General features: G+C 42.2%; 3 protein-coding genes, 1 long non-coding RNA gene and 1 other non-coding gene across 10 annotated transcripts; 2 read left to right on the top strand and 3 right to left on the bottom strand.

Annotated features, from left to right (window-relative positions):
• Window positions 1-784: 784 nt before the first annotated feature.
• Window positions 785-16752, bottom strand: DERL1 (derlin 1). 2 transcript variants are annotated; one of them, XM_059866244.1, is made up of 8 exons: window positions 16446-16752; window positions 14350-14461; window positions 11146-11210; window positions 8568-8594; window positions 6507-6602; window positions 5790-5842; window positions 4495-4605; window positions 785-3417 (listed from the first exon to the last, which is right to left on the bottom strand). In XM_059866244.1, the coding sequence occupies exons 1-8, from the start codon at window positions 16596-16598 to the stop codon at window positions 3279-3281; spliced, it is 756 nt and encodes a 251-aa protein (XP_059722227.1). In that variant the 5' UTR covers window positions 16599-16752; the 3' UTR covers window positions 785-3278. The 2 variants fall into 2 exon arrangements, with proteins under 2 accessions (XP_059722227.1, XP_059722237.1); XM_059866254.1 differs by lacking the exon at window positions 16446-16752 and adding an exon at window positions 16033-16192.
• Window positions 16753-17213: 461 nt separating this feature from the next.
• TBC1D31 (TBC1 domain family member 31) lies at window positions 17214-40671 on the top strand. 4 transcript variants are annotated; one of them, XM_059866156.1, is made up of 22 exons: window positions 17214-17370; window positions 19689-19835; window positions 20389-20504; window positions 22369-22547; window positions 24815-24966; window positions 25417-25576; window positions 25814-26014; window positions 27180-27356; window positions 28167-28246; window positions 28350-28496; window positions 28775-28908; window positions 29911-30044; window positions 30635-30814; window positions 31789-32021; window positions 32632-32781; window positions 33926-34061; window positions 35007-35075; window positions 36809-36949; window positions 37768-37962; window positions 38375-38519; window positions 39521-39637; window positions 40322-40671. In XM_059866156.1, exons 1-22 carry the CDS (start codon window positions 17294-17296, stop codon window positions 40456-40458), a joined length of 3207 nt encoding a protein of 1068 aa, XP_059722139.1. In that variant the 5' UTR covers window positions 17214-17293; the 3' UTR covers window positions 40459-40671. The 4 variants fall into 4 exon arrangements, with proteins under 4 accessions (XP_059722139.1, XP_059722132.1, XP_059722149.1 ...); XM_059866149.1 differs by having other exon boundaries at window positions 17215-17370; window positions 38372-38519; XM_059866174.1 differs by lacking the exon at window positions 17214-17370 and adding an exon at window positions 17449-17585 and having other exon boundaries at window positions 38372-38519.
• Window positions 40672-42049: 1378 nt separating this feature from the next.
• On the bottom strand, window positions 42050-42122 carry TRNAM-CAU (transfer RNA methionine (anticodon CAU)). Its single transcript has one exon. It is a non-coding gene; the product is annotated as a tRNA-Met (tRNA).
• A 569-nt stretch (window positions 42123-42691) lies between these two features.
• On the top strand, window positions 42692-55776 carry FAM83A (family with sequence similarity 83 member A). Of its 2 annotated transcripts, XM_059866316.1 has the most exons (6): window positions 42692-43037; window positions 43732-43916; window positions 44002-44608; window positions 47391-47558; window positions 48834-48958; window positions 53625-55776. In XM_059866316.1, the coding sequence occupies exons 3-6, from the start codon at window positions 44036-44038 to the stop codon at window positions 54166-54168; spliced, it is 1410 nt and encodes a 469-aa protein (XP_059722299.1). In that variant the 5' UTR covers window positions 42692-43037; window positions 43732-43916; window positions 44002-44035; the 3' UTR covers window positions 54169-55776. The 2 variants fall into 2 exon arrangements, with proteins under 2 accessions (XP_059722299.1, XP_059722307.1); XM_059866324.1 differs by lacking the exon at window positions 42692-43037 and having other exon boundaries at window positions 43293-43813.
• LOC132337594 (uncharacterized) lies at window positions 43294-53742 on the bottom strand. Its single transcript, XR_009489216.1, has 2 exons — window positions 53608-53742; window positions 43294-53424 (listed from the first exon to the last, which is right to left on the bottom strand). It is a non-coding gene; the product is annotated as an uncharacterized LOC132337594 (long non-coding RNA).
• Window positions 55777-60168: the final 4392 nt, after the last annotated feature.

Consider the following 60168-nt stretch of genomic DNA (forward strand, 5'->3'; position numbering starts at 1 on the left):
ACACCACATCACTGAGCTGGGCTGAGAGAGGAGCTGTTGCCAAGATGAAGTGACAGGAATGACAGATGAAGCATTTGATTTCATATTCTTGGCTCTTCTGCTGACTCTTTATGCAGCTGGAGCAAAATCAAAAGGCACACACTTGTCATGCTCTTCTACTTAGTATGGACCCAGCATGTCCAGTAAAAGGAGCACAACTAATTCATACAGTTCTTTATGTATCGAGTCCATGATTTTCTTTGATGCCACTATGGTAACAAACAGGAAAAGTGCAGTCAGATGAATGCTGAGGGCTGGAAGAGTCAGAGGATGCCCAATGTGTCCATCACCAAATCAGCTACAGTAAGAGCCTCAAAAGGAGTTCTGGCAGCTGTGCACATCAGTCTGGACAGAGAGGGTATTGCAGAATTCCAAGCTTACCTCTGGAAAAATAAGTGATCTGTATCAATCCCACTAAGTTTGAGGGTAGGTAGAAGGATGCTTTCTCCCAGATGACAAAGAATTGACAATCAAGTATATAAAAAAAAAAGGTGTAAAATGGTAATAGCCCAGAAGGACAGTCTGTCAAAACTCATGGTGTAAACAGAGACAAAGAAAATGCCTTTATGATTTTGCAACGGATCAGAGAAGACAAGACTCCCACCTAAAAGCAGGTCCTTTTCATGAGTACTTTTATCAACAGCAGGAGATGGTGTCACAGTGCAGCTCTCAGACAATACCCACGGACCTGCAGATCACAAGGCTTGTCTTAAGCTGAAATATGATTTAGCAAAAACAAAGACAGTAACAGAGATTAAAATTTTAATTTAAAACTTTGCCAACAAAAATTGATTACAAAAAGGGAAATTATCTGTACAAAATAAGAAAGGAGGTACTCATTTTAACAAGAGACTGCCATTTTAATGTATGTGGGAGGACAAACAGCAGTTCAGGTCAAGTGACAAACTGAGAAACAAACTGAGCTTGTAATATGGAATTCTGAAGTGAATTTTCCATAAATGAAGTAAGTTGACCTGAAGCAGCTCAGAAGCTAATCAAGGCTTAGAAGAAGTCTATTTTCCTTGCAAACCTTTTCCTCTTAAATTAGAGAAGGAGAACATACTTTTAGAAAGCAAGACCCCATGCAGTGCAGTGGGCCAGTACAATGCCTTCTGCTATGCTTTCTCTCACTGAAGCCTTCCTTTGGGCCCTCTGTACGAGATATTCTGCAGTTTGAGTGTGCCAGGGGTTTAACTGAGTCACAAACTATTGCATCTTCACTTAAAAGTTGGGTCCTGACTCAAAATGAAGACAAATGCCTTGGAGACTGAAATTCCTATGACTAAAAAGACTCCTATCAAAATGATGATTCTCAGACTATTCAAGTCCACATCAGATAACAGCTGTTGGTCAAGGATAAATCTGTATTTACAACACTGCACTCCTCTTTTCTACCTACCATTTTACACATCTTTAAAACTCACCACCAAACAGACAAAAATGGCAAGTGATTTCTAAACTCCAAGTTCCTGTAAAACTTATGCACACAGTATAACACTTACCAGTTTTCTACATTTCTCCACAAGCCAAATCAAACATAACTGAGTTGCAGTGAAGATATGGAACATGCATTTTTTTTTAAATTTCCAGTCTAACCGCTTATTTTCCACTCAGCTTTGCATCACTTAGTATTTACAAGTTTTTACACATTCAGAACCCAAGTTTAGTGAAGAAACAAAGTAGTAATAAAAATGTATCAGTCCAGATTCACTTCACCTACTTACAGTTACCTGAGATACCCAAGTTGGGGCAGAACAGCTTTCTGTGCCCCACCCACCCAGTAAAAAAAGAGACAAATGCTAAAGGACAACTCATCAGACTTGAAATTTATCCTAGTGACAATGCTCTTCCTCCTCTGACTACAAAACAAAAAGTGAGCAACTACATTCTGACTTAGTCTTGGTTAAGCTTAGAGTAATTGTGTTCCTAGCTGAAGTGTTGGATTTATGTAAACCTAAGCCTTACTTGCTCACTAACAGCTCCCAGCGAGGGAGTCAGGGACAGCTGTCTTGTAAGAATGCTGTGAGACATGCACAAGTCCTCCTTACAGCTGGGAAAACTGAGATAAGTAAGAAGTTTGCTCAAGAACATGCAGTGAGTCAGTAACAATCTGGCATTACGGCTTCCTGGATCTTAGCCACATGCTCTGCCCATGGGAACCTAGTGCAAGGAAAACTATTGTACAGAATCATTCCCTTTTTCCATGTCAAAAATTTTTACCAAAAATAGTACAGATGCTAATAAACAGTGTATGCAATTTCTTATTCGACAATGAGAGTCCTGCAGTAACCTGTTATATTGTATCTTCACCCTGCAAAAGATTATTTCCAACTTTGATTCTTAGACGTCTTAAAGCTTTTAAGATAAAGCTGAAGATTCAGTTAAACAATGCTGCAGTCAGTACCCTTAACCACAACAATATTACCTTTTCTAATTTAAGCAGTATTTATGCTACCCAATTTGGCAATCAAAAGAGAAACCTTGAAGCCAAGAATTCACAGATCTGGGGTGGGGGGAAAACATACCAGACTTCAGTTTCACCAGAACAAGCTTTGTAACATGCCATGAAGAGTTCAGAGATTTCAATTCTGTGAGTACCTGTTATTGCCATTTCAAACAAAAGGCCTCTAATCCTTAGACTTGCCCAGCCCATGATGTAGCAGGTAGGACAAATGCTGCATGGCAAGAAACAGCTCTGCTCAAAACACAGCTTAATAACAGAAATGAAACATTTGCAATTTGCTTTATGAATGCATCAGAGAGATATCGCTTAAATAATGTTTCCAAAGATCCTGGGACTTAAGCACAGCTATGGAAAAGGTCAGCTTCCTAACCATGGGGGCTTGTTTGAGACATCTGCCTCACACTAGATTCTTACTTTCCTGTGGTCAACAAAGCTTTTAACATACCAGGCAAGACAGAATACCACTAGCTTGTTCCATCACATCATGGAAGAGGACAGCCAATGGATCCTGTTGTGACAGACAATACTGTATAAAGAAGGCTTATTTTTAATGGCAGAATCACACTGGACACTACTGGCTAACCTGGAGCAAGATCTACATTTTTTTCCTTCTGGAGTTTTTAATTTGCTCTTGAACCAGAAACATTCTTTCTAATCAGTTAAATCCAAGAGTACTGCAGAGAGCTCAGTTCTTAAGCATGCTCTGCACGAGGAACGGTCGGTTCTACGTCCAACTGACACCAAAGAGTTGCTGTTTTCCAAGGGCAGAAATTCTTCACTGGTCCCCTAGCCGGAAACCTTGGCCCCAGTTGTGTCTTCCACCACCCTGCTGATCTTCTGCAGCCCTTCTCATGCTGGCAGGAGGGACACCAAAGCCAGACACTCCTCCCCTCCTGTTTGGCAGCCAGCGGTAACTAGGACAAACCAGAGGAAGAGGAGTTAGAGAAACAGCTGGGCCTTGCAGGTAAATGCCAAGGCTGTGCTTTCTACTTTCCCATGCACTTCCTCTTAGCTGACACACCTTGTAATAAAACTGGCTTTTCTCAGTAGAATTTCAGAGAATTCTTTCCAAATCTAAGCTCTCAGCACACTGACAAATGGAAATACTGGGCAACTTCCATCTCTGGGATGTGTATGGTAACAAGAGAATTGCACAGAACCAACAATATTGAGGGCAGTTTCAGAGCTGTTACCACCTTTAAAGACATTTTTAAAAACAACCTTGGGTTCTAATCTTTATGGAAAATTAGGTTTACCAGATGGGCTTGCAAGCACAGAATTAGAATATAAAGCTTCCCTGTTCATTGAAACTTGTACAGAAAGTGTAACTGTACTTTATGTTACAAAAAGGGTTAACTGAGTTGCTAACTAAAGTTTGATAGAGGAGGAGTATTTGCAGCCCAAAACTATATGGACAAGGGCAACTGAACTACAAACTTTGGCTTCTGATCATAGTGTTTCAATGCCAAAACAATGAACATATCTAAAGAAAAAGCACTTCAAAAACCAAGACTTGTAGTCCCAGTGAGGGTGACTGATACAGACTGCGAAGCAGAATAATTTATAGCCTTGCACAAGTCTACAGCTATTATTGTTAAACATTGCTGAACTGGTAGCTACTATAACAATACATGGGGAAACAGAAACAGATCATTTACAGGATAAAATTTCTTTTATATACCATCTGATAATTGTTAGGGAGTTCTCTTTACTGCAGCTCAATTCAACAGCAGAACTATGACATTTATTCTCACTCTTAAGAGTGAGTAAAGGCATAAGCCATCCCAAGGGGCAACAAAGAACTCTCACATGGACCATTTACAAGAAACTCAACATTTTTATGACTCACCAGCTCAGTCAGTGTGAGAGTCTGTAGAAGGTTGACTTGGCAAAGTATTTTACACTTTACGATCCCACCATATATATGTCTGATGAACTATACAAAAAACTGGACTAAACAAACAGTGATGTAAAGAATCAAGTCAGCTTACAGGAACTGAGGTGTGGACAGAAAATTCCTTCCTCCCAAATCCATTGGATATTTAAACATTAAGAAGAAATACAGGTGTCCAACCAGATTTCCTATCAGCTCATTGATGACTCTGTAAAGCAAAAGAAAGAATGGTTTCATATGCTGTCTTCTCTGAAAATAAATGAGTGACAATCTTCTGTTCACCTGCCACCGGGCTTTGCCAGGGTCGTGACACACAGAAAATTTCCCCTCCCTCAGCATTTTGCAGCCTCTTCTTTAGAAGGCCCAACCTCCTGTGCCAACACATCAGTAGTCTGTTCCATCCTCCCTTCCCAGCCTCCTCTACATTCTGTATTGAAAACACAATTAAATACTTGGTTACATTGGGGAATTAGACCGTATAGCGATTAGTGCCCAAAATAATCATCTGCAAAGCTAGAGAAGTTACTGCTGTTTTCACTGGACAACCTGTCTCCTGCTGTACTGAACTGTTTTGTTCCCAGTTTTCTAAAAGCACTGCTGACTGGAGGCCCTTGAGTATCTTCTGTCATGCATAGAAACAGCAGGTATCTAAGAGCAGGCAGTTTTCACAAGTGACAGATGAGTCAGTAGGAGGCACAGCCAAAAAAGAGAATTTGGTTTTGCTGTACTATCTCCTCCTTTTAGAACTTAACCACAAACTTGTTGTTGTCAATAATTATGTTACAGCGGCACCAAGAGGCCCCAGTCAATGCAGGGCCTCAGTGAGGGGGCCCACACTGTGCACAGAGGGGATTTCTGCATCAAGGGGTTCAGTCAAAATAACAAACAAACAAGAGAGATCAAAAAATTCAACAAGTGCTAATATGGCATGATGAGGGCTCATTGCATTTTTACCTTGTTTAAGAAACTGAAAAAAAAAAAAAAAATAGAAAGATCAGGTTGGACAAGTCTGTGAGGGAAAGAAGTAACAGCACTATCAGATACAAGCTAAACTTTTTTTCTAAAACCAGTAATAATGGCTGGTTCCAGGGGATGACATCTTGCTTTAGTGTGTGTTACTTTCTTAGTATGGAGAAGGCCTAATGCACGGAGTTACTACAAAATACACCAAACTCTCATTGCTCTCCCCTCACCTACATTCTATTCTCCAGTTCTCACATGCACATCCTCTTTGCTTTTATGTTAAATGACCACCATGTGACACTGAGCATTATCAGTCAGATCACACAGTTTTAACCTTCTTATTTTAATATTACTCCTAAATTTAGCAGCAAGTTAAATAGCTGTAAAAGCTTTTATAACTTCAAATTGGCCATATAAGTAAATACATACGATCCACCAATGATGTAGTTGAATCCCAGAATAACCCATGGAAGGTAACAGGCCTGGAAAAGAATGCAGTGGAGAGAGTAAGTACAAGTTAAGGATGTAAACCTGCTCTCAACTTCCCAGTGCACTAATAAGCATGATCATAATCTCAATGCTTTAGGCATTACACAGGTCCTGATCTATTAACTTAAGCAGATTCAACCTAAAAAGGTCAGTCCAAACTGAGCAACCACTAACACTTTTAGACAAAACATACTCATTCAAATATTATAAGCAAACGTGCCTTTTGAACTCTATGTTCCACAGCAAGTTTGCATCTGGAACAAAGACCTAAAGTTTTTGATATTGAAAAGGCCTAGAAATTATCAAAAGAGTCTTCTCTACAAGATCTGACAGAAACAGCCAAGGGCACACAGTAAAAAAAAACAATTTAAAATACCAACATTTTGTCACTACATTCAGCTTTTATCCAGGCTAAAGTTTATCACGAATTTTTTCCTTTTTTTCAGAACAATTAATTGTCAGGACATCTTTTCAGTAGAGACACACTGAGTGATACCACATGGAAGACTATGAACTTTGTCTTTGCTGCATCTCAAGGAGTATTCTCTGTGAGAGTACAAGACACCTTTTGTAAGAGAAAATATTTCTATTTTGCCCCTCCCCCACCACACATGCACCTTATGGGCAGAAATCTTTCCAATCCACTGTCTGACATACCTTAAATCTTGTTCCAAACCAAAATGATACAATCATGTCTCTGTTCAGCTGGGCCCACACATAAAGTACTGACATGATGAGTGGAATCATCAGCAACTGCAATGTTTAAAAAAGACAAAGATACCATTACTTTCAGAGAAGCACAAGAAACTCAAACAGGCAGGAGGAGCTATGTTTCAGAAGTGTTTTGTAAGCATGATGCGTCACTAAAGTCCTTTCAGACTGCCCCAGAATCTTTTCTAATAGGTGCCCTGGATCTGTTCAAAAACTATTGAGAAAGTTAAGGGGGAGAACCCACTTGGTCATTCTCCTTTGCAGGACCATGCCAAAGCAAAGGGCTCCAACCTGTGCCAAGTGAAAGAGCAGCTGCAGGGAGCTCTGCTCGTACCCACACCTCCAGCAGTGAGCCCTGTGCCACAATCACTGCAGGGCACTAACCCAAACACCCTGATCTGGGGCCAGGCTAATATGACAGATGAAGTCTTTTCCATCCAGCTGCCACCTCTGTCCCCATCCTCCTGAGAGCACCACAGGGGAAGATGCTCCACTCAATCCCCATTGCAGGGCATCACAGCAGCCTTGGGAGAGTTTGGAGTGAAGCTGTGCTCCACACCAGGAGCTGAGGTGGTTTCAAACACCTCTTTACAGTGACTCTGCATTAGCTGATTGGCCTGTTTCCAGTGAAAGCAACACAAATCACTGCTTTAGCCCTCTGCTGATTGCTGAACTGAGGGCAGGCTGCACCAGCAACATTCCCATGAACTGGCTGAGTGCTGTAACCAGCTCCTGGGTTTGGAAAAGAGGTTAAAACTCATCCCTTCAGGAGTGCTGCTACTTAACAGATTCCACATTAAAGCTGGCAACCTAACATCAATCCAGCCTTTCACAAGCCCTATGGTGCACTCTGACTCCCCACACAAGAAACTTATTTAAAGGTTTTATTAAAACCTTCTTTATTTTACTTAAAAGAAAGCAACATCTAATATCTGAACACATTTGACTTAGGAATACAGGCCTAGCTATCCTACTCTATCTTCTGAATTTCAACAACAGCCACTCAAAACAAGTAAAAACCCTCTTATTTTTAAGAAAAACCACACTTTTATATCAAAAAACTGATTCTTCTTTAATCCATACTTTGTATGCAGATTAAAAAAAAATAGGTACCTCTTTAAACAGACAATCAGTATAAAATTTGTATAATGTGTGGGTAACTCCAGCATGCTTTTCAAAAATTTGTGGTTATCCTCCCCACAGAAAAGTGTAAGTATAAAGTTATGGACAGCCCTTGACTGAATTCACTCCAGACCAGAGATGCATGATCCCTGGTTTTGTCTACCAGGGAGCCAGAGGAGTGATCTAATAAATGCTAATAGTAATTCTGTATAGAATACTACAGATATTGGTGCAGTCTTTAGGTGCTGGAGACAGATGAAGATGAGAACAGGAGAGGCAGACTGAAGACATGCAGTTATCTGACACTCTGTTGTGTCCAAAACACACTTCTCAGTTTTCACCCTTAGTATTTGGGGAGATAAGAATTATTTCACTGAAACCAGTTCTTAAGACCACTGTCTTAATCATTCCTGTGAGGATTTTGTACTTCACAGTTCTGGTCTCAAACTGAAGCTGTATTTTTCACCAAAAAAATCTTCTGTTGGCAAGTAAAAGGCATACTGAACTAAATTTGAGAAGATTAACAAACCCAAGAATCATTTTTAAATAGAAAAATAAGAAAGCAGATCCACATTCATTAAAAGAAATAGTGCATAGGTGACATCTTGTGTCCATTTTAGTAGAAGTCTAAGCACTTCCTGACTGCACAAAGATACAATTTTACTTCTTGGCTCCCTAACTAGGTTAGATCCAAGCTTGTGCCTTCAGCTGAGGCTAAACCAATCAGAAAAATTAACAATACACACACAGCAGTCCATTCTGATATAATCTGAACAGCCTAGCTTAACTATGTTCTGCAGTTAAGTCAATAATGCTCTCTACAAAGTCATCAAGTAGTCATAAAGTTTTGTAAAATTATTATCTAAGAAACTGCACCACACTTACCTGCATGTCCATTACCAAGCCAGTTATCTGTCATTGCACCATGAAGGAAAATGCAGAAAAACCTGACAGACTACAACAATAAAAAGCTGCAGACACACAGAACGTGCAAAGATCTTTAATATGCAGAATTAATACTACACTGGTTTAGGTTAAAATTTCCAATGATCTAGAGATGTACAAACTTTGTTTCAATAACTAATTTTGGCAGTCTTTCAGGTGCCCACCTCAAGTCATTACCCCAAGGGCTGATGGGTGCACTGGCTTTTCCTCCCTGATGAAACTGGCTAGCTAGACTCAATCAGTCCTTGCATAAAGGTACATTAAAGTTAAACAACTGGATTCTTTCATTAGTTTAACCCTGACATTTTGGTTTTCTAACTAAAGAAATACTAGATCATTAAAAAATACCAATATATTGCCAATGAGTCATAGAAAAGAAGCAATTTCTTAAAGTGCATCAATGCAGGCTTTTAATACTCCTCTCCCACCTTGGAGCTCAAAAAAACTGTTCTAGTAACTGCTGAGTAGAAATAATCACTGAATGATTTTAATATGATCAGGATGCTTTTAACAGATCATAAATACACATAAAATCACACCCAGCATTTTCCCAGGCTGATCCTTACATCACACAGGGAACAAGCAACTAGAAGCTTTTAAATGACCAGTTTGAAAGTCGGGTCACAATTACTTTAATTAAATGCTCACAGCCAAGAGCCTGCAATCATAAAGGCAACCTTCATCTTCCTAACAATGTAACTAAATGCACCTTGTTACAGCTGTGGCTCGACAGGACCAGCAGGAACAGCAATTCCCTCCACACAGTGGAATGCAACTAGAGATAATGCTTTGATAAAGCATTTCTACACACCAGCTCCCCAGCATCTGGTTCACACTGATGTCACCCCTCCCTTTTTTCCACCTGCTGTGCCACTGCACATTGCTACAAGGAGGCAGCAAGAGCACAGACAGAAAGGGAGCATCTCCAAGGATGGAGGTTCCACACCCTCTCCTGCCAATCATGCCAGCACTTCACTGCCCTTACAGTGTGACTTTCTCATACTTAAATGGAATTTCCTGTGCTTCATTTTGTGGAATTGGGTGTTCAGCTCCAGACCCCTCAGCACAGAAAAGACATGGACCTGTTGGAGTGGGACCAGAGGAAGTTACTGGAAAATGGAACACCTCTCTTTTAGGGAAAGGCTGAGAGAGCTGGGGGACAAAAATGTTTAGTAGGGCCTTTTGCAATAGGACAAGTGGTAATGGTTTAAACTAAAAAACAGCTGATTCAGACTAGGTGTAACAAAGAAATTTTTTACTATGAGGGTGGTGAAACACTGGCACAGGTTACCTGGAAAAATGGTGGATGCTCCACCTCCAGAAACATTCAAGGTCAGGTTGAATGGGGCTCTGAGCAACCTGATTTAGTTGAAGGTGTCCCTGCTCATTGCAGGGGACTTGATAACTTTTCAAGGCCCCTTCCAATTCAAACTACTGTATGATTCTATGACAACACCCTAGGCTGCACAATCCCAGCTCTCCCAGCTTCTCATGTGACAGATGCTTCAATCCTTTAATCCTCTTTGTGACCCTTCACTGGACTCTCTCCAGTATGTCCATGTCTCCCTTGCACTTGTGAACCCAGAGCTGGGTGCAGCCCCCATACATCTCTCAAAGGCTGGGCAGAGAGGAGCAATCACCTGCCTCAATCTGTAGGCAATCCTCTGCCTCGGGCAGCCCAGGGGGCTGGTGGCCACTTTGGCCATAATGGCACATTGCTGGTTAGTGGTCAACTTCGTGTCTAGCAGGACACCCAGGGCCTTTTTTGGAAGATGCTTTGCTTTGTCAGTCCCTGGTCTGTCCTGGTGCCTGAGGCTGTTCCTTGCCAAGAACAGGACTCCGCACTACCCTTTGCTGAGCTTCATTCCTGGTCAGCCCATTTATCCAGCCTCTAAAGATCCCTCTGAATGGTGGCACAACTCCCTGGTGCATCAACAACTCCTCCCAGTTTTGTATTCAAGATCTAAAATATAATTCAGGTGGTACAGGTCAGCTCACAAAGATGTTTCCCAGCATTCCCAAACAAACAAGCCCAGCTTCTTCAGGAAGCTGTCTCAGTGAAGATATCACAACACTGCTTTCATAGACTCAGATGACTTGTACCCAGCAAGTAAAGGATCTCTCCCTTTCAGGGAGAGAATTTCAGGGAATGGCAGTTATCAGTCCTTTTGGCACATGGCAGCTTGAACACACTAAATTTAGTGCTAGCCCACCCAAGAGCAGCTCAGCAAAGCAACCCAGCCAGCACCAGGGACACTCACCCAGCATGTGCTCAGCTCCGTGTAGGCAGAGCTCAAGTCCCCAAACTGCACACTCATGCGAACACATTAAGTGTTCTCTCTGCAAGCCACTCACTACCTTTTCAGGAAGGTTACACACTTACCAACTCTACAAACTTCCCTGGGAACATTTGCTACATTTTAAAACTGTTCCTTGATAAAACCTGGTCTTAGAACATACTTCAGGTGGAAACAGGAGAACTAAAATATTTCTCAAAGTTTGATGATGGGAAGGATACAACAATGCAGATCCAGTTAAACAGGAGCATGAACATGTAATCTGCTGGCCTTCCATCAAAAGCCCCTGAAAATAAAAAGAATAATTTCTGATTAAAAATTAGGACAACTTTTATTTTTCAGAGTCTAGGAAAGCTCAGTTAATAACAGTTGCTTTGCATGCACTCTGTGGTCTACGAGTATTTTTTAAATTTTAAAAAGCCTTAAAATAGAACAACCTACAGGCCGAAAAATAAGACATTCAGCCTACTGCATGAGAGCACAAGCAGAGTCTATACTTAAAAAAGAACACACTGACTCTGGAGATAAGTAGTTTTAACTACACAAGACTTCAAAAATGGAGTTGGACCCCATCGTTCATATGAAACTGTGGGTTAGAAGCACAGAATTAGGAAAAACACGTGCACAGCAAAAGCAGAAATATCAAGTTTAATGACTGAGTCATGTGAAAACCAGCCCTTACTTAGGCAAATTGCATCCTCTTTGCATCATCTCATCAGACTCAAGAGATGCAATGGTTTTTATACTCCAGAAAAAAACAGCACACATGACAAGGAGGGTACACATGTGCAGCACATTCTGTTCCTTCTAAGCTGTACTTGCTTGTCTAATTCAGCACTCCAAATATGTGTCAATTTTTTCAGGACACTGGAAACAAAAATAATAGAGTAACATTCCCTGCAGGTCATTTAAAATGAAATGATCTTTAGATACTCAGTTGAGTTTGAGACCTGACAGAGACAAGTACTAAAAAATAACCCTGTAGCAATTCCTTGCAAACATGGAAAGCTGAGGCTCTCACTCCCACTAACTGTGGCAAAAGGTTGACAGAGACCACAGCATCTATGCAAGAATTCCATCAACTTTCATATAAGCCCAGGCAAGAAAGGACAGCCTGATAACATTGCTGAAAAAGACCCAGACCATTGGGGGTGAAACACAGTGACAGTGGGAATGACAGTGACACACACAGCATATCACAGACAACCTGAGTTACATGCTCCTAATTAAACATCAAAATACCTAGAAAGAATGCCACTGCTTAATGTGAGTACTGCTCAGCTTCATAGAAGTATTCTTAAAGGAAGAAAATCTACTTTTGAGCATTAGCTTTTTAGAATAGCCTATGTAAAACAAAATTACTAAAATACCAGTTTTATTGTTTAAGTTCAGCCATGCAAAATGCATGACCGCAAAAAAAAAAACATATTTTGAAAAATATATTAGAAAGTTTTAATGTTGTAAAACTACAGAAACTGAAGATTTTCCTTACTGTTGCCATACAACAAATAAAAACAAATAAAGAGAAGAAGCTGACTAAGGCTGTAGAAAGGCCAGCTCAGGAATCCTTCCAAAACTGGAAGAAATCAAAGCTATTATTATTATTATTAGAAATTTTTTCACTTCTCATTGTCTATGAGAATGCTAATGAGAGTATTAGAAAAACCATTTAAGTTGACTTTTCCATGAACATCTAAGGAAATTGGTCTAAAAACTGCCAGAGAGCTCAGCACAGGTATGGGGTGAGCTCTACCCCACAGGTCCCTCCATGAGGCCCAGGGTATAATCCAGTCATCTGGGAAGAGCTGCAGACCCATCATCTCATCATTCACAGCTGGGGAGTGAACTCTGCATATTCTGCCAACTCTGTTGATATTTGCTACGTTCTTCTCCAACCAAAGCAAAACAAAAACACACCAATCTCCCTTTCCTTTGGAAGTCATAGGCCAGCCTGTTAGGAAAGCACAAGTACAGCACAAAATCATACAGGTATTTCTGACAGCTAAATTTGAAACTGGCAGGCAGCAGCAGTGTATGCTCAGAAACCATGCAAAATGCTGAAATTAGAAGTTTCACTTTCTCAGTTTCACAGACAAAAGGAGGCACAGACCAATGCAGACTTCCACCTGTAAACACTATCAGCAACTTATATACCTTCCAGCTACAGAAGGATGCAGGCCTTTTTCAGAGAAAGGGCCAACCTAACCAAGGATTTCATTTATACCCAGAAAAATGACTGTAATATAAAAGAAATACACTGGTTCAAACAACACAGATGACTTCCCAGTTTCAAAATCCAGATCTGTTGTACAGCAGAAATTTACTGCCTTTCATGAGATTTATGCCCCAGCACGAACAACCAGAGCATTTTATAAGTACATCTACAAGCAGTGAGGTCTTTAAATTTACATAATTAACCAGGAACTCTTAGTACACCTACCTTTGCCCAGTCAGAACTGTGAGCACTCTCATGTGCTCATAAACTACTGCAGACAGGCTCAAAAGAAAGCAGGAACCATTTCTAGCTATTAAACCAGTATTTAACTTTCACTAAGAAAACAACCAAATCTGGCACCACTCTTGCCTTTCCCTACCACTCTTCTTAAGACTTAAACGTGATTCCACAATACTCTCTGGAGGGCAGGTCTACCAGGGATCTCCTCTCTTGTGGGACTTCCCAACATCACCTTCCAATGCATTCCCCTTTAGACCATCAGTTCTAGACTCCACCAGAATGATCCTGAAATTCTTGTTCACAAAGGCTTTCAGGAGGAGTCTGGCTTTGCAAATATTTTAATTATTTATGTCAATTGAACCAATTTTTGTCAAGGTTTAATGAACTGGGCAGAGCAAAAGGAAACCTGTTTTGAAGCCACCTTGTACCAACAAGCCCCTTTGAGAGAAAGGATCTATTATCTGATCGCCTTTTTTTCACTTAATTTTTCCCCTTAACTGAAAATCCTTCTACCGTCTTAACTTTTCCACATATCTGGTAGAGGGGTAGACTTCCTTTGAAGGAGGTCTCTCTCAATTCAACACAGACAACAGAATAACACAAATAAGAATCCCTATTAAAACAAGAAAAAACTGATGTTATTTTCTCCTAATGGATAAGCCCATTATTACATTACACTCTATCATCCTTCTCTGATAAAAAAAAATGAGGTACAAAAAAACAGAGGTAAACATCATCTTTTAATCTGTCTCACTCACTTCCATAAATCCAGCACTAAAAGCAAGCACCAGGCCCTCCTACTGAAACAATTATCAAGTTGAGATCCTAAATGGCCAAAGGGAAGAAGCCAGCCACAGAAAATCAGTTTTCAGAGCAGTTTCACACTGACCAACATAAGCTGGCACAGAGATGAGCCATCTCTTATCCAGGCAGGGTTCACCAGGTGCAAACGATTTAATGGACAACATACCTGTTTCTAGTCGTGAGGAATATTGGTACAAGAAATACAAATTCACCAAGTAGAGAAATCCCGTTCCAGGTCCCACTGGGAAGAAGAAAGTTGCCGTTATCGGCCGCCAGATCTGTCCAGATCAAAAGAGAAAGATCTATTTATAAACTGCAGAATGAACTCATGTGCACAGGCTTTTTATTTACATTCATTACTTGATAATGAATGAAAACTTGGAACATCAAGAAGAAGATTAAAAATAGCCCAAGTATTGATTGTTCCTTCTTCAGCAGCTTTTCTAGTTGTGGTGTTTTCTTTCAATCTGGTAAGCAAAGCTATTAAGACTACACCAGAAATAACACACAACTTTGCAAACTGCTTTCCATCACATCTTTGCAGCAGTGAGTCTTTAATGCAGTGCAAAAGAGATTCACTGGCAAGGATGCTACCCTGTTTAAAAAACAGCCATACAAAACCCATTCTTCTCTGTTGAACAGAGGCCAAAGAATCCACAGCCTTTAGTGTACCATTCCAGACAGCACGTGCTGCTCTGGGACAGTCTCCCAGCTATGAATATTGGGCATAGCCAACTGCATGGCAGCACGTAGCAAGGACAGAAAATGTCTGGTCATTCATGAATGAGCTCTTTAAGCAGCAATATTTCCAAACTGAGCATTAGGATAGCATTGCAGTTCAGGAAGGAATAACAGAAGTAGAGGAAAAACCAGTCATTTAGCTACTAAATTTTGGGAACAATACACGAATCAAGGTACAGAGACAGTCATGGCTTTAATTTTTTTTTCTTCAGTGAAGATATGAGATGATATAACAGAAATTTAAAAATTGAAATCTTTTCTCTTCCTTCATTTTGAGCTCCTCCAAGGAGTGCTCTCCCCCAACACTGAACCTCTAACCTCACAGTGCAAGGAGAAATATGTCCAGTTTGAGACCACTTTTGATATTGTCACTGCACCCAGAAACACTCAAGGCATCTGATGTTAGTTTACAGGGACCATATCTAAGCACAGAAGCTGACAATCCCAAACAGAAGCTTTTACAAATTCCAAACCAGAAGGTGCAAATGCACTCTGTTACAGAATCACAGAATATGTCACATTAAAAGGGACCACAGTGGATGATCTGAGCCAACCTCCCTGTTCAAGCAGTCATTCTAGAGCAGATGACACAGGATTGCACTCAGTTCTTGAATAACTCCAGCCAGGGAGATTCCACAGCCTCCCTGGTCAGTCTGTTCAGTGCATGGTCACCCAGGTCAGGTGGAACTTCCTGTGCATCAGTTTCTGCCCGTTTGCATTTGTCCATCTTCTGCCATCTCCCTTCTGATACTTACAGAAACTGCTGAGGTCCCCTTTCAGTCCTCTCCCCTCGAGGCTGAACAGGCCCAGCTCCCTCAGCCATTCCTCATCAGAGATGCTCCAGGTCCTTGCTCACCTTTTCTGCCCCCGCTGTACCCACCCCAGGAGCTCCAAGTCTCTCTTGTAGTTCTGCCTAAAAACCTCCTGGGCCGGCTGCAGCCTGGGATGTTTGCACACCCTGTAAACCCAAAGTTTCAGCTCCCAAAGTCACGGCCACACGATGACACAGAGCTGGGCAAGTCACCTGTAGCTACAGCCATAGAGTTCCTTGGCACAACAACCAATGCCCATCAGAACAACTCCCACAAAAAATGTAGGAAAAACGCACCAGAATGAGGCACAAGACAGATTACAAGGCTGCCAGTGGCAACAGCCCTCCTTCTGTCACCCTGGCAGGGACGCGCAGCCCGTCACCGCGTTGGGGGCCCTTGGGCCTGCGGGCTGGGCCCGCATTTACGCGGTGCTCTGCCCGCCGGCCCTGTAAGGTTGAGCGGGAAGGCGGCTCCACTCCCGCCGGAGGGGCTCTGGTGACCCCGGTCACCCCTGGGCGCTGTCTCGGTGCGCGGCGCCTCCAGCGCGGCCGCGGAGCTGGGGGAGCGGCTGGCCCCGCGCGTAGCCCCAGCGAGGCCCCGCAGCGCGGCCGCGCACCACAACTCCCAGAAGGCCGCGCGCGCAGCGAGTCACAGCGAGCTACTGTGCGGGCCCCGCGGGGCACGCCGGGAGCGGTAGTGCGGCCCGTACCTGGAAGCGGTGGATAAAGGCGTCAGGCCAGAGGAAAAGGTTGACGGGGCTGACGAGGCCCAGCTTGCCCACGAGCGGAACCGCGATGGAGCCGGCGAACCAGTAGCGCGTGATCAGAGGGATGCTTCGGAACCAGTCCCCCAGGTCCGACATGTTGCAGCCGCCCCTGGCCGCCGCCCAGGCCTCGCCGCGAACCGGCCGCTGAAGAAGAGACGAGACGAGGGCTTAGCCACTCCCGCCGCCCGGTCACGGAGGGGGCCCCGAACCAGACGTGGCGCCACCGAATTCGGCCGAGCCGCCGTCGCTGCTTCCGGCCCCGCCCCGGCAGCGGGGAGTCCCGCCCTGGGGGCGGAGCCGGGAGCGAACGGCCACTGGTGGGCGACGGGGCTGTCGGGTCCGGCAGCGTTCCCTTCCCCGAGACGCGCTTGTAATGCGGGGGCGCAGGCAACAGGAGGGAACCGACAGCAAGTCCTGTGCCTGCGACAGGCTGCAAAACAGCCACGTTCCGAGTGATCTATTGCACTGCGTTATAAACACACTTGCCTGTGAGGACGCGACGTTTTCACTCGTTTTTACTTCATTGCCCGGCGCTGGCCGCGCTCCGCTCTCCCTCCCCACCCAGGTCGCCGCGCGACACCCGCAAAGGAAACTACAACTCCCAGCAGCCCGCGAGGCCGCAGTTGGAGCGGTTCCATTCCCCGATATCTGGGGGGGGGAGCGCTCTCCACCCTTCCGGCTCCTCCCCATTGGTGAAGCGGGAGCGGGCTGTACCACGCGAGCGGTGCCCCCCGGCGCGGAGCGTGGGCGGAGCCCTGAGGGCAGCGCGGGAGCGGCGGCGCCGGGCGGGGATGGAGCGCTGCGATCTGGGCGAGCGGCGGCGCGGGCCCATCTGGACCCGCAGGGCGGGGGCGGCCGCACCGCGGGGGTAACGGGGCCGGGCCGGGGGGAGCGGCTGCCCCAGAGGAGCGGGCGGACGGGGCGGGGCCGGCCCGGGCCCACCTGAGCCTCTGCAGGGTGGTTGAAGGGGCAGCCCGGGGATACCCGGTCAGATAACGAAAGGAGCACGTTCCCCTCGCGTTACAGAATCGCTGCGGTTGGAAGGGGCCTCCGGAGATCATCCAGTCCAAGCCCGCTGCCAAGGCAGGGTCACCTAGAGCAGGTTACATAGGAGCGCGTCCCGGTGGGCTTGGAATGTCTCCAGAGAGGGACACTCCACGACCTCCCTGGGCAGCCTGTTCAGTGCCCTGCCATCCTCAACGGGAAGTTTTTCCTCCTGTTGAGGTGAAACTTTGGCACTTTAGTCTAAGGCCATTGCTCCTCGTCCTGTCGCTGGGCACCACCGAAAAGAGTCTGGCACCGATCCTCTTGGCCCCCGCCCTTGCGATCCTTACAGGCATTAATGAGATGCGCTCCTGAAGGCGGAGCAGTCCCCAAGGAGGCTGTGAAACCGCCGAGCTCAGGCTGCTCAGCTTGGCTGGGCACTTACCCTGGTTTAGGTGTATTGAATAAAATTGCATGGGGAAATGACAGGAGATTAATCCCAGTGTGGTATGCTGTGTAAATACTGCCTGATCGAAGCTGAAGAGCAGCAGCACAAATGCTGCTTTAGGTGCCTCTGTCCTGGGGGACTCTGGAGGCAGCCCCGTGAACTCCTACCTGTGTTCTCCTGGCTTAGTTCAGTTGCAGGGAAACTTTTGAAAGGCAGAGAGTGACGTTGAAAAGGTCTTGGGAGGTGGTGTAGCTGCAGTGAAAGGTACTTGTGTTTCAGGGTGGTTTTAGAAGCAGAAGTCATTCTTCATTTGTTAGGGTCTTTAATGTCATAACCCTACACAAGCATCACTAGATTTCAATTACACTTTAAAATATTTTATCTTTCTAATGTCATTTTTACGACCCTTTTATTGAAGAAAAGAATGGGCTTAACAGTGAGGTGCAATTAGTTTTATCTCTAGTCTGCATCACAGCTGTATGACCTTCTTGTGTTCACTCGAACTTTGTAACAAACCCCCACAGCCCCATGAAGGTGCTGGGTAGCATATTCTGTGTCTCAGAGCTATCAGCATCTCATATAACCATGGTCAGAGCATTCTGCAAGTGCTCTGCAGTCTTTAATTAGCCTGCCAATATCTGGCACAGTTTTGGTAGTAGCTTTACTATAAATTCACATCCAAGTGATAAATACAAAATGACTGGCTTGTTCAGTGTTGGGCAATAAATCCAGGAATAGCAGATCTTCCAAATCTCCCATCTCCTGCTTCCTGGAAAACCCTTCTTACAGCTTATTCTGCACATTTCTGGATCTGGCTCTGTTTTATGTGGACAGCACCATACAAGGATAGAAGTGGAAAATTGGAAACTTTTGTTCTATAATAGCTCAGATGAATAGTAATAAATAAGGCTTTCTTCATAGAATCATAGAATGGTTTGGAGTGCAAGGGGCCTCAAAGATCACCTAGTTCCAACCCCCCTGCCATGGGCCTGGACACCTTCCACTAGACCACTAGGCTGCTCAGGGCACCATCCAACCTGGCCTTGAGCACTTCCAGGGATGGAGCATCCAGAACTTCTCTAGGGAGCCTGGTTGTCTCACCACCCTCATAGTAAAGAATTTTTTCTTAATGTCTAATGTAAACCTACTCTCTTTCAGTTTGAAGCCATTAATCCTTGTCCTGTCATTCCAGGCCATTGTAAAAAGTCTCTCTCCACCTTTCTTGTAGGCTCCTTTCAGGTACTAGAAGGCCACAATTCGGTCACCTCAGAGCCTTCTCTTTTCCAAGCTTAACTTTTGAAGACTGTGAAAAGAAGTGATAATAAAACTGGTTTTCTCCACATCTAAACAGACTGGTTTCTTACAGTAATGCACAGCTTCTCAGTTTTCTAGAACATTTCTTTGTAGTGTTAATGATGAGCCAGGTTCCTTGCTGAGTGTTGGATTTCAGATACATCAGGATATTAGTGTTATTCATTAATAATGAACGAGGAACCACACAAAAGGATTGTGAATGGTGAATTTCCCTCATCTGCTTTACATGCCTCCTACCCACCTTCCAACCCAGTGAATTACTTCCTTTGTAGTGTATTTTTATATTAGAAATACATGGGTTTCATGGGAGATTTTTCATAGAATATGGAAAATCAGAATTGTAAAATCATAAGATAGAAACAATTTAATCCTATGTCTTACAGATATAAATGGTAATAAAATGATTCTAAGCATGATTGTTTTGCTGGCTTTCTTCACAGAGTTATAGTGAACATCCTTCACAGTGTCCAAGGGTACCATTCAAAGACAATACATTTTCTGAATGTGGCTTTTGACAGTTCTGGGGATTCTCTCCTCGCTGGAGACCGCCAAGGGAATATATATGTTTTTGACTTGAATGGGAACAGGTAAGAATATTTCTGTCAAGACTTTTTAATTGTCTGAGACATCTGTAGCATTCAGGGGTGCAGAACTTGTCTTGACAGGTCAGGTTTTAACTGAATAATTTTATATAGTTAATCGTTTGCTCAGGGCTGAAACTTCAACCCAGTGTCTTGTGTAGGCTCCTTAAATGTTATTTCATTAGTTTAGTTGCTCAAAAAGATCAGAGGCTTGCAACTGTAAAAAGAACAGCAATGCCATAGAACTTAAAGTGCTACCACCAGAAGTTATTCTTGGGACAGTACAGATCAATGAGTGAGCCTCGAATTACAGTAGATTAGACCTAGTGTTTTCATTTGCAGAAATACATCAACCAGTCTTTCAGCATTTTACTACTGAGTTTTAAAATACTAGCACTGATTTTTAGAACTATTATAATTGAATATTTTTTCCTTACTCCCTTCTACTGAGTTGATTTTTTTTCTGTGTAATATATTGAAACCAATTAAATTATTACTTCACTTGACATTAAATGAACCAAAGTTTCCTAACACAATGAGAATGTGTATTTTTAAATAGGTTCAACCTTGTTCAGAGAACAATGCAGGCTTGCACTGCTTTGGCATTTAATCTTCGCAGAAAGACAGAGTTCCTCGTGGCTTTGGCAGATTATTCTGTTAAGTGCTTTGATACAGGTAAGGAGAAGTTTCAAGGCTTAAATGCTATCTGTATTGGCATGAAAACTTATATAATTTTAGTTTTGATCTTAAATTTTTTGATAGTTTGTTTTATGGAAATTATACTATGTATTTCATGCCATCTGTCTAAAAAGAAAAGTTTGGGCTCATGTTGGTTGTAGTCCTTGGGTAAATGAACCTAAATGACCCCTTTGCCAAAGTTCTTTATTCTCACTGAGTCACACAGGCATTTGTTTAACTGAAGTCCACCACAGGATTGTAGTTAGGTATGTTACCTTTTTTTTTTTTTAAGCAGTTTTTTATATGTTTACTTAGAATGAGGTAGTGTATTAAAATAAAGCCAAAACCAGTTGACAGTATGTTAGTTTGCAACTGAACAAATTCTTGACTATATTTACAGTAAAATGTTTTAACAAAGTGACAATGTACACTAAAAGAAATGTCAATACTTTGGAGTATCCAAGTAATTCTATATCCTTATTGAAAGCAATATTAAAAATTAACAATACGGTTGTATGTCTCTGTCTCGATTAGAAGTTAAATGGTGAAGTGCAGTGACAATTCATTCTTCATAAATTATTCTTACCCTATCAGGAAATGCATTTGTAATGTTTCCATTATATCCAATTATTATCTGGATTTAAATATTTTTAAAAAGCTGTAGGAATCACTTATCTGCAGTTTTAGGGCTTGAGATTATCTGTGAAGATTTTAATGTAGCACAATGTTCCTCAAAATAGAGGAAGAGTCAGAGTTAAGGTCTGAAATCTTCTGCACTCTTTCTCTTCCTTTCAACAACAGCAAGATCAAACTTAGATATTTGGATACACTCAGAGAAATCTTTATTACTCCAGAGAGTACTGCATGTTCATGTGGTGCTGTTTCCAGATATCAAGTCGTACTGTAGAATGTTCTAAAATGTGAATGGTACTCACCTAAATCAGTACAGTTCCTTAGGGTATTAGACAGTCCTTACCTCATGGGCTCCATGCCCTTCTGTAGAAGACACTCTCTAATCCCATGTCACCTCTCAGGTGATGATAGCTTTAAGCACTCCATTGTCTGTAAGCACAGCAGAAAGTTTGGCTGTTAGTCTTTATGAACTGCTTTATAGCCATTTCCTATCTTTGATGGCACAGCAGTAGCTGGAACTACTCCATGGGCTGCCAGGCAAACCACCCAATGTAAACAGTGTAATTGCCACGAGTGCAGTTTGGTTGCTGAGGGAAGATTAGTGGTCATGCAGTCACAAGTGGGAGACATTGTAGTCAGAGGAACCATTTCCTTAGAATGCACTGCACAGCATAAAACTGTTTAAGGTTCTAAAAGAATTAATGAGCTGGTGCTTTCTGACTCTGCCTTTTTGTAGTCATAACCCGTTGTCATTAAATCTTTTTTTTTTTTTTTGCATCTGTAAATAGTTGTGTAATCATTCACACATTTTGTCCACAAGTAAAAACAAGTGCAGAATTCTAACTAGAACATTCAGTCTCAACTTCTGTAGGTGTTCACATCAGATATTCTATGAGGCATGCTGAACTTAACTGATCACATTGTTCATGGCTTTTTAAGATTGATTTTTAGGCTAAATGAATCAAGTCTGTGCAAGTTGGCTTTCTGTGCAGAACTGAGCATAACTTGTAAAATGTTATTTGGAGATGAGGAGAAGGTTGTGCCTCTAAGGTATAATACCTATGTGAAGACTGATACCTTTGTTTCTTGTGTGTTGGGCTGTGATGGCAAATGGTTATATACTAGTTATGCTTAAAAATCTCTCACAGCATAGTGTTGACAATAAAGATTAAAGTAGTAGTTGTTCCACTTTGAATGACTCTCATATCTTTTTCATCAACTTCTGCAGGAACCCAGGAGCTAGTTAGTTGGATGAGAGGCCATGAATCTTCCGTGTCTTCCATCTCTGTCCATGGCTCAGGCAAGTATGCCATCACTACTTCCACTGATACAGCTCAACTGTGGGACTTGGACACCTTTCAAAGAATAAGAAAGCTGAATGTTCGTCAGTCTGTGGGTATACAAAAGGTGAGTGAAGAGCAACTGCTAAAGGGTGAGCAAGCACACCACAGTAGGTACAACATCACATATTAAAATCACATTACTTGTAAATAGTGAATCTTTTTATCATCTTTGGGCATCTCATCTTAGCATTCTTCCCATCACATCACCCAGACCACTGAAATAATGACTCATTAGTTGCAAAGATCTCCTGGGAACTTTTAAGGAACTTCCATCTTTAGAGATACTCAAAACTTGCTTGGACATGACTAAGCCAGTTTAACTTGGAAGTCAGAACCATCTTCTAGGTTGACCTTGCCTAGGGTGGGCTCAGAGGACCTGTGTAGATTGATTCCAACCTGCACAGTAGTAGGATTTAAGGGTGTTGTTAAAAAAACAGTTTTGGTGTCATAATGGTAAATTCAAACAGTCACCATCACCTGCCTCATTCAGCTTCTTATTCCAAAGCTCTTATGTCTGTGCATGCAAAGCACTGAATGTGGGAACAAACAAGGCTGAAAAGGAACTCAGCAAAAAGAAATCACTGCTTCTCAGCCTCGTGGTTTCTTTGATTCTGTTTGCTGCACAGACACACTGGAACTGCATGGGATGAGAAGGATGACATGTTTGTGTCAGGGAGTGGTTTAAGTAGGTCTCCTTTAGCATTACACTGTTTTAAACAGGTCTGCCTGCGCCACCAAATGTCACACTTTGGTCTAAGTACTACAGAAAGTCCTGACCCAGTGCCTGAGCATGGCTTGCACACGTGCTGCCCTGCAGTGAATAGTCTGACAAACACCACTTCAAACCAAACTTCTCGTCAGGCTGGCCACTAAAAAGCCGTGCTGCTTTTGCAGAGAACAAGGCTATTCATTTGAGTGTCCTCACCCAGTTCTGGGTCAGGCAGAAATTCTGTCAGCTTAAAATAGTCACCTAGCAATTACTGGGAAAGATCATCCATAAATTTTTGTTTGTTTGTTTTATTAAAACTGTTGTGTAGCACATGTTGCTAAAATAATTATAACATCTTTCCTCCAAAGATGGATGCATATCTCTAGTGGAGATTTTTCTAGTGCTCAGTATCTTTCTTTCTTTGTGTAGGCTATATGTAGGGACTTCTTATTGGTAAGTGGTTCTTGGAATTTGGTAGGATGAGCATGTTGCAGTATGGAAACAACTTTTAAAGCCAAACAGTAGCGATAATGATGGAATTAATAGATCACATTTGGGAATCAGGAGTCTGCTTTCTTTGGTGCTACCATTTCTTATAGGACATTATGCAAATGATCTAGATTTCATTTTTCTGTCTTTAGAATAATGGTATTTATTCTCATTCCACAGTCTAAGACATACAGGTAAATACATGCTTTAATGAAGTTCAGATTTATTATTAGACTGCAGGCCTGCCACTCACTGTGCAAAGCTGGATTCTTGCTTGCTTTCTGAGCCACTGTAGCAGTGTCACACCCATCTTGTGTGCTTTTTGATGCCTCTTAAGCCCAGTTGCACTCCAGCATACACCTTCTGTTAGGTTGGTATGGAGCAGAGCTAATTAAAAAATATAGAGACTGAGGTGCAGAGGGAACAGACAGCAGGTGAGACAGATGAGAATACAATATATCTACAATGATCATTTCCAAAGCATCACTGTTTATTCAACAGCTGCTTGTGACCATCCTGTGGTATTTTTATATGGCAAAGCAGAAAATTAGCAGCTATTTGGTACTCCAGTTTACCAAAATTCATCTGCTCTCAATTCTTCTCTAGTCTTCCTCAGGGACCCTGAAGGAGGACAGACAGCTCAGTCTGTCTAAAGATAAATAACTGAGATGACTCTTTTCCCCACAGGTTACTTTTGCTCACTGTCAAGTGACTCATTTGGCCTGAATGTCCAATTTTCAGTTACTAAGATGAAACCCAGCACACCATATTTCCAGATTTTCAAGGCCCCAAGAGATCATTCACACCAAAACTACAAACTCTGTAGCACTAACTTAATCTCTGCCAGTGATGTCCCCAGCGTTTATATTGCGTCCTTGCTGCACTCATCGGAAACAATAACGTTTAACAGTCATAAAAACAAGACAGATAAAATTTAACAGTTATTTCAGTGAGTTAAACTGGCTTAGCAAAGGGTACAACACGTTTTAACCAGTGCAAGGAGAGCACACCTACTCTTCTCTAGGCTGTCACAGTAATAGCCACATGTTTTATTTTGCCATGCACTTTGGTAATTTAAAATGTACTTCCCTGACAACATCCCATTTTTTTTTTTCTTTTCCATATTCTTCCAGGTTTTTTTTCTCCCATTGAGTAACACCATTCTCAGCTGTTTCAAAGATAATTCTGTTTTTGCATGGGAATTCGATACTCTTCACTGTAAATACCAGTTGTCACCTCCAGTAGAAGGTTCTGTATTATTTTATAAGGTGTTTGCTGTTACCAGGTAAATTGCTATTTTAAACATTCTAAAGGCAGACTATAAAAAATATGGTTTTAATCAGGTTCTCTTTCTTTATTTGTAATATTTTGTGGAAGTATTGAGCTATCTACTATGATAAGCTTTTGAACTCAGCAGTGACTGAAACTTTCAGCAAAGATCAGTAGCAGTTTTTATTATAGTCCCATAACAGTTGAAATAAATTAAGTTGATTTTTAGTGACCACTAAAATAAGGTTTAAACTTTATTTTATATCATCTTTTAAGGATAATATCTTATCCTTTACCAAAGCAAATTTTATTTTAGGAGCTATTTTGTTCTTTCAGGAGAGTATCACAGGAATAATGGCTGATTCAAAAGTGATTTGAGAGCATAGAACAAAATGAACAATCTCTCTTTTGAGCTAAGACAAATTTAAATTGTAGTGTGCTGATGGAAGCTTTCCCTGTGATGCAGGGATGGTCGGACTTTGGTAGCTGGTGGGAAATCAAATCATCTTCACTTATGGTGTTTGGAATTAAAGCAGTTGATAAGAATAATCCAGATGCCGGAGAAAGTGCGAGCTGTCCGTCACCTGGAATTCCTCCCTGACAGTTTCGATGGGGGATCCAATCAGGTCAGTTTTTTCATAAAGCTTAAGACAGGAGTATTTGGGTAGTGGATTCAACACCTATACTTGGAGGGCTTTTGGGGGGCTCTGGGGATATAGGGGTATACAATACAGAAGGAAAGTTACTGTGCTGAATCTTTTCTCCTTTAGCTTAATGGAATGTTGTTGCTGAATTGGGTATTCCAGGTATTCCACTTTGTTTTACATTGGCAGTATTAATGGTTGAATCTTTTTAACTTAAAGGTCCTTGGAGTGTTAAGTCAAGATAATATTATGAGATTTATCAATATAGAAACATGCAAACTTCTTTTTGACATTGGGAGTCCTGAAGAGGGAATTAGTACAGCTGTGATTAGCCCAAATGGACGGTATATTGCCTCAGTAATGGAAAATGGAAGCCTTAACATATACAGTGTCCAAGCTTTGACTCAAGAAGGAAATAAGGTAGAGTATTATACATTTCTTAAAACAGTAGTAAGTCCTCTTAAAGATGGTATTTTTCTGCATAAGCAGACTGCATGAGCAGTAGTTTGCAGAGGTGCCATATTTAAAAATACAAATAAAGAAAAAGTGATTTGTACCGTTTCCTTCATAGTTCCTCCAGCCTGTCAGGTAACTTGGTGTTTTTAAGGTATGTATAGTGTTGGAAGGGGGAGATGGTATTTCTTTCTATAGCAATTTGTGTGCATCAATTTCTTTTTGTAATGGTGTTTTGGAGGAGATGGAAACAGAATAATTGTGCCTCTTCTGTTCCATTTTCTACAGGAAATATTTTGCAACTAATGCTCTCTTAAACTGTGGGCATGAATGGTGTTTTTGTTACTGTGATTTTGTTCTTCTTACCGTGTTATTGGATACCAGCACCCATCATTTACGGCACAATCATACACTCCTAATCCTTCCTAAATAACAAACATTCTAAGTACCAGTTCTTATTTTATTATATTAATTTATTAATGGGAGTCAGGTTTCTAAATACAGAATTCCATATATCTTTAATCACCATGTCTTTGAAGTAAACAGTAACCAGCTCTGGATAATGATGGAGCTGGAGCTGAGGAAGGATGTGTAAAGATGTCACACGCATTCCATTTGCACTTTTGCTGACGGTTTGACATGAACTGGGATATCCACTTTGTCACTTGCTTTCACAATCTCCAGCATTGAATTAATTAATACCTGTCTGACACTGAAGACTAATTAAAGTTTGTAAAGGTGTTCTGTATTCTTTTAACTGGTGCTATAGAAATGCAAAATATTTTAATGACAATGAGAAACACACTAAAGTAAATAACCTGAACAGTACATGATACATATCTATAGTATCTCAATTATATTTTTACTGTTTGCTAAGCAAGGAAATAACACGATGTTTGAGTTAGCTTGGAAGCTACATAAACCTTCCCATAGTTAGAGCAGTTTTATTTGTGGGCATCCTTTTCCAGGAGTATACAATCTATATCTGTTTATTTATAGTATAAATGTAGTTCTAGTCTTCTTTTTTATGGCCATCATACTCAAAAATGTAGCATATAAAATAAATAACAAATTATATTTCTGTGTAATCTGTCTTAAAGATTTTAACCAAGCTATTTTCACTTAATACTAGCCTCCACCATTTACGTTCAAAGTTGTAGAAGATGGGCCCAAGTACACATCAGAGGCCAATAAACTGATCACAAAAGTGACTTCAGGAAGGTCACAGGGGCCATGGAAATCCAAACAAAGCAAAATTCAAAGCAGATTGCTAAAACTGCAAGAAAATACATCACTTGAAAATAAAGAGGTAGGAAAAAATTGCAAATATTTTGTCCTTCAGTCTGCAGTGTTTAAATTTCATTGCCATTTGTTTTAAAAAATAATTTCAGGCACTGAAGCACTTGGATGTTTGAGCAGAGCAGGGATTAAAGAAATTTTAGTACCATTTTCTCTCTCTATTTAGCCTATACTCCTACAGTATGTGACACAGCCAGAGCTGCCTCCAGTCTGGGGTACCTCTGCAGTTGTTCAAGCAACTTGTGACACATTTGGTATTTGCTAGATCTGATCTGCTTCCCTGCAGAAAGCCAACTGACACATCTAAAATGTCTGCCTAGAATCCATTTCCTTTTTTTCTTAATTATTTAGAAGATGAATTACTGTTAGATTTACTCTGTCATCACGGTGCCATTTTCTCTCTCTGTCTTTATCTTTTATGTGTGTGTGTGTGCATATATATATATATATATATATATATATATATATATATATATTCCTGCTTATGTGTCACCATATGATCTATTTCTTATGTTAATATTCTTATATTCTTTATGGTTTGCTATATGCTACATGTACATAGTTCCGTCAGTTTGGGTTTGATCTGCTTCTGACTGAAATCAATGGCAGCAGTTCTTTGAGTTCAGGAGACAATAAATGATGATTGAATTACCTTTTTGTTGTTGTTGAAGTACCTAGGACTATGTAGCAGACAGCAATACATGTTTGATTTTTTTTCTTTGACACTATGTGGTAAACTTCTATATTTAGCCACTCTCATCATTTAGAGTGCAAAGAAAGAGAAAATGGTTACATTTATTGTTGATCTCCTGTTTTGTAGAATGAATTACCAGGTGGATTAAACAAGAAACGTCTTCAGGCCTTACTGAAAGGATTTGGAGAATATCCAGCTAAGTACAGGTGTTTTTTGTGTGCATGCTCATACTTGCACAAAATAAAATTGCTTGTGTTTACTGGCCTATGAAAAAGAATTTCCTTGACTAAGGCTGCATTTTAATTGCAGGATGTTTGTTTGGCGTTCCTTATTACAACTTCCTGAAAACCACTTGGCATTCAGTAGCCTGATAGATAGGGGAATCCACAGTGCATTTGTAAATATTCAGAAAGAGTATCCTATCAAAAGTGGGAAACTGCTGAGAGTTCTACAGAGGTAAAATATATATTTGTATTTATTTAAAATATTACAGATTTTTATTTTCATATAGTCATCTGAAATGTGTGCAGTAGCTGGAAGCAGCTGTAAGAAAAATACTGAAATGACACAGTAGTGCCCTCATGCAGTTTTGTTTTGGTAACTCATACAATCCTGCATCTGTCTCGAAGTTCACAATCTTTCTATGTTGTGGTTGTAAAATACATGCTATATTTTTGTTTGGTTTTGGATCAATGTTTTCTACACCACGTTTTTTTGTTTGCCTCTGTGTACAGGACCTTGTCAGCTCTAGCTCACTGGTCTGCTATCTTTGCTGAGACACCTTACATGCCTTTGCTAGCATTCCCATTTGTAAAATTATTCCAGAACAACCAGCTGATCTGCTTTGAAGTTGTTGCTACAGTAGTAGGTAAGCAGTGATTTTAAAAATTCAGATTTGCTTCAACATGTTTAAGCCTTACAAAGCAAAAGAGCTTTTCCTGCTGAAATGAATAAGGTGTTTCCTTATTTATAGGTCACCATGGTGTTACCAGGAATTAATATGGAGCTGAAAACAAAAACCTCAAAATATGAGACTTCCTTTTGCAGTGTTTCTAGCAAAAAGTTAACAGTTTTAACAGTTTGTAAAGTCTAATTGAAATGTATCTAGCATCTGCAAACCCATATGTATCTAGTGTAATTATATCATAATAATTAAGTCTCTGAGACATGGGAAAAGTAGTCACAGCCACCCACCCCACCTGTCACCCGCTCCCAACCAACAGGGAATGATCTCTTTCAAGGTTTGAATGATCTCTCTCAACTAAACTCTGTTTAGTTGTCTTGAGCATGTGGTAACTCAAAACTAGACGTTTGTCTGAACACTGGCTGTGGCAGTCTTCTGAAGAAACATTCTAAATTAAAGTGCTTTACACTTAAATTAGTTGTGGCAGCTGCTACTAAATCTACAGAAGATTTGTGCTGCCAAGCGTACATACCCACTTTGCAACACATGCTGTTGGTGAATAAGTATCCAAGTTTACAGAAATTATTCTTAGTATGTTAAAAATTACTTGATCCAGGCTGTAGTTTTGTGAGACAGAAACACTGATTCAAGTATTCCCATCTGCCTCCCATGCCTTAGTCCCACAGCTTACAGATTTTTTTTCACTTTGTATTTGAGCCAGATCAGTTCTTCAGTCTGGTTCACAGTGTACTGACACAAAAACCCATGCCAGTGCAGCTGGAGGAGCAGGGTACTGTGGGAATGGTTGAGAAATACTTGGAAAGAGAAGAGATGGGAGTATCTTAAATGGGTTTTGCTGCCTGAAACAATCTTAATGCATCAGCTTGATAACCCAACTTCAAAGCTGTCATGAGTCTTTTGCTCTGGATTACAGGGGATTGTGTTCAGCTTCTTGTTCTCTTTCAGTTAATTTTTGCCAGCACTGGTTTGAGTACTTTCCCAATCCTCCAGTTAATGTCCTTGGTATGATGGAAAATGTTTTGGCACATCATGACAAAGAACTACTTCAGCATTTAATAAAATACAACGTGACTTCACAGGTAATGTAATAGTCTAGACAGCTTTTGAATACAAAAATATACTGCAGTGAATAATAGTGCACTGTTATTTTATTTTTATGTGTTTCTAGTTTGAGGTAGTTTTCATTAAATAACAATGAATTATGTGGGAGTGTAAAGAATATATCATTGATTTCCTGTTGTTTTTCCTTGTCCATGATCATATGTATGCATATGAACTTTAGTTCTTTCGAAGTTCTTTGCTTTCAAGTCCACATTGCTTAAAAATCTACTCATCAAATTATAAATGTACCTTTTTCTAACATGGACATTAAGTGTGATTAATCAATTTTCTAATCTCTGTTTATCATTAGGGATGATTTTAGCTTCACAAATCTAAACAGAACATTTAGACATCCAGTGAAATAAGAAATGTATTTGTAACCACTCTAGATTAATTCTGAATGTTTAGGGTAGGTAGGGAAACTTATCTTGAAATGTCCTGTTTATTTCCTTTTTCAGAAATTACTAGATTCTTGGTATCTAAGGCAAGAAAAATCACATTGTTTCTTTAAAAGGAATTGTAAAATTGTACTAATGGATTATTTTGTCAATTTTCCCAAATAATTTAGGTTTATGCTTGGCCTCTCCTAGAAACACTATTATCTGAGGTTCTAACAAGAGAAGAATGGCTGAAAGCCTTCGACAATATTTTCTCCAACCATCCTTCATACTTGCTAATGATTGTGGTTGCCTATGTTATATGTTCCAGAGCTCCCTTGCTCCACTGTAATCAAGCAGCAGATTTTGAGGTAAACATTTTTCATACTAAGTCAATTGTGTGGAAAAGATGTATAAAAACATTGTATCTTTGTTAGACAGGTTACAAGGAGATCCATTTCCAAATTAATATCTGGTACTTGACAAATACACAATAAATGAGTAAAACACTGAGCAGTTTCCTGCAGTTTCATGCAAGGAGAATTTTAAAAGCTTTCATAAGCTTTCTAATGTCCCTAAAGGCCATTTTTAAAATTTCAATAGTTCATCAAGCACAAAATAATTCTGTCTCTTTTTTGAGGATCTAGTATGGACTTCTGCCTCTGGAGACGATACACAATAATTCTGTGATGTTGTATCATTATCCTCTTGTCAGATTTTCAAAATTAGGCAGTATTATTGGATGTTCTCTGAAGCTAAATTAAAATGTTTCCTTATGTTTAATGTTCCATGGGAAGAGGATTCTTTTTCTTATGAAAAATTCTATAGGCAAACAAAGGGTTCCACCTCTAAAATGTTCTTATGAGCAGTCAATTTGACTGACATCAAGCAGATAACATTATTACTATGTTTAATAATGACCATTTAGAGATTTTCTTGGTAGATAAGGTCTTTGATAGGAAGAATAGTCCTGCAAGAGGAGAAACTTCTGAGCTTCATGGCTGAACACTGAAAGTCAAGGCAGGTTTATCCAGTGGTAGGAGTCACTGTTGGACACTCTAAATTGACACCCAGCTTCCCAAATCGCTTACACAGCTGCCATTGGAAGAGAAGGAAAAGAACCACAGCATCCTTTCCCACCTTGAAGAAATTTGGCTCAAGTCACTTGAGCTGGTTATGTTTTATGAATTGGTAGGGAAAACTTTAAAAACTTTTTAAATTAACTGTTGAAATATATATCTTGCTATTTTTCATGATAATTCCCAAATATGTGTATTAAAAATAAATATATATTTGTGTAAAAATACATAAGTGTAGAATGTAAATGGCAGCATGTCTCTTACAGTATTTCTTTCATCATCGTAACAACGTGGACATTAATGTTGTGATTAAGGAAGCCTATCACCTTATGGAGGCTACACCTCTGGATATCCATCCACAGCATATGCTTGATGACTTCACACCACTTACAAAAGGACAGTACCCTGTGTTTAATAAATATCCCATGTTCATTATGAATTATCAAGCTCAGAAGTGGGAGAAGATCAGACAAGATGAAATTGAATACTTGCGAGAGAGGTATTAGTGAGAAATTGAAGACAGTCTCGGTCTGGGAAGGACAGGTGGACATAATTGCCTTTGTATGTTGTAATGTGTAGTCTTGAGAAGTGAGATAAGAAAGTTCAGGAAAAGGACTTGAAATAGCTGCTAAAGGTTGAGAGTTACTTGGTTTGACATGTTTTTACATTAAGTCATTAGTCTTATCTTAAATAAAAAATGTCTGCTAATTAGCAGAAGATATTAGGCCACAAGTCACTGAACTTGGAAGCTCATAGCCAGAGCCTAAACTTCTGTTGACCTTGTGGGGCCCAAGTTTTGAAGGGCCAGGAGTTCTTAGCTTGCTATAGAAATCAGTGGGTACCATGATGCCAAGGCACCCTTAGAAACCAGGTTTTGTTAAGAATGTGAGGAAGAAAGTACCTTCACTCATCTGTAATGTCCTGTTGTCTCTAACAGTCAGTATGGTAGCTCTTCCTCATGTACTTTGTCACTATGAAGGGGATGCCATATTCTTTCATGTCATCTCATTTCAGCAGTTCTTTGCTAGTACTGTCATCAATTTCAAAGTAATCAAGTAATTTCTTGATATTTGGTTTGTATGATTAACGTGTGACCTCCTTCCATGTAGACAATTGGCACATGAATCAGAAGCCAAAGCACAGGAACAGAAAGCAGAAGATGAAGCCTGGTATCGAAAGCAGAAATTACTTCAAGAAGCTGACGAACAGAGACAGAAAATCCTACTGGAAGAAGAGAAGTTGGCAGAACAGAGGCAGAGGTATTAGAATACAGGAAGCATTAGGGGTCTGGCTGCTGTAGCCTGCTATTATGTTTTTAACCATGAGTAAAGGAGAAATAACCACTAATTTGTATAATTTGTAATGTGGGATAACTGTGGTCTGGTGGGTCATATTTTGGTGTGGGAATTAAGTGATCTGGGTTGTATTACTACCTTGCCTCTTACTCCCTGGAGGGAATACAGCAGATTAGAGGTCAGGTCACTTCATATTCTTGTCTCAGCTCCCAGCCATTTTTCTGGTTCCTTCGGATTGGGAAGTCTGTTAAACAGTCAACTGCTGTGTGTCTGCACACTGAGACTTGCATTGTGGGCACTGCAGATACAAGAGTCACTTATAGCATCAGTGACTGTGCAGTCTTGGACTTCTAGTGGATCTAGAAAAACAACTGCTTTGTGTATCACTTTATAAGCAAAGAGCTGTGATAGTAATGAAGCTGAACTGTAAGTTTGTACATTTTGCAGTTGTGAAGGTTTAAGAGAATTTCAACATCTCTATAATTTCTTAGATGAGCTACAGGTAATCATGGAATAATTTAAGTTGGAAATTACCTTTAAGATCATCAAGTCTAACAGTTAAACCAGCGCTGCCAAGTTCATCACTAAATCATGTCCCTAGCCACCAGATTTTTGAGCACATCTCCTAAATCTCTATAACCTACAGAGTTGTTTGGTTTTTTTTTAAGAGAACAGCAAGCCTTTATTTACAAACTAATCCTTGAGATTCTGGTTTTGTTCCTTGAAAGAGTTTGGGACTAATTTTGTGCAGCAAGAGGTACCAGGACACTGGCAGCTATTCTAAGGAGTAGTTTCCAGTTTTGGATCCTTGCAACATTAAACTAGTACTTACTAAAGTGGAGCAGAAACAGGGCACAGGACTTCAAAGCTTAATTGGAGATATTGCCATTAGAAGATGTGTGTCTGTGAATTTAATTTTGTCTCATAAATGAAAACTGGACATTTTACAGGAAAGAAAGCAGCCATCCTAAGCTTTGTTAAGCTGGAGATGAGCTCATACTAATTAATGGCTAACTGCATTGTGTGTTTGTGCTCTTTGGTACTGACCTTTTACATATACAGTATTATTTCTGTTATTTGTTTATTTCTGTTTATTTTGGCCTTGAAGGCTTGCTGTGGTGAAAAGAGAACTGGAAGTAAAGGAACTGCAACTTTTAGATGCTTCAAGAAGGCATTTTCTGAACTACCAGCAAGATCAGCTTCAAATGGAACTGAAACATCTCAATGATGAAATTGCAAGAAAGGTTGAGCGTTGCTCAAGCTATTCTTTTCTGCAAGATTTAATAGGGAAAATAAACAAGGGGAAAAGGCATAACTAAAATTTTAGTTGATACACTGTGATTTGTGAGCCCAGAGGTGTATTTAGCATGAGGTGGTCTGCTTGAAGTGGTAAATGCATTATTTAACAGTTAGTGGCAGTGTTGAAAAATGTAATGAGCTCCTTAAAGGACAAGTGAATTCTCAGCTGTCTGTGGGCGTATGTCCAGATTGCAAATTAACTCTGCCATTGATTGAGAGGCTCCACAGTGGCCTCTGGCCAGGCCTGGCTCTGCTTCCAAATCACTAACCTGGGCACCATGGCATGCAGTTGTGCCATGAGAATGGTGCTGAGAATGGAAGGGTTTGCACCTCGTGGGCACTTACTGAGCCTTTGCAGGGCTATTCCTTGTGTCTCAGTAACACACTTTGCAGAGTGCAGTGCATCTAGGTGGCTGTTTCTGCAGTCAGGGCACTGTAACACTCCTTAGCTCCAGCTCAGCACAGGTTCTGCCAGGTGCAAAGCAGCCACTTCCCCTGCTGCCCACTGTCCTCCACAGCATTCTGGCTTCAGAGACTCCTTTCTTGATTCAGAGCTGCATGTGGCAGGTTTTTAACATTAGTTCAAAACCAGTATTTCCCTAATATAGCTTGGCTGGATGCAAAACTCTTCTATGCCTCTTCTCCACCTTGCCTTGTGCTTTTGGAATGGAAAAGCACAAGGCAAGGTGGAGAAGAGGCATAGAAGAGATAGATATACTGTTATGCAGTATTAGATAGATATACTGTTATGCAGTATTTTCCATTCTTCATATGACAGAAAAATAACCAGAACTTAGGGGCATGGGGGTTTGGACATTCTTTTTGATAATGTTTTTTTAAAGCTGAAGAATTTCTTTACTGTATTTCCACGTGTTTCTCTTCTCCACAAGGCATCTATGAGACAGCAGGAAACAAATGCTGTCCAAGAACGTGAATCACAGAAGCAGCTTTTTGAACAGGTAATTATTGGGGAACTGTACTAAATACAGATATTTTATGGTTGTTCATTTGAAGTTCTTGGATTTGATTGTGTTCATGCAACCACATCTTGTGAGGAGAAATGGCGGCCTGGTCTTTTTTTTTTTTCTTAATTAGTTTTTTAGAATAAATTCTCTGTTTACAAAAGCATTAACACAATTCACTGTTATTTTGGACAGTTTTGGGTGAAAATAGTCATATCCTCCCCATTTTATTCTTCTCCTCTGCTGAGGTATCATTTGGTTGCTACAGGGTTTAGTTATGGGCTTGGCTGCTTGAGGGAAGTGAGAAACATGTAAATAAGAAGTAAGTGTATAACAATGTGTTCCTCATCCAGAAACTCCCACCTTTTCATCTGTGATATCCAGACATATCTGCATTTTCTGGAGAGAACAGTATAGCAGATTGATGTAGGTGATGAAAAAATGTCTAGTTGCCAACAACCTCATTAAGCAAAAAGGAGTGGATGGTTCATCAGGAATGTGCAGTTCCTTTCTGAAATGACTGATTTATTCAGAAATATGGCTATTCAGTAATAAATGGATTTAATCAGTAATTCTGTTTAAAGTTAAATTTTAGTTAATTATTATAAATAATTATTAGAAATTACTGCAAAGCAAGAATGCCAGTGGAAGGCTTTAGAAACGCTCATTTTGATTGAAAATACTCAGTTCAGTGTTTAGAAATCAAAACTACTTGTAGCCATCTTGAGTTCATGTGGAGGTCCAATGGAATAAAGGAGAAGAAGTAGACATCCAGCTTTTGGACCCTCATTTTGAAACATGTCAGTTTATGTTTGGGTTTTTTAAAGCTTTTGGTCATAAACTTGTTATAATCCATACTGAGCATGATTGGGCTAAATTTCTGTTAGCATTTATTTATTCAAAACACAGCCAACTGTATTGTGGCTACATAACACAAACCAAGCTAAGCTCATTTGTATTCCAGTACATGTAAAGTCAGCTCTGTAAGGAGCTAATTCTGCAGTGATCATCCTCTCTAGGCTAGAAAGGTAGCAATTATTTAACTAGCTGAGGATCTCTGTTTGCCCACAAGAGTCTGCAGACAGGCTTTCCCAGCACTGTTTCACTGCCATCAGCGAGGGTCCCTACTCCAGCTTCAAAGGATGTTGACTTTGCCTCAGTTGCCCAGTAGATTCTTACAGGCCTGGGAGGGGGTTTTAACTTTTGCAGAAAATTGTGTAGATGTGCCCTGGTGAATGTGAAGAAAAGGTGGTAAGCTAAAATGCTGTTTCTAGGTCTGCTGCTGGGTTGTACTACTTTGGCAAATCATCTCTGTGTTCAAGCTGCAGATGTGTTTATTACAAACCGCAGTGCCATGAAACACACTTTATAGTTATGAAACATTTTGGGGTTTCGGCTAAAATGTGCCATAAATTGCAGAATATTTTCATGATGAGTCTAGTTCATTTAGGTTGGAATTCTGCTTTTATTCTCCACAGTAATCTGGAGAATGGAAATACATCCCTTGTCATGACTCAGGCCACTGTTATGACTCATGTTTCATCTAATTCCAAGTGGATAAAACAGCAGGGTCTATGACTTTTTTGGACAGTTATGATATGTGGTGGGATGAGATATGTGGATATATTCAAATACTAGTTTAATGAAATTTTAATAAATGTTAAAGAGATGGAATTACCAATGTGAGCTAGTAGCTTAGCAACAATAATTTTTGTTTGTGTGCTTGGCAGCATCTAATCAAAGACCAAGAGGCAGTTACAAAGGAAATGAAAGAAGAGGTGGAAGCCCGTCGAAGAAAGGTGGATCTGGAAGACCAACATGTTCAGAGATTGATAGAAATAGACAGAGAAGAAATACAGAAAGCTCATACAGTAAGATGATTGGATCTTAACATGTGTTGTGGGGAGTCAATATGCTAACTTATACAAGTAGTACTGGTTAATAGTATTTTGACTGTAATTAACTAGTTCAAGTCCATATGGAAATATTTTCTAAAGAAATCGAATTTCTAGATACCTATATTAACAGATTAAGATTATATGTTTAAAGTTTTGAGATTTCCAAAAATCTGACTGAAGTGTCCAAACATCTGTATAATATTGAAATTTTCTGGACCTTTTATTTTTTTCCTTCTCAAAACTTAGAAAGCATGTAAGACTCAAAAGTGCTTTTCAAAACAAGTCATCCTCCTGATAAGGAACATGTTTTGTTTGTAACCATAACAAAATAAAAGATAGCCTCAAAGGAGATTTCAGTTGTAGTACTTGGCAGGAAATTCAGCTGTAGAAGCTGTCTTCTAGATTGCAGTAATGAACGTGTCTAGCTTGACATTAGGAATTGCTCAGATTTTCAAGCTCAGAACTTGTAACTGCACAGTTGGAAAAATAGTTGCAGCTATCCCACTGCCCATATGCTTGGCATCTGCATTTGTGTATTGTCTAGAAATAAACATATGGGTCCGAATTTTTGTAAACAGCATTTGATTTTTGGAAGCAGATGGATGTGGGTGAAAGTATTGGCATTCAGGTATCAATCTTATGTCAGCTGCACCTGTTAGTGCAGCTAGTGGCTCTAGCAGGGACATCTGACAGGGATCCTGGAGAACACCTCAGTTTGTCTTGCCTGGTCTGTAGGTAAGGCTGTGCAGTTGGAACAGACTGAATTTTTGATAAGAAAGGTGTTTTATTAGGTGGCTGAAGAAAATTTAGCCAGAGCTGAGCAGAAGCACACTGACACTAACTGGAGGCTGCAACGGCAGCAGAGACTCAGGCGCGATGACCAGGACCGGGAGAAGTGCTACAGAGAGATTGTCAAGCTCCTGCATGACAACAGGGTGAAAGAAGCTGAACTGCTGAAGGCCATGAGGGAAACAGAAGAAAAAAAGGTATTTGCATAATTTCTTTTTCTAAGTGGGCCTGGCAAAAATGTAACTACCTATAACAGGGAGTGCAGAAAGCTGAAATGTATTAGAGAAATATTTTGTTAGAATTCTCCTTTTCTGTTTTGACTGGGAGTTTCTGGAAGCACAAGAGTGAATTGGTAAGGATGTTTTAGCCTTAGGAAAGCATATTCCTATTTCTGTAAGTTCCTCTCATTTTTATTCTCTGACCCAAGACTTCTGCATTTCTCCAGATGTTTGAATGAGACATTTTTCAAAATGAAACCTTCACACAGCTGACTACCATATTTTGATTTTAGGGTGAAGTGTAATCTATAATAATCCAGATGATTCTATTTGTTGCTTTTTCCTTGCAACACATCTGTTGAAGACATTTAACATCTCTGTTGCACAGCAGGAAGATGTACAGAATAAAGCCCAGCTGGAGGAAGAGCAGAAGGCGGCTGCTGCTGCAGATGGGCACAGGAAGCAGTTCTTAGATGACAAAATGAATGATGAGTTAGAATTGGCTGAGAAGCTGCAGAGGGAAGATGGCTGCTTTGGTGAGCATGTAGATAACACAGTTCTGTGTGGATGTTGGCATGAAGCATTCAATGACTGAATACAAATGAACTGTCCAATAGCATAACTCCTTTACTAAGCACTCCATAAGTGCTTATTGGCAGTATTCTTTCATCAAACAGATGTATCTGTTTTCCAAGGCCAGACTTAGAAAGAAATCTCAGTTTGATACCTACCAAATGCAGCAATTTAAATGGCATTTTTGGTAGAAGCACAGGTCTAGCTCACCTTAAAACAATTGAAAAATAGCATACATTAGAAATTTTCTGTCAAGTATTGTTGTCCAAGAAGTGGTATCATACTGACATACAGTATTATACCAGTAAGTACTTTTTCCAAGTGTTTGTTAAAAAAACCCAAACAAATAAATGCCAACACATTTATGTGCTTCCAGAATTTGTCAGTACATCATTCTCAAGTGCTGCATTTGTGTGTTTTGCAGGTATTTCTTCTACCCCCCACCATGCTTCCAAGGCTTACATAAAATTAGTGATTAATATTAGAGTTAGGTGATTAGTATTGCTTTGGGCAAACTTTTTCAGCCTTTGTCCTTATTTACCTAATGTCTTAGTATGGAGTATTTTGCAACTGTGCATAATTAAAATGGGTGGCTCCTAAAACTACAAGCATGAGTAGCCATATTCCATATGATCTTAGTGGCCTGTTTGTCAGAAGATTAATTATATAGGAAGAAACAGCACATGTAATTTCTTAAAGAGCTATAATTTCTTGAAGGGAATTTTAAGAAATTAATGAAATTACAGAGCTCTAATTCCTTAAAATGAAATGCTGTGTGCTTTGACCTGAAGAGTAGAAACATTGACCTCTAATTCTGAGCAAATTGTACTTGCCATTAACTGGAGTGGGTGATTGTTCTACCTTTGCTTCCTGGAGAAAAACTGTTTTACCTCCAGCTAGAAAAAATTACTAGAAACTTCAATATTTTTAATTTACAAAGAACCCTTCCTTCCATTTCCCACAGAAAGACTGCGCAATTTAAAGGCCAGGTGTACAGAGAGAGGGGTGGAAGTCCAGCAGGTGCCAGGGTCTGGAAACATCTCTCTCCATGATTTGTCTACATTAGCATCATCACCACACAGTAAGTTTTTAAGTTAGGAGTCTCTTTCACATTTAGTTTCAGAGCATTGCTGGAACACCCAGCTGTGGGATTGAGCCATTAGTTGTGTAGGTGTTTAGTGGATAGTAAAACAGTTTATTGTTGTGTTCTCTTTCACACCTGCAGAAAATGTCTTTGCTCCCAGGGATGGTGCAGGTAAAAAGTGCCTGAAGTGTGTCATGTTATGAGAGTGCTCCTAGTAAACCTCAGCCTAGTTTAGTTGCATTCTGACCTGATCATCTTGCCCATGCTTATCCTGTCTTCATAGCTGTTTATGATTTGGGAATGTTGAGAGGCTGTAGAGCTGTCTTTCATCAAAATCTGACTGGGAGTTACAGTCAAGAATAAGTCTAATTTCCTCTGGTCTGTCCCAGCTACTCTGGCAGTGAAAGCAGTTTCAATTCCAGTGCACCTTATGTACAAAAGTCTGCAGGCAATGGGAACCTCTGGACTTGCTGTAGCCCCCATTAGCAACTGACCTGGTAGCCAACAGAGGCACTGCTTTCAAATAACTTGCTCTTGCCAGTCTGAGGGCTGCCTCACATCCAGTGGTACTGAAAACCAGCATTTCTCTGCCAGAGATGTCTGTTTTCCAGCAGGTATTTGTAGTGTTTATGGAAAGCCACTAGTTGCAGTGTTAAGTTTCTTGCACTTGGTTGTCTTTAGACAGAAGACGAGCAGAGCTGGCACGCCAGGAGCGGGAGCTGATGGCAGAGGTGCGGCGGCTCAGAAGAAGGCTCACCTCACGGGCCCGAGCCAGGCTCCCTCCAGCTCCTTCCCCAGCTACAACGTGGTCACCTTGAGATGATTTGCTCTGGACCTTAGCTGCACTTTCAAATTATTAATCAGTGAAAAGCTAAATATGTATAGTGTGATTCAGGAGGGATCATAGACTTATTAAAGGCTTTTGGAGATATTTTTATATAAGAATAAAATCTTAGCTAGAAAATATGTCTTTTGTTTGTAACCTTCTTGTTATTTTTTACTTCTAAAATAAACTCATTTTTTACCATTAAGTTACTGAATGTGCAGTATTTGTATACTTCTTTTTTTTTTTTGGTGGCTGCCCTGACTTGAAGAAACAAGCCACTGTTAAAAATGTTGGTTTTGTCAGTGATGTGGAAGTGGATTCTACAAGTTGCAGCAGGGAAATTTGCAATCAGAGAAAAGAATCCTTTCCAGCGAGAGCCAAACGCTGAAACCGAGGCCCAGAGAGGTTGTGGAGCACCTGCTGCTGGAGATGCATGTAGTTGTTACACATATTAGCAAGTTCATTTCATGAGAAAGAATGGGAGAGAGGATCTAAACAAATACCTTGTTCTTCGTAGTGCTTGTGGTACTCATGGCTAATGCTTTTGACCCAAGTCAAGAACATTATGTGGTGTTACAGTAAAAGGGAATAGGGCAAAGTAAATTAAAGTGAATCATCCATAATTGCTACACACAGTGCCGATACAGGGCCCTGTGAAAATATGAGGACTGGGATCTTAATTTGTTCTGCTTCCCCTGGGGTTTTGCTGATGCTCTTGGGGGCAGCACTAAGGGAGCAGGACTGCTCCTGCTGGCCCTGGGGGCTGAGGCACCGGGCAGACCCAGGATGATACCTCTAACCAGCAGCTTTTTGTCACCTGGGGCAAGGAACAGCCTCTCTGCTTCCTGTTAAATTATATGAAAACCTAAAAGCACAAAGTTACTTGGTTTTCCTTGCCTTAATATCCTCTGCATCTGGAAGGAGAAAGAGTCACATTAGTAGCAACCAGGATCCATAGAAATGTCATTGCAGCCCTCAGCAGAGTGTGCGGAAGAGGCGTCATTCCTTTTCAAAGGGAGAAAAATGCAACAAGCCAGGATCACCTCGGAGGCAGAGGAAGTTGAAGAGAAAAATTGTCTTTTTCTGATTATTGTCTTGGAGTTTACATATAATTATTTCTACATTTAAAGGGAAATAATAAACCCGCTGAGGTTTTGGCCTGCACCATGGGCTATGTGTGTACGTGCTTATGGTTTGTAAAAAGGTAAAGCTGTAAATGTGCGTTAACTGGAGTGTTTCTCGCAGGCGGGGCCGATATCCTGCCGTGTCCCCACAGCAGCCCCTGGGCACCGCCTGAGCCCAGTGCCCCCCGCAGGAGCCAGTCCCCGTCCCCACCGCCCTGCAAGGGCTCGCAGACAGCCCAGGGGCTGCAAACCGGCTGCCAAAAGTTGGTACAATTCCAGAAGTTACTCCCGCGAGCCCAGCACCGGCAGACACACGCCCTCGACCTGGAACGGCCGCTTCGGAAGTCACGACAAGCGCGGCTTGGGAGTCACCGACCCGCTCGGAGCGCGGGGTCGTGCAAGTTTGTCACCGCTAAAAGCGCGGGGGAGGCGGCCGAGAGCAAAAGTGCTGCCCGCCTTTGCCCCGTGTGAGGATCGAACTCACGACCTTCAGATTATGAGACTGACGCGCTACCTACTGCGCTAACGAGGCGGCTGAAATACTTTTCTCCGTGAGGACTCTCGGACCTACTGGCGGACTCCCTCCCGTCGAGGCCAAGAGAGGACATGACACGGCCCGGCCGGGCCCGGCCCCTCCTCTGCCCACACCGCTCCCAGCGGGCGGGGTGCAGTGCTGGCCGTGCGGGGGCTCGGAGTGATCATGTGGCACCGCAGCGTGACAGCGGGGCTTCGCTAGGGTGACAGTGTGAGCCCCCATAGTATAACCTGTGAGGAGCCCCGCCGGGCCCGTGTGGGGGACCAGGCTGACCCTGAGGGACACCGGGGTGACCATGAGAGATCCCGGCCGAGGAGGGGAGAGCCGTCCCTGGCCCCGATCGGCGTTGGCAGGGCACAGTCCTGTATGTCAGGGTAATTAGATGGCATCATTTTCGGCCTAATTGCGCAGAACAGGTCAGGAGATAATTAGTGACTTTCGGCCGCGTCTGGCAGCTGCGGGCGGATGTTGGGGGCGGAGGGAGGGTCCGGGGTAGTTTTTAAAATCACCCCAGAAGCTCAGGACGGCCCCGCCACCGCCCCTCCTCGGCCCCACGTGGTCGCTCCGGGATTAATATCCGAGCCATTTCGTACTCTTCTGTGTTTCGTACATCTTTGTCTCATCTTTACCTGTGATTGGTTTTTTTCCCCCACCCCATACGGCTCCTGACGTATCCCCAGAATCTGTGAAGCTGCCCTGAAAAACTGTTCCTGAAGACACCCGTGCTCCCGAGCCAGGGCGGCGGGACCCTCTCCCTGCCCACCCACGGCCTCAGCAGCCCTCATGGCACATCCCCTGGATTCCGCATCCCTCTGGAGCCGTGGCACGGACTCAGGGCTGCCGGGGCGAGGCCAGCCCACCCGCGTGCGGGAAGTGTGTCACACGTGGCGCTGCAGCCAGGCACGCACGCAGGTATGGACACCTCGGGCAGGTGCTGCCGCCCCGCCCCTCCTCGGTCAGACCGGCCGGCCCGGCTGCCCCCGGGCTCTGGCCTGTCACCCCGCTGCAACCCGCGCCTCCATCCACCTAATGACACAGCAGAGAGCTGCCACGGGGGCAACGTGACTCCAGAAGCTGCAGCCTGGGAGAAAAAAAAAAAAAAGAGAGAAAAAAAAAAAACGAACCACCACCACCAAAAAAAAAAAAAAGCCTTAAATGTGCACAATCATGTGATGAGTGTTTGTATTTCTGATGCTTTGAGGCTAGCTCACAACCCTCCCTCCACGTAATATTCAGGATGTTTGGGAAGGGGTATTTTTCTTTTAATAGGATGGCGTAGTCACAAAGCTTTAAAGAAATAAGTGAGTGAATCGTCTATGGTAATAGCAACATACACCGGACGGGGCACAGTGACGAAGTTCACATCTATTTTTAAGCCTGCCTGGCAGCATGTAGGTGCAGAACAGAGCCCATGACCCTTTTTGCTGTTTTTGAAGCCATGGACATGGCTGCTGTCTCTGTTCCAGTTCACCATCAGAGCTGTTTTTTCTCCCCAACGAATACTATGGGAAGACAGAGAAGCCTCAAGCTGTTTTGAAGATTGTGCAATGATGCTTGGGAGCCTACCTGCTTTTGCTTGAGTGCTTTCCTCACTCATATTTCACAGGATGCGACAGGAAGGGAAATACAATCGAATCTGACGGCTGTGGTAAATTTGACTCGAATTCTTCGTACGCCCTGGGGCTGAGGTGGGTGCCTCTCAGATAAGCAATCTAATCAGCTTTGCATTTGTGTCCCATCTGGAAACAGATTGTTGCCGGAGTACACCAGCACCTGAGAAGCAAGCTTCAGGTTCGTTTTGAAGATAATTGTTCAGACAAATTCAGGGAGTGTGAATTTGCCCGTGGTAATAAGATCTCTTTATTTTTATTCATAGTTAATTCGTTCAGCCGAGGCGATTTCATGCCAGAATGCAGTCCTCAAACAAGGACGATTGCACTGCCTATGGCACGCATATGCATGGTGCCTGCTCGGCAGATCGGCTGCTACGACAAAGAGCCATGAACCACCCCAGACATATGGGCAAGATAAGGAAGAGGCTGGAGGATATCAAGAACCAGTCCCTGAAGTTGACAAAAGTGGATTTCAGCCACAACGAAAGCATAAGATTGGCCACCGATGCCTTCTTGGATGGTGGGACAGACTCTTACCTCGAAACTCTAAGCAAAGAGGGTGAGGTGGATTTCCTCTCCTCGGTGGAAGCTCAGTACATCAAGGATAACGCCCGGGAGTCTTATTATGCACAGGAGTCCCCAGGTGCCGAAGGGGCAGCCGCGCCGAAGCAGAACGACGGCGGGTCACTGCCTTCCGGGACCTACTTCCCCACCATTTCTGACAGCAGCGAGCCGGCTCTGCTCCACACATGGATTACTGCAGAGAAGCCCTATTTAAAGGAAAAATCCACGGCCACCGTTTATTTCCAAACAGATAAGAACAGCAACATTAGAGACATCATACGCCGGTACATCCACAAGACCACTCAGGTATGAGGAGAGAATTTTTGTTCCCTCTGCACTCGGTTCTTTCTTGCTCTTACAAAGTCAGGTGAACATGGTGTTTAATCCAAGGCAGCCCTGTGCATTGCAGTGTAGCTTTACCCTAGAAAGTGCCTGTGAAGAGCTTGTTGTTGAACAGAGGCAGGGCTTTTTAAATTTATTTTTTTTACTCAGTTACCAAGATTTTTAAGAAAAACCATTCCCTCTTCTCTCTTGTAACCTCCCGTTCACCCAGTGGATTAAATGTGCTGCAGAAAGGGCAGCTTGTCTCTGTCCCTTCTCATGCACCACTCCAGCAGGATGGTTTTATCTGTTCAGACCACTGCACCATTAATGAGAATTAAGCCTAAGTGAGCTCTCAGCCACTAGGAATTGTTCGAGAGGATTTGTGGGAGATGTGGGTGAAGGAGCAGCCAAAGAAAGGCAAGTATTTCTGGTATGTCAGCAGCCATCCCCAGAGGAAGGAAATGATCCAGAAAATAGACCTTTCATCCCTAATATCTTGCCTGTATCAGTTAAAATGTCATGTGGCCTCTATGCGGAGACTCTGCAGCCTAACTTGGCATGTGGGAAAGGTGCAGATGCCTCTGACTACACACAGGTGGTGGAGGCCACAGAGGTGCCAGCCACAAGCCAAAGCCAGGCTGCCCACATTCTGGGAAACCAAGAACTGAGCAGCTGGAGGTGAGGCAGAAAACTGATGTCATGTGTGTTCTAGCAGCTCTCTTATTTTCCTGGGGAAAAAAAAAAAAAAGATACTTCAGGGCTGTGTTTACCATCATCCAGGAGTTTTGCCCTTATATAAATTCAAAAGAGCAGCAGCAGTTTCACCCAGGAATGGTCAGGAGCCAAGCCAGGATGCAATAGTGCTGCCCAGCAAGACTTCCCAGCCCTCTGGATTCCTTCCACTTTGTTATTCCCCTGCAAGGGCAGGTGCTGGTCCTGATAACACAGAGTGTAAATGGCAGGGGAGAAGGAGCCCCGTTGGCAACTGCTCTCTCAAAGCCTACAAGTGCTTACCACGCCAGCGGAATTATACATCAGTCCTTTTAAGTTGGAGGCATCAGAAAGATGTAGAAACAGAAGAAATGTCTCTGGAATAATAAAATAGTATCAGGTAAAATATCAATGCAGACCAATTTTCTGTCTCAAGAGAAAACCTGCAGGCAAAAAAATTGGGAAATGTAATATAAACCCATGGTTCACATGACCTTCTTAATAATCTAATTTACATTACGAGAGTGTGCTGAAGCGACACTAACAGTGTAAATTTGTGAACTGCTTTTTGTAAACACAGTTTTCCAATGGCACCAGTTGCTAGCTATCATCTGGAAAGGGTCCATCCTGGATAGTCTAGTATTTGATATATGCATTACAAAATTAAAAAACAGAATAAATACTGTGTTTATGGATGATCTCAAACTGCAAAGGATTGCCAAGGGATGCTACAGTTTTAACACATTTGTGGAATTGGTGCAAATCACAAAATGAAATTCGGGCATAAGAAATGAAGAGTACTGCAAGTAAGAGAGGAAAGTCAGGTACAGAAATACAAATTGGGAACAAGTGGTAAAGAGGTGTACCAGAGAGAATAGTCTGGAGCTGGGGCATTACCAGGAAGTGTGGATGTGAGATACTGGACATAATTGTGCTTACCTAGCCATGGCAAAGCTCTTTCTGAAGCACCAGGCTTTGGCAGCAGGAGGAAGTTGTGGGATCCTCACTGCTCCACAAATAGTTTGGCTTTGTGGAGAGGACAATGGCTGCACAGGATGTGCCTGGTCTTGTAGGAGATCCTCATGGTGGCAAGGGGAATAAGCTTGCTGTTAGGTGTGGGCATAGGCTTTGGAGCAAGATTCAGAGCAAGTTGGAAGCAGTTTGTAAGAGAGATCTACAGAGACGCTGTAAAGTTTGTTTTGATTGAAGGTGATATCCCATGAGCACAGTTATCAAAGGTTCCCTCTCCAGTCAGTGGAGAAACAACCACCTCCTGAAGGTAAGTCAGGTAATAGCTGGGCTGAATTGACCCTTTCCATGGGCAATAGCAGACATCAGACAAGACCAGCACTTTCTAGTATGGAACTGGTTTTATATCACATTTACAGTTCCCTTGATCCACACTGGCTGCAGGCTGTGCATTTAAATAGTTGTCAGGGCTTTTATGCCCAGTCCTGAGACTTTTACAGTATTCTGCCAGTTGTGAACTGGGGAGCATGGATGTGTGATCAAATTCTAACAGTTAGTTTAAAAATAAGTGTTTTAAAAAGTATGGAGCTGTTGGAGTCTATCACCCCACCAACAACAACAGGGTGAAGCTTTTTAAAGCCAGGGCTGTCCAGGTGTAAATCATAAAAGAGAAAGCATCATCCAGGGATTTTTGCTGAAAAAAAGGTGCATGGCTTATGACACCTAGTGAGCCTTGTGGAAAGGACTATAATCTTTTATTTAGCCACATCCTTATCATTCTCTGATAAGTATTTCAATATATTTCCTAGAGCTGAAATCTCACCTACAAATTCATGTGTCATCTTGTCATATGTCGTGTATTATATTGGCTTTATATGAGGAATAAAACAATGAAGCAATATGTTTAATCAATTTAATTAATCAGGCACTTATAGGGAGAAAACCAGAAAAAATATCCACATGTAACTAAATACTTTTGTCTGTTGGAATGTTTTTTGAACAAATGAACTACATCACAGTGTCCTCATAGCAACCTTAAGTGATGTAAATTGACTCTGCTAATGCCTCTGCTCTTTTTCTGAAGGTGTTAGCCATTGTGATGGATGTGTTCACAGACACTGAGATTCTCTGTGACCTCCTGGAGGCAGCTAACAAGCGCATGGTCTTTGTCTACCTGCTGCTCGATCACAGCAGTGTAGATCTCTTCTCGGAGATGTGCGACAAGCTGCAGATTTCTGAGGATCTCTTCAAGGTACTGTGGCTCTGGGAAGCTCTTAGGCTGAGAGCTGTCTGCCTAACTGCAGGCACTCTGAGCTAGAAGCATGGTTATGCTAGGGTCAATCCACCTTCTAATTAAAAGGGTGCAGGAGATTTCCTGGGGTAGTGTTAGCACACCCAATTCCTCTTTGAAGATGCCTACATTTTCCCATGGATATTATAGAAATGTAAGGCATTTCCATTAGGTCCCCAGATGAAAGTAATCTTGGCCCTGAAGTCTTAAAACAGGACTTAGATTTCCCTAGTAGAGTTATCTAACATAGGCATTGGAGTTGCTTCTGTTTAATAGCTCTGCAGCAGCTGTGGTCTGGCAGCCACAGGGACAAGGTGCACAAAACTCTTTTGCATAGCCATAGCTTGGTTGCACTGGGAGGTTTCTGATAAAATGTGTTAAAGCGCTTTTAAATTTTTAACACATTTCTGATAAAATATGTTGAAAGCTCTCAAATTTAGGTGGCTGTTAATTTAATCTGCCTTCATCTCTGTCAGAAGGAGCTGGCTTTAAAAGAACCCCTCCTAGGGATTATTTCAGTTGTTGCTTGAGATGCTGTAGAGCTCCTATGGCATCTCCCTGGGGATGGGTGATACTGCAGAGGCCACAGACCTCTGGAATGGCAGCTGTGGGCACACAGGAGACCTGAGGGCATCTTACACATACACCAGACACCTGGTTTTCAACAGCTGAATTCCATCCCAAATATATAAAGAAGCTGAAATTAATAATGCACGTTCGTAAGTGTTTGCATGCCTGTAAACCCTCACTCTGAAGGAGAGTGTGTCCTTGCACGTGTGTCCTTGCAGGCCCAGATGGATTGGAGGAGCAGAGGTTTTATCCTGCTGTGTCATGGCACATGCAGTGTAAATCAAAGGAGTATACAGCTGCAGCAGATTGTGCCTGGGGTGTCAGTGGAAGGCAACAGGCTGCTCCCAGCTATGGACACATCCTCACACAGCTCCTTCTGGCTGGGGTAGGGTCAGTTACTGTCACACAGCTCAGCTCCATCTGCATGAGCTTCCATGCAGGTTTATATCCCCAGAGAAACAAGTAACCCCTGCCAAGTCGTAAAGTTAGAAACCTTGGCTAGGTTTCTTCAGGACACAAACCTTCAAATGTCACATCAGAGAGTCCATAAAGAAATTTGACTTTGGGGCAGTGAAGAGTTAAAGGCAGTGGGGGAAGAGGGCCCTCCCTCTTCTGATATTTTATTAAAAAGACATGTCATTCACTCAGTTTTATTTTTATTTACAGAATATTTCAGTCCGCAGTGTTACTGGAGAAGTTTACTGTGCCAAGTCAGGCAGGAAATTTTCAGGAAAAATTCAAGAAAAATTTCTTATCTCTGACTGGAGATATGTGCTCTCAGGATCTTACAGGTGAGATAAGCCATTGCACTTCATCTCTAGGTACTCTTCTATGATTTTTAATACTTCTTCCCAAAAAAATTGACATGGAAATCTTTGTAAGGTAAGAAGCTTTTGTTTAACAAAAAGCACCTCATGTTTTCAAATATGTGCCATTTTTCCAAAATCTACTTAACTTGCTTTAAAGCTGCTCTTAGTTCTTAATGGAGCATGGGTTTTAATTTAAATGTTCAGAAACTAATGTAAACAACTTTGCCAGTGCAGCCCTGGGGCAAAGCTAGAAAAGTGTACAGCTTAATATTATGCTTTCCTCATTGTTAGGGTTCTCAAGTGTTGTGATCATGAGACATGATACATTTCTGTCTCCCTCGGGATCCCTTAATTAGCATATGTCACTCAGCTTATCTGAGGATTTGTTCTTCATATGACAAATTTAGTGATTTAAGGTAAAACAGAAATACTTCAGAGACTTACTGTTTTTCCATGTGTTTCATTAACACGTAAGCAGTATATATCTACATAACTGCTGTACCTTTGTTTTTTCCCTTTTTAAAAATTTTCTTTCTTTGTTTGTTTGTTTTGTTTGTGCTGCTATAATTATTTCAGGTAGTGGATATAGCATCTCAACAACTGGATTTTTAAGTAAGATCCTAGATCCTCTGGTCAGGGAATTTCAGGAGACTGAGCTTGCATCAAATAAATGAAGTTTCTGAGCACCATGGCTACATAGATATGTTTCACAAATGACCAAGTGTATCCTAGAAATCCAGGTACAAATATACAAGAGGTGATTATTTAATTTAAAGGATGCGATTATTTTTCTTAATCCCAGTTTACGATTTGGAAGCTTAAATGCCTCTGGTCTGATAAAACTGTGCCACCAGGAAGTTTACAGAACGACAGTAATGAAGGAAAAAGTGAATTTCTGGGGATGGGCTGCTGGAGCTCAGATGTACACTAACACAGGCACCCACTTTTCATTCCATTTCCACATGAACCACCAGACAACTCAGTGGACACTCAGGGTTGGGGGTTTTTTTAATTGACTTTTTTTATTGTTTTCTTGTTATTTTGGGTGTTTTTTAATCCCTGGTCAAAGATGTGTTAAAGTCCAACAAAAGACTTGTATAGAGTGGAAGTGAAGGATGTGTGGGAGAAGGACAGAACAAGATCTATTTTCTTTGACCAAGAAGCTTCCTTTTGGCTTCTCTTTCAATACTAAAACCACTAAAAACACCTGAAGTTCTGTGCAGTCACTTCTGTCTTTCTCTACTGCTGTCGAATACCTTCTAATCTCAAGTACCTTGCCAAACTATGTAATTCCATATCTAGCTCACAAACAGAGAGGGTGGTGAGGAACAAATGTATTTAAAACTATGAAAAACTATTTAACTTCTGTGTGTTCAGCACCGGTTTGCAATTCACATGGGTTATAGCTGGCTACCAGTTTATGTGGCATTTCTTGCTAGCTCTCACTTGATTAACCTGAAAGATTTTTGTTATGCCTAAATCTTATCCACCAACCTCTTCAGGTCTAAACAAGAATGATGTTAAGTGAAACAGACTCAAAATCTTCTGCAATGCATTTGTTGGAAATCACATTGGAGTAGATCTTAAAACTGATACAAAGATTTTAAAATACAACACCAAATTTCACCAAAGTGCTGAGCTCTGCATGATAGTTGTAATAGTGGTGGGGGGAACAGGCTGAGGAAATAAAATAGCCCTTCAGGACATACTCTCAATTTTTATTGCCAGTGTCTATGGTGAGGGGTTGGAATGCAGTATTTCTTTTTGCTGTCTCTGTGTCACTCTACCTCATCCTATGGTAACTGTTATTCCATTTCTTAAATGACTTTGAAATTAGACAGTGCATGAGCTCAGTGTTCCTAAAGAAGGCAAAATGAAAACAGCAGAAAGCACAGACCTTGATCCCAAGGGGCAACTGAGTATCTCCCTGGCTGCCAGTCTGAAAGCCACTGGCCTCTTCAGAGTCAGCATCTAACAGCTGACAGGGACATGCTTTGCCAGGAGCATCACTTCAGGTGGGGCAGGTTTGTCCCACACAGGTTATCCACCAGCAGGCAACACGAACATCTGGGGTGACCCAAACCTGAGCCCGGTCCGTCCTTCCTTGCGTTTCAGATTCCATGGGTGTTGTGCTGCACGTTACTGCAGCACTGCAAACACAGGGATGAGAACATCCCTAGTGAACTGCAGCTCCAGCAGTGCAGAGGACACCCAGTATAAAACAAGTCCTGTGCTGAATAGGAGAGGTGGGATTTGATTGAGAACATCATAAATGAGAGGGTCTGTAACAGGACATAGGACAAAGCCCTGGAAAGATGGCTGAGCAGTATCTGTCTGTGTTGACCCCAGGCCAGGCATCATTTCTTTGTGCTTTCTCTTCTTCTGATGGGCCTCACCCAAAAAAAACTGGGAGAAAAGTGATCCCTCTGGGCAGGTGGTGACAATAACAGACTTCTCTGAACCTGTCCCAAAAGAGCACTCAGAATTGTAAACTAAGAAGCAAATAAAACCTAAAACCAAAACAATGCATTTTCTCTTAGAATTAAGGCAATGAAAACCTGTTAAGTCTTTTATGCCAAGTTCTGTTTTGTTCTCCAGCAAAGTACACAGGCTGTAAATTGCTGTGACTCACTACACAACAAGTCCACAAGTGTTTGTCTATAATCACAAAGATCTTACCTTGTAACTTTGAGCTGACCCATTTGCCATCAGTTCTTGGAGAATCTCTGGGCTATTCATTTGATCTTTCTCTGTTTACAAGGGTTACAGGTAAAATCAATGACCCACAAACTAGTATTTGTCTGTCAGGTATTCCAGGAAGATACATGTGGGAGTAAATTATCAAAATTGGTCAGAACAGGTTTTTTCCTCTGATTCTGTTAGGCTTTTAACAGCCATTTACAAGTATCATTGATTTTTATTTCTGTCTAAATTTTCTTTTATAAACTAGGTGTATCTCTAGCACATAAAGTATAAACATGATACTTTAGACCTCAGCCCTTTCATGAGAGTTTGTAACCTTCAATATAGATATCCTAGAAAAATTGTGTGCATTTTAAATTTATTCCTGACCTATTGTCTCTTTAACAGTTAGGTAAGGACATGCAAAGGTTTACAGGGTACTGCTCAGTGAATAAAGGCAATGTTGAGCTGGTACAGCAGATGTTACACACCCAGCAGGGACTTAGCTTGCTCTTTACCTTGGCTCCCAAGGCTTTGTCCATATTTAGAATGATTTGAGCACAGTGGATGAGAAGTACCTGAGTTTTAGTAACTTACTATGTGTCTTCATGTCCAGTTATAAAATGTACAGTATAAATTGCATGGGTGCCCAGGGGCATTGAACTACTGATTTCTTCACTCCTCCCCCTGCTCCTGAAGCAACAGTATAAAATCACTGTATACCTCAAACCCAACCCTCCTTTGGAATGCTCTGGACAAGCAGATGTAAATTGTCTTACTGCCTCAGTATCAGCTCAGGCTGTCAGTGCCACTGAGGAGTTTTATCAAAACATGACAAGATTTTAAGTGCACACACCTACAGCCAAATCTGGCTCTCAGCAGCCCTTGTGCAAATCCACCGTAGCTAATAAAGTCATGCAGGAATAACCATGGCAGAGTTTTGCCAACACAGAATAATCTCAGGTTCACATCCACCACTGCTTCGTATCCTCTGCTGCACAGCTCAAGCCCTGGTCAGTTCAGGGAGTAATTACATTTCATTCTCTCAACTATGCTCATTTTATTGGTGCTGCTGCTGCTGCTCAGACACGGCAGCCTGCACAACACAATCAAGCTGGCTTGTGGTTTTATAAAAGCACAAATTTATGTTTGCTGAGTGGATTAGGGAAGTACATAAAAGAAAAATAATTTAAAAGCTGTGGGTTATCCTAAGGTGTGTCTCTGAACTACCAGGATTAAAACTATTGTGGTGTTTCTCCCGTACTTTATTCCAAAGTATTACATTTATTTTTGGAAATGCTGTAGGAAATGTTTGTAATTTCATTTTCTCTGTAGTGAGGAAAACAAGCATTTGTCAGGTGTGGCAGCTTCCTTTGTGGTATGGGACGTGACAGGAAGGTTGGGTTTTTAAGTGTTTCTCTTGACCAATGCAGAAAGATCATGGAAAAATGAAAACAAAGGATGTTTCTTTTTTCCTAGTCTTTATGATGACACTTGGAGTGGCTGAGAGTTACCAAGTGGAATAGCATGCTGCAGGGTACAAGGTACAATTTATGTGTATGCAGATAAGACGTGGCAAGACCTGAATTTAAGCATTGTGCATGGAAGAGAGGTCCCCAAAAGAGGGGTCTAAACTCCTTTCCATGGAACATACACCCATACCTTGGGTATTGTATCTGACATTTATCCGTGCAGTGGATCTAGATCACCACTCCCCTCAGGAGGTTGCATAACGTCGCAAGGTTTCTTGAAGGTTTTAGAGGCAGCTGCAATAACAAAGATTGATCCAAGTTAAAGAGCACTGATGTGAACTGACCTGAAATTCAACTTCGACACCATCTTCATCCTGTGTTTAGACAAGAAGCTTCAGCAGTAAAACCATTTGCCTATCGCATCACCCCTGCGGGGGATCTGAGTTCCTGATGGCCGGCGTTAACTCTAACCCTTACCTTGTCTCTTCTTCCAGCTTCACGTGGCTGTGCGGCCAGGTTCACCGCAACCTCCTCTCCAAGTTCACGGGCCAGGTTGTGGAGCTGTTTGACGAGGAGTTCCGGCACCTGTACGCGCTGTCCAAGCCCGTGCGGGGCCCCAAGACGCCGCCGCGCAGCCTCCCCTTCCTGTTCAGCCGGAGCTGGGCCCCCCCGCGCAGCCTCCCCTGCAGCGAGGAGGGCAGCGCCAACACCCTCTCCGACTTCAGCAGCCTCTCAGCTGGGAGCCCCCACCAGAGCAGGCAGACCCCCAGAACGCTCATGTTCAACAGCAACTTCAGCCCCCAGTCACCTCTCCAGCGAGTCAATTCCTTCCACAGCTATGTCTCGTTCACTCCCCCGCCTCCACAGAAGGCCATCCAGCCTAACTACTATCAGCCACACTACATGGCCGAAAACGCCACAGTTCCCTATAACAACGTGAACATCTACAGACCTATAAGGCTCAGGCAAGAGGAACCGAACAGGACAGGGTTAAGCTCATCCTGGAGATGCCTCCACAAAGCTAACCTGTTTGCATAATAACCACCTTGTTTGGAAATCCAACTAAATGTAGTGAGGACCTGTTTTGCAATCACTTGTGTACTGATGAATATAGAAATTCTGTATAATACAAATGAGGATGATTTCAAGCCTCTTGTTTTGCTGCTTATGGATGCTTCATTTCCCTGATTAAAAAGCCAAGGCTGCTAATGTGTGAACCTCAGGTGCATCAGGATCCCAGGAAGAACACATCTGAATAGTGCTGCTCACAGTGCAACACTGCTGCTGTCTGTCACCTGCCCCTGGCGGCATATTTGTGTACCAGAAGGACAGTAACTGTTTTTCTTATGTCCAGGCAACTGAAAGGGGGTAATGCACAGTTTACTACTATGCATTTTATGCACTTGAATAAGGAGACTGAAGGCTGCTATTTCTGTGGCATACAGAGACAAAGCTGGCAGCAGCAGGATACCTTTCTGCTCTCATCAAACTTTAATCTTGATTTATGGGGGACTGTCTTTGGGCTGGCAGGGAAGCACAGGTCCTGCCACAGCACTTAGAGTTCTCTCTGCTTGAGCTGCACAGCAAGGACTGCTGTTCCCAAGGATTCTTAGGAAGGGGCCTGGTACCCTTGACACGGACTGAGACCGACAGTTCCGGCTGTGGAAGACACGTTCACCCCACGTTCAGTTCCACTCATCAGCAACACGGGTGTGTCCCAGCACACCTGGTTACAAACCTCCATCCTACCAGCTCAGGGCAACTTTTCCTTATGCAGAGCAGCTGTGAAGGTTCAGACTGGAAAATGAAGCTGAGTTAAAGAAGCAAAGTCCTACTAGTAACACATCAGGACTGAGTTCCAATTAATTTAATTGCACCTGGATCGTTGAAATCCTTTCTGTGGTCATCTGGTTGAACGTGAAGTTAGAGATACCACCGAGTTCTTCATGGCCTCTAATTTTTAAAAATAAACTGGGTGTCTGTAGTGCCCATGGACTGGAGTTACAAAGGGAGTTACAGAGGTTCAGCAGCTTGAACCAAACCAGAAAAACTGCCAAATAACCCGTGAAAACTAAGGAAGCTTCTGTAAGCAAAAGTAAGAAAATTCATGAAACAAAGGATTTCCATCCAAAGTTACCAAGATGCCTAACAGCTGCTGATTTATCAGTAGATTTTTTTGTTCCACACCTGCTTTGTATGGTTTTTCATATGCCTCCAACAGAAAACAGAACTCTAAACACGTTTGCTCTTCTGGCCTGTTTTCCCTGACTTCTCACCTGCTCAAAAAGGAATACAATTTAATTATGTAGACTGTGGATGATGATAACTGTATGCAGGTGAAGAAGGTTTCTCATCCTTGGAAGTGCAATCATGTTGGCATACCTATAAAGTTTAAAGAACATTATGAAAGGTACAGGATGCACACATCCTGCTTTAGCTTCAGTATGGGTGTTTTATCCAATAATACCAAATTTTGGAGTCCACAATAATAGTAACTATTGCATATAATTGTAAATTCTGTACATAGCAACATTTTTTGGATTCCTCCGGGAGAAGGGAAATTTGATTTTCATTCCTATGATAATTCTACTTAATTATCTGAATATAGCAACCATTCAAATAAAAGAGAATACTTTTTTCTTCATATTCTGTTGCCTGCCCTGTACATCTTATTCTATTCTCTTTCAAAAGCTGAGTGAGTCCCATGCAGTCAAAGCCCAGATGAAGAAGAAACATATTTTGTTTCTTCTGAAATCAGCAGGAACAGAATTAAGGTGTCCAAAGAGACTAATTAAGATTTTCCTTCTAAATGTGGTTCATTTCTGGTCCTGTTGGGGCCCAGCTGGGGTGGTACAGAGGGGGATGTGGGTAGAAGTTTGTAGACCTTGATTTCCTCAGGACATGTGAAGTCCATGAAGGAGCTCTTTTCACCTCTGTGGGGCAAGACAGTTTGCCTACAAAAGTTCTGGAGAACATAGCTAATGAAAAGTTGGTAGGGGTCAAGCTAATAATCCAGAAGGACCTCTGTGAGTTAATTTCAGCTGGATCAGGAAAACAGCTTGTGTTGGTTCAGACAACATCTGAACATGAACATCAAGTGAATGAAATTTCAGTTTTGATGGAAAACATTCAGTTTAGAATGTCAGCAATGAGTTATGCTAAAAATCCTAACAGGTCCCCGGCAACTTAGTGATAAAAGGACACGTTCCTAGGCAGCTGCAGAAACTGTCAGGAGGGCCATGGCAGGTGCTGACCTGCCCTGTCCATCTGTGGCAAGGGAAGGGCTCCGATGAACTCGGCTACCACACCATGCACCCTCCCCAAGTCTGAGGATGACAGCAAGCTGAGTGCTGCAGGTGAGTCACTTGAGGGAAGGGATGTTGTCCAGAAGGAGCCGGACAGGCTGCAGGCCCACGTGGGCCCCATCAAGTTCAACAAGGCCAAGTGCAAGGTCCTGCACCTGGGCTGGGGCAATCCACAGTACCTGTGCAGAGCAGGGGGTGAACGGATTGACAGCAGCCCAGAGAAGAAGCTGGGAATACTGAAGGGTTTATTGGACATGAGCTGTCACTGTGCACACACAGCCCAGAAGGCCAAATGTGCCCTGGGCAGCATCCAAAGCCCCATGGGCAGCAGGGCCAGGGAGGGGATTCTGCCCCTCTGCTTTGGTCACTCTCCGTAGTAACTCCGGTTCTCATCTGGGCTTTGCTGAGGCCCATTGGATTCCCCTGCTGCCCTCCTATTTTGTCCTATTTTGAAGGAAGATGATCTAGATGGGGCTAAAAAGCTTCAATAAATGTAGCCTATACCAACCTCCAGATTATCTACAGAAGTGAATTTCTAATTAAAAGTGATTTTTGGGGGGAATGTTTAGACTTTTTTAGAGTGGAAGGACCTGTGGAGGGCAGCAGGGGCCTCCAGCAGGTCCCAGCAAAGCCCAGGTGAGGCCTCAGAGCACTCTGGAGGTCAATTAAGTCCCCATGTGGGCCTGAGAAAAGCCCCAGGGCCTTCTGGAGGGCAACTCTGCCATGTCAGAGCACCACTGGTGGTGACAGCGATGAGGACACTCCTGTCAGGGCTGGTTCTGTGCATGCCCTCACCATGGGGAGCACAGAGCAGGCAAGTGCCACTGCCCAAGGGACTGTCATGCACCAGGAAAAGAGGTTTTGCAGGGCACCAGGAACCCACAGCTGCTCCAGCATTCACACCCTGGCACTAAGCTGGATGAATAGGCTGGGCTTGGCCAGGGTTTTCCAAAGTGTCCCCGTGTCCCTTCCCCAGCCAGAACTAGCCCTGCAGGTCTTTCAGCTGTTGTGCTGGTGTCCTGTGAGCAAGTGCTGCCCATTAAGGTGGTTTGGAATGTGCATCCTGGTGCCTGGACATACAACTCCCACCAGATCCCACTGGCAACTGCTGCTCACGCTGGAGGCACCCAGAGGAGCCTGTGCTCCAGGACATTCCCTGTGCTTGCTGCCTGTGAACCTGGGAACATTTCACTGATTGTTTCTTCCACAGGCTGCTTCCAGTCACCTGGGACTTCACCTGACTTCCATGACTTCAAGTATCATGGAGAATGGCTTGGTAACTACACCAGCCATTCCCTCAGGACTCTAGGACACATCTCACCACAGACTCAGGTATGTTCAGGTTCCTCAGGTGCTCTTGACCCTGATCTCTTACAGTAGGAGGGACTTTGTTTCCCCAATCCCTGCCTTGAGAGCCATTGACTCAAGAGGTGTAAGAGGAGAGGTTGCCAGTGAAAACTGATACAGAAAATTCATTGAATACTTCAGCCTTCTCCATGTCCATTGTTATCAGTTTGCCAGTTCTTCCACAGGCTGCTTTTTTTTTTCCTTCGTGACACAGACAGTTCCCTGGTCTTACCCTGTTATTCCTCCTGGAAAACAAAGACCATCCAGGTGTTACTCCTCCCTCAGCCATTGCACACCACACTCCTTCTCCTTTCCCAGGACCCTCACTAGACCTGCCAACTGCACCCCCATTCCTGGGGAGGTGATAGAGCAACAGATCTTGGGAATTGTTTGCAATTTGTCCTGTGACGGACAAGAAGGTGATGTGGAATAGTGAGCAGGCATGAAACAATTCTGCCTTACAATGTATCACACAGGAGGCAGGAAGGTCAGCTGATTCATATCAGAGCAACCTCCCCAGGGCCAGTGCTTGGAGGGTCTCACCTCCAGCATTCCAGCCACTCATCCTGACACAGAATTACATCCAGCTTGATGGGAGTCCTGAAGTACTTTCCATTTTCTTCTAGTTTTCCAGAATTTCTGTCACCAGTGAACCCCATTGACTGAACCGCCAATGACTGATGCTGTCCCCAGTTTCAGTACCTTCCCAGGGAGTGTGGATCCTGCAAAGACAGTCGGGAGAACTCACCCAAGTACTGCCTGGGTCATGTGCCATCACCTCACTCACCAGGTGGGGAGCCCACAGGGTCCCACCTGGGCTCCCAGATTACTATCAAAATGGGTTTGCTTGCATTTTTCATCTAGCTTGTGTATGCGTACCAGAAAAAAGGCAGAAGTTGGCACTACCTAAAACCCCTCTGCTACTGCCAGCAATAAAGGTGCCTCTAAGCTGGGAGCTCAAGCAGGACTCCATGTCACAACCCTATTTTTTCTCTATTAAACTGCCATCATTGTGAACCACAGATCTTTTTTCTATCCATCTTATTTCCTCCTTCCCTGTGTTGCTGGGGGGGTAGGGGGTGATAGAGCATTGGGGTGGGTGCCTGGCAGTAGGCCAAGGTCAACCCAGCGACAGGATGACAGGTTTTAATTTGAAAAAGGGTAGATTTAGTTAGGGTACAAGGAAGAATTTTTTTATGATTAGCATGGTGAGGCACTGGAACAGGTTGCCTGTTATGGATGTCCCATCACTGGCAGTGTTCAAGGTCAGGTTGGATGGGGCTTTGAGCAACCTGGTCGAGTGGAAAGTTCCCTGCCAACCCCCCAGGCAGGAAGGCTGGAACTGGTTGACCTTTGAAGTTCCCTTCCAACCAGAATCGTTGGGTGATTCTGCGATGAAAACTGTGTTAACGTTACTAATTACAGCACTAATGCAGTCCCTCACCTCAAAGCCAGCAGCAAACATTCAATAGCAAGACACATAATGGTGTTTGCACACAGCAATCATTCCAGGAGCACCAGAACCAGCAGCAGAGGGTCCCTCCCAAAGCACCTGTACCACAAACAAGTGTTAAAATAACAAAATCAAATCTCAGTGTTAGTGGATTCTCACTTGCAATTTGAAATACTAAAATTTGCTGTTTAACTCAGAATGGAGTAGTAATGCATGTACTAATACCAACAATAATATAAAAGCCAAATCATGAAGAAATCTATTACAGGCAGATGTAAAATTATGCAGAAGGTAGAGGCAACAATGAAGCATTCAATGCAAAATGGAAATGCAAAGCCCCTCTAGAGACATGATCAGAAACAGAAAACTGGAGTTAGAAGAGGCACAAAAAAGGGAGAGGCAGGCCAAAAAAGGAAGAACTGAAGTAGCTGAGATGAGAGATAGCCAGGCAAAAATGGGACAAAAGAACATTTTATAGCCCCAATGCAGTAAACACTGGCTATTTGGAACAGTAACTATGTGACACATTCCGAACAGCATTCATCTTTTTTTCTTTGCAGTAGTTAAAATCAACATTTTTGCTTTATTATTATGTTTTAGAAAATACTGCCTGCTCTTAAGAGCTACCACTTGTCTTTAATTCCTGGAACCAGTGGGGAATTAACCTTTGTGTTCCCAGCTTAAGTGACAATGTCAAGTCAAACAATCTGGACAGACAACAAAAAGTTTCCAAATCACCTTGGCTAGCTGCTGTGTGTTTTGGACATCTCAGTCGCAAAATGACAACGTCTGGCAAGTATTTAATTTGCTGCTAAAACAGTTCCAATGCTATTCATGAAGCCAAATAATTTGGTGAGTTTCCATTAAATGTCTATACAGACGTGGTCCCGTAAAAGCTGTGTTCTGATGTCCTAACAGCTGAGACAAAACAAA

This window comes from Haemorhous mexicanus, chromosome 1 (genome assembly GCF_027477595.1).
Source record: "Haemorhous mexicanus isolate bHaeMex1 chromosome 1, bHaeMex1.pri, whole genome shotgun sequence".
NCBI classification, from domain to species: Eukaryota; Metazoa; Chordata; class Aves; order Passeriformes; family Fringillidae; genus Haemorhous; species Haemorhous mexicanus.

Excerpts from the sequence above, each read along its gene's own strand:
- DERL1 (XM_059866244.1), bottom strand. The coding sequence starts at position 16,598 with ATGTCGGACCTGGGGGACTGGTTCCGAAGCATCCCTCTGATCACGCGC. Across the intron at positions 5,843-6,506 it reads GGTTTGGAACAAGATTTAAG|GCCTGTTACCTTCCATGGGT; the intron begins GTATGTCAGACA and ends ATTCTTTTCCAG. Across the intron at positions 3,418-4,494 it reads CTGTCCACACCTCAGTTCCT|TTACCGCTGGCTGCCAAACA; the intron begins GTAAGCTGACTT and ends GGTTTGTCCTAG.
- TBC1D31 (XM_059866149.1), top strand. The coding sequence starts at position 17,294 with ATGGAGCGCTGCGATCTGGGCGAGCGGCGGCGCGGGCCCATCTGGACC. Across the intron at positions 19,836-20,388 it reads TTTGACTTGAATGGGAACAG|GTTCAACCTTGTTCAGAGAA; the intron begins GTAAGAATATTT and ends ATTTTTAAATAG. Across the intron at positions 22,548-24,814 it reads AGTCTGTGGGTATACAAAAG|GTTTTTTTTCTCCCATTGAG; the intron begins GTGAGTGAAGAG and ends ATATTCTTCCAG.
- FAM83A (XM_059866316.1), top strand. The coding sequence starts at position 44,036 with ATGCAGTCCTCAAACAAGGACGATTGCACTGCCTATGGCACGCATATG. Across the intron at positions 44,609-47,390 it reads ACATCCACAAGACCACTCAG|GTGTTAGCCATTGTGATGGA; the intron begins GTATGAGGAGAG and ends CTTTTTCTGAAG. Across the intron at positions 48,959-53,624 it reads GTGCTCTCAGGATCTTACAG|CTTCACGTGGCTGTGCGGCC; the intron begins GTGAGATAAGCC and ends CTCTTCTTCCAG.